Source organism: Carassius gibelio, chromosome A20 (genome assembly GCF_023724105.1).
Source record: "Carassius gibelio isolate Cgi1373 ecotype wild population from Czech Republic chromosome A20, carGib1.2-hapl.c, whole genome shotgun sequence".
NCBI classification, from domain to species: Eukaryota; Metazoa; Chordata; class Actinopteri; order Cypriniformes; family Cyprinidae; genus Carassius; species Carassius gibelio.
The window spans coordinates 19,331,360-19,392,220 of NC_068390.1; the positions used below are offsets into that span (position 1 = coordinate 19,331,360).

A 60,861-nucleotide genomic window follows, 5' to 3' on the forward strand; every position below is an offset into this window, starting at 1 on the left:
TGAGAGTTCTTGATTCAGTTTGATGAAATAAACACCTGCTTTCATCCGGGGGGGTACGTGGATTTTATATGCTGTATTTCTGCAAATAAAATGCAATGTGCAAGATGCAATGTGAGCCATGGCCACACGTGCCACAGAACCCACGTGTAACCAGACCCAAAGAGGAAGTGGCATTAGTTTGTGTCTTGTGTTGTTACAGAGGATAAGAATGTCATAGGTAAAAAAATAAAACACGGAAATCAGATGGATGTGACATAGAGAACAGAAATAGACTGAGTTGTCAGGTAAAGTAGAAGAAGAAATCTGTTTGGAGATTGGATGGTCTGGTGACTGTGTGAGATACTGTGTCTCAAAACCTAAAAATATTCAAATTGACCATTAACCTTCATAATAGCATTCTCTCCATAGCATCATTTTTTTATTATTCTAAAGGAACATCTGCTTTGATCCTAGAAGTTGAGCTTTATACATTGCTTCTTCTTTGTTGTGATTTGATGTAGGTGTCACTGTTTAAGCATCTCAGCAGGTCTTCTGATGGAAGCTGTGGACAGCTTGGAAAGCTTTCTTTGATGGTTATGTCACATTTAGCCTTTTGTGGGTACAAAATGTACATAAATTGGAACCCAAACAGCTTGGCATATGTGGAAGCAACAGACCACTGTGATGTCTGAGGAGAAGTAGAAAAATGAGAAAAATGAAGACAACTATGATGAAAGGACAAACTCATTCACAAATAAACTTTGTGAGGTGTAATGTTTAGAAGTTGAATAAAGGAGTGAGAGATGAGTCACATCTACAGAGATAGTGAGAGATAGTGAGGAGTGAAGGGAAGAAAAGAAAATAGGGCTATCAATTTCGTAACCTGAATGTTAGGCATGTTTATGTCTCCCTTTAGACCATTGGCATTTTTAACCTCTCTGATCTCACACACACACACACACACTTCTTTCAAGTGTATACTAGGTATATCAGAATGATGGTACTTTGGGACAAAGCTATCTGTTGTATGTGTTGGAACCAATTTAAACGTCTTAAATGTAATTTATTTTAATGACATTTAATTTAGAGTTTTATTAATAATGTATAGATTTGACTTTATAATATAATTAATTTAATAAAATAAATAGATATGAATTTATTAATATACATATTGAATTCATGTTTTTTATAAGTGAGGGTGGTACATTATAGTTTAATTAAAAATTCAAATTATTTTTTTAATATTTTTGTTTAACTTTTTTAATATTAATAAGATAAGTAAATATGAATAATTATTCATTTAAAAAAAAAAATAATAATATATATATATATATATATATATATATTTTTTTTTTTTTTTTTTTTTTTTTTTGCCTTTTGCCTTTTATAACTAAATGGTATAAGTAGCACATTTAATTAGCAATAATTCATATAATTATTTATTATTTGTTATTATATTAATTTAATAAGATACATTTTGACACTCATGGTATATACAGTGATTTAATTAAATTTATTTATTGTATGTTCATGTTTTGTTTTGACCAGTGTTTGGTTGTAGATGAACACAGAGCTTTTTCCAAACTAATCAGTGTAATCAAAGTCTCACGCTCTCATCTGTATTTTCTTATCTTCACATCAACCTTCTTGAACCGCAGAGCTAAACAACTGACAGGCCTGCACCAGTTCAAGCTTAAAAAAAAAAGATATGACACTGATATGGCATTTTGAGTGTCGATCTTGGCGAGGTATGGCTTGATTGCTCTACCAAGCGATTGGCTCTTAGGACCTGTGTGAATCAGTGAGCCACCGCTAACCAGCAACGTGTGCCAGAGCTGGTGCTGAGTCATTCAATAACACATTTAGGGAAGTGTATAATAAAACAATCGTGCAATATTTGGCTCTCACATGTACGGTAGTCTGGTTTGTGTGTGTGTGTGTGTGTATGTGTGTATTATTGTGTGTTTTTCAGGCAGACAAACCCCCTTCGAAGTCACCAGTCATAACATTATTATTGGTATGTATAGATATGCTTGTATTTTTAGTTGAGATTTCCACAGCAGTGTCATCTGCTGCCATCCTCTCTGTCTGGACGTGTGCAGTGTGGTCAGCTGTCTACTGGTATTAAAGGAAAACTCCACCGTTTTTCCATATTCCACTATGTTCCTCCATCAACTTAGACAAGTTGATACGTACCTCCCCCACTCAGTGTGTGCACTCAAAAAACGCTGTTGCATGACGCCACTATGCTGGCTTTTAGTTTAGCACCATTCATTCCTTGGTATCCAAACAGGGATGAATTTAGAAGCCAAAAAACTGCTGTGAAATGCTCTTCCACACTACATTATTGTCATTATTTTTATCCGATCAGAAAATCGCCACTGTTTATTTTATGTCACCATACTTACTTGTGTAATTACTCATGTAACCCTCTTTAAATAGGGAAAACATGGAAGTGTTTGGTAGCTTCTAAATTCATCCATGTTATGATCCTAAGGAATGAATGGTGCTAAGCTAAATGCTAGCATAGTGGCGCCGCACACTACAGTGATTGAGTGCACACACTGAGATGGGAGAGGTACATATCAACTGGCTTTTCCTTTAAGATATTCATGTGTCATTCATTTTTTGATTAACAGTAAATATCAAACCCATGGCCACACAGTGGACCTTACATGGATTGTTTTAGCAAGTTAGCAGCTGTTGCTAAAAGATTGCAATGCTATTTTTATATCAAATAGGAAAAAAAAAATCCATTTATTTGAGAAGACACTTTAACTTGCTCTCCATATAAATCACTGTGAAGGCAAGAGCCTGCTAGAAGCAAAATGTGTTAGCCAGTGGCTTGAATGAGGAATTTGTCAGCTATGGACTGTGTTATGCAATAGTCCTAGTTGAGTATGTTGCCATTTGATATATGGCCAAAACTGTTCTGATGATTGTAGACTTCATATTACTATATAACCTTATGTGAACTCATTGGATCATGTGTGTGGGACAGTTTTAGATGCACACATTATAATGTTCTTGTTTTAGAGCTTGAACTAGAATGATCTTGAAGCCTAGAATGACCTTACACCAGATACACAAGCTTTGTGACATATTCAATTGTGGCATGTCAAAACTACTGTAAAACTAAAAACTTATTATTTTCCCACTATATTTGAAAAAAATATTTGATCTACAAATAGCCTATGAGTTTGTTTCAGTTTAATTTGTTGCATGATTAACTATTTAAAAATGTCTCATGTCAAAGCCAGCTTTTGTTGTTTTTTACTGTCTGATTTCTGGTGATTGCTCTCAAACCAAAAACTACTGTTCAAAAGAGTCAGTAAGATTTATTCTTCTTCTTCTTTTGTAAAAATAAATTTACCTTCTTATTCAGTAAGGATGCATTAAATTGATCAAAAATGACAGTAAAGATTTACTAAATAGAAAACAGTTATTTTAATTGTTATATTTAACAGTATTACTATATTTACTGTGATTTTGACAAATGCAGTCTTGGTTAGCAATGTTATAATATACATAATAGATATAATAAAAAAAAAAATACAGTTAAAATTTTTTCAGCATTCTCTGGTCAAATATAGTTATATAATGACTGCTAAACTGTAAATCTGTCCCTGGCAACCAATCTCTTACATAGCTGTGCCAATTCAGTGTCTCTCATATCACTTCACATGTTCTCTGTATCAAGGACTATCGGTCGTCCTTTCTGGGTTTATTTTGTGATAATGACCGGCTGACTTTATTGCTGGATTGAATTAACACTAAGTGTGTATGTGTGTTTTAACTCCATCAGTAGAGCTAATGGCCAGGTGTTATTGCTTCTGTTCAGTACAGATAGTGCTTTCAGTTGGAGTTATGGGCCAGCCCCAGCCTCTGACCAGCTTACTTAATAACTGGCATCAGTATGTGTAAGTGTGGGCGGTGGGGTTCTGAATACCTTCCAATATGGGAGTCTTCTTATGCCAGATTCTGACCTCTGCTTCGTTAGTATAATAAATCAATAAAGGGGGAGAGGGGGAGAATGATAGAGAGAGAGGGAGATGATTAAAGAACGAGAAGGGGTACAGTGATAAACAACTAGCTCATAGATGCTGGCTCCACCCCCTGGCTGCACTGTCATTGGCTGAGATGCACGGCATGAGCACACCGTGATTGGCTGAGAGGATACACACCTCCAAAAGCCTAGAATTTGTTTGTGTCCTGTGTAAAATAGAACATTGCTAACTGAAAAAAGAGAGTGAGACAGAAGCATGTTGAAGTCTGAAAGGGGGCTTTTTACAAGGGCGTGGGGACCATATGGTTGGATGTGTCCCAGAGATTTCTAGGAAAGCGGAGAACTGTTTGTTTGCAGTGATGCCTGGGAGACGAAAAGAGTTGACCCACATTAAACCACTGATTCTCCTGCACCCTAGCTACTCCCTTAATTGCTCATATTTAGGCATTCCTGGAATCATATTCCAAGTAGCTCCCATCTGCCAAAAAAAAAGAAGTGTTTTTAAGCACTTAAAAACCACAACAGGCCTTCATGGTACATCTACTTTTTATTTAGGTATGTCATCATCAGGGAGTCAGACTTCTTGGTAAAAGTAAAGATCTATTTTAGTATCACGCTTGTTTTTCTTCCCGTTGGACGTCAATCAACCTAACTAGATTAGCTAATTCATTCAATTTAATGAAGCCAATTGACTACTCTAGTAAACAGAGATGTTGACTGTAAAAAAAGTGTAGATTTTCATGCATTAACAACAGGATACGATCTGCAATGGAAGGCATGTGATCCTTCAATGTGAAAGAATCAAGACAAGCACACTTGTAGGTATCTGTAACAGTGTGCATGTCTTGTGTTGGAAATGGAGTTGTTTTTGAAGGCTTGATCTGTTGCTGTTGTTGTGAGGCATATGCCTTGTACTCTGTATGACCCTCTTTGTGACAGTGTTTTCTAGCTCAGTGCAAATGAGAAACAGGTCTGTTGTACTTTGCATTGCTGCTGTATTTTACTACTAAACGTGACAAACAAGGATTTCAAAGAGTGTTTTAAGACAAATACAGCCAAGACAACATTTATTTAGACACCTTCAACATTTCACACATTATCATATTTAATTCGCTATAGTTTTCAAAATGGTAATAATATACTAACTTTGTTATATTATAGTGCACTTTCAGCTTTACAACTTTGCAGAGCATTTACATTTACAGACAGCTACATTACACACTGCATGAAAGGCAATAGGCCTATTCAGAATGCCATAATAGGGACACTTTAAGATTAAGTTAGCATTAGACATTGATAAATATAGAGAAAATGAGCTGTAATATTGACTAATTTGATACCAATTTATTATGCATAGCTATACGTTTGTTCAATTTTGCTGTAAGAAGGTATATTTAAACAGTCCATCCAGACTATGGAGTATCATACTGTATCAGAATGTTTGCAGAGTAGTTGAACCAAACAGAAGGCTGGAGCTGATATGCCCCATTTATCACAATGTGTTTGGAATTGCTGTTATCTAACCGATAGGCCTAATCTTGGTCATTATGTGCTAATAGGAACAAATAAAGAAGCCAGTCTGTACACAACAAACTATACGACTAAATACAGTTAAATAGGCAAATAACGGTAGGAAAACCCAAAAGAGGAACATATTTTACACGTTTAAAGCTGAGTTAGAGTCTGTGGCTTGTGAGAGCACATTTTGTACTGTTTGTTTTTCTTTGTGTGGTCAGCTGCTAGACATGCAATATGATGGTCTAGATTCACCTGCCACCTGTCAGCACACATCTCACTGCAGACATTTAGCGGCTAGCAGTGTTTGGGAAGCTGCTTTGAAACTGCCCAAGTTACACATAATTAAAAGCAGTTAAACTGCAGTTGAAATGTTGTTAGCTACATCACAAGCTGCTAACAAAAAGCTAATTTAAATTTTACTGTATTGAATGTTTGTTTTACAACAAAAGCAGCATATATTTGGCACAAAAACAATGAGGATCTCATGGAATGAAAAGAAACATCTGGAAAGATATAGATATGTGACTTGAGCATCACATGTTTATAGAATGTTGTGTCGTGCACGGAACTTTTCATAGGAAGCGGCATGTAAGTGCAACAGCCTAATGTGTCTTTATAACATGTTTACTTTAAAAAAAAAAAACACATGGACAAGCAGCACAGTGTAATGTAAAATTGCATTCTGTTTGAACGGCCCCTTGCAATGCATTAAAAGAATACCAACAATAATAACTTGTGTGTAAGGCAAGTAGCAGTTATCAGAACAGGGTCAAGGACAGGTGCTATTTACCCATGAGTTATGAATTTAATCAGTGGCGCTTTCTCCCCCTACTTACCTCCCCCTGATCTACCCCTACCTTGGCTTGTTTAGTGATGTGACATGTGGTCAAGTATGGTGTCCCACAGGGAATTTGTGCTCTGCATTTAACCCATCCAAGTGCACACACACAGCAGTGAGTAGAACCATCTCAGGAAAAAAGCTGAAGGAGCTTATGAGCTGAAGGGAGGTGGTCTGCGTGTGTTGTGTGACACAATAGAGAGAACAGGCAGAGGGGACTCACATTGTGAATGAGGTAGTGGAAGTGTGTGCGAGCTTGAATCCTGTTGCAACACAACAGCCCCACCATCCAGCTTTTAAAAGGGTAACTAAAGGGCAGACAAAGTCACAAACTTAAACAAAGATTTACAAGTACACAATGATCTATGTAAATGTAATGTTCTGCACATAAAAGATGTTTTGGGAACTTGACATACATTCAAACTCAGCTTCTAACGTTTGCAGAAATTAAACTGTTGACCTGCACAAACTTCCTCACGTTCCCCTTCTCGTGTAAGTATGTGTTCTATGCGTGCCATCTCTCTGAATCCCCTCAGCCCACCCTTCACATGTTTGTGTAGCGACTCAGTGCTCATTCTCATACTTAAGTCAATCTGTTAATTAGCTGTGGAGACAAACAGCTCAAGTTGAGCAACACAAGAGAGAGAGAGAGAAGTGAAGGAATACTGTTTTGAGAAACGGCAAAGACTGTGATTAGACCTCATTAGGTCTTAAAGGCCCTGAGCCTCACAGCTGAATGCAAGCTTCTGTGTGCGTTGATATGTGAATGTTTGTGTGAGCGCTCACTTCCCCTTCCCCCCTTAAACTCAGCTTGGTACTGTTTTTTAGGCCTACCTGTAAGTAGACATGTTTAGACGTGTTTGGATCACAGTTGTTTTTTTTAAATCTATTTTTAGCAGTGACATCGAAAATGCACTACCATTTAAAGTTTGGGGTTCTGTAAGATCTGTTTCTTGTTTATAATATAATTTATGCTCCCAAAGGCTGCATTTATTTGATCAAAAAGACTTAAAAGTAATATTGTGAAATATTACAATTGCATATACATTGTTACATATTTTAAAATGTAAGTTTTTCATTCCGAAATCATGCTCATGTGCTTATTTGCTTCTCCAGAATCATTTCTTGTTCTTATCGATGCTGAAAACATACCTGTTTATTATTTTGGTGTAAAGTGATATTTTTCAGGATTCTTTGATGAATAAAAAAAAGAAAATAATTTATTTGAAATAAAAATCTTTTTTTTAACTATGAATGTTTTAACTGTAACTTTTGATCAATTGAATTGATCCTTGCCGAATATTAATTTCTTTCAAAAAAGAAAAACAATAGGTGTTATGTGTGTAGGTTTTGCTCCGCTGGTGTAGAAGAGGTGCTGTGGTTGAGGGGTTCAGAACAGCATGTTCTGTTTCTTTTTTATAAAACAGGAAGTTTGTATATTTAAGAGTCTGAGAGTGTTAGTGGTGTCTGGATCATTTGTTCTTTTTGTTTTAAGATGCATGATTCATGAACAAGCTGTTTGTTTGTTTGTTTTTTTCAGTTGGTTCTGGGATGGTTTAATGCGTTTTGAACATCCTGGGATGGTTTGATGCGTGTTTTTCCATCCTTAAAACAAATTAAATTTATTCACATACTTATTTGAGTTTCTTTTAGGGCTCAGCATATGTCAGATATCTAGCAAATATCATGTCACTGTGGGTGTCTAGTTTAGTTTTAGGGCAGAGATGAGTGATGTTAACCATCAGAGGGCTTAATATAACTGCGTCCTGAAGAAACAAGTAAGAAGTGCATGACCCTGAACAAGAAGTGCAGAAAAATGTGATGGCTCTCACAGGATGTCATGCTGCGAATCAGATGTTGTCTTTACCTTGGGGGAAATACCCATGCACTTTGATATATTCACACACACACACACACACACACACACACACACACATATATGTATATATATATATATAATATATAATAAAATATATTTAATATATATATTAAAACACACATACACAATTTTCTCACAGTGTTAAAGGTAGTATGCCTAGAATATAACGTTGCCTTACATATATCACTTACCACACTACACGTGTCATGCAGTTAAACTATCTGAGGCCTAACATCATCATAACTGATATCATCCCTGTGGCACATAAATTGACACATAGCATTGAATGTAAAGCACAAGACAGAGTAAGTTTTTTTTTTGTCACAGTATGATAACAAAAGTTATCTTGTTACATATTTCACAAGTCAAACTTTTGACATTTTTCAGAGATGTTATCTGTTCTTCATGATGTACACAGAAGGTCAAAAATGACTCATTTAGGTTTTGTGACTTAATATGATGTGAATTCAACATTTAACCTCATATTATTAAAAATGGATCTTAATTTTACCTTGACCTTTTACAGAAGACAAAAATAAATAAAGATCTTAGACAGGCAAAATTCTTTATATATACTTGTATATGCTTTTATGTGTCTTTTGAAATAATGCATCAGTATTAAGTGATGGAAATGCTGAATTTCGAATAAAAATGCTTTGATTTCGAAAAAAACACATTTACGCTAGCTTGAGATGGTTTTTGACGTGTGAGGTTCATGTGAATAATGGGAGATGGAAATTCATTTTGCGAATAAATTCCTCCAAGCGCATCAAAAAGTAGTGTGACTTCGCACTGTGGGACAGTTAATCGTGACTAACCAGTGGACCGATCTTGTTCCACAGCATCTGAAATGTTTTTCGGAAATGCCCGAGCAAAGTCTGTCATCAAAGTATTTCTGTATAATTGCCTCCCAGAACTGTTAAACTACTGTGTTCCCAAACAGCACCATCCACCTCAGAAAGCAATAACCGCATTCATCTGCTCATTCTGAAGTTATTATATAGAAAAATTATTATATTCAGTAGCTTTTCCTTCTGTTGTTATCGATGTATAGTGCCAGTTTATCAGGAAGTGACGATTTTTTTTGCGCATAAGTTAAATTCGCAACTTTGGATGGAAACCCGGCTAGTGTATACAGATAGGCAGTGACAGAGGGATCATTGTTACTGAGGGAAGCTGGCTCTGGTCTTTCCTGTCAAAACACACAAATGCTGAGGTAGCTGTGTGCGAATGTGTCTGCATGTGAGGGAAAGAGTGAGTCTGTGAGAGGTCTGGCAGGATAAAGGGAAGAGATCATCCCATACCCTGTGCCCTGTAAACATCAGAGCTTTCTGTTCCTCAACACACACACACACACACATATACATACATTCTCACGCCTTTTGTTGCATCACAGCTCTTTATGAAACAAAAGCTTTAAATCCTACATTAGTCTTTGATTTTCTGCTTTAGGAGTCATGGTCAGTCAAGGATATCATAAACTATTTAGTACTATTGTTGTTTTTGGTTTGTATTTGTGTGAGAAAGCAATTGACGTCTTCCTAGGTGTCTGAGTTATGACACTTTGCTGATAGTCACTTTTCGTCATTGTGCTCAACGTCTATGTCTCAACACCTGACCCTCAGTCTTGCCCTTATAACATTGTGTTTGCCGGTGTGTGTTATTTTTTGTTCTCTGACATCAAAGTGTGACATTCTGCATCCTGTAGTTTGCAAGTGGTGGTTGTTTTGCTGCAGGTTGATGAGTATTTATGAGAAAAAATAACTTTTATTTCTGAAGTGCCCAGTTAGCAGCTTCTCATATATTTTATATGCATTATGTCCTTCCCCCGTTTGCTCTAATGATAGCAGCACTTGAGCTACACAAACTCCACAAGTTTGTACAACCTAATCAGGGCTCCAGTGTGCCCCTAAAACGGTCACCAAAAATATTAAATTGCATGTCATCTTTACTACTATGCTACGAAATAAACATAAATAGACATAAAAAAAATATATAATATATCAAAAGATAGCATACAGTATAACTTACTGAGATGTCGCATGTAATTGCTCATTCAGTGTTACAAACTGTGTAAAACATGGAAAACTTGTAAACAATGCCATATAACAATCATTTACTTCAATAACCATTCAGCATCCATAAGCTCATTAGTCAGCTAGATAGAAAAGTAACTATAAAAAAAGAACATTTTGCTAAATTTATGTGCTATATTGCATATTCTTATTTTTATCGAACCTGTATGATTAGAAAGAAGGAAAGAACCTAAAGGTAAAATTCGACACATCCTATAATTGCATGATATTTATGAAAAAAAAAACCAGATTGGATTTGTGCAAGACATATGACAACATTTATGGGAAGCACTGAGTAGGAGCCCAAACACTCAAGAACCACATGATGCTGACATAATTATGGTCAGTGATGTTGGCTCAGATTCTGTGTAGTAAAACATTCTCTGTGACTGTATATATATAGTTCTTAAGTTGGAAAAGACATTTAGTTCCTGATTTAAGTGAACCTTAGTTCCCTGGACATCTACAAGATGGATTAAAATGCTGATTAAGTCAAGAAAAGATGAGACATAAACACATGACAGTATGACTGAAATGTCAAATGTTAAAATAAATAAAACACATTTACCCTGTGGCACTTAAAAAAATAACTTTGTTTCTTATTGGAGCCCATGTTGATTGATAGATTTATTTTGTCTGATTTGAGAATCTCCCAAAGAAAATCTGATGCTTCAGCTGAAGCAAGAACATCTGCACATCTGTGAGTGTTCGGCTGTTCCTGCATTGCTTGATGTTTTATCTAGTCTTGCCAAAAGGATTCCTCCTGCATTTACTGCAGTGTCACACACAAAGGGCTTTTGTGTTTAGAGAATCGCCGGCAGGAACACGCCACTGTCAGTTAGGTAGAGATCAGTTTTTATAACTCGGTGTCAGCATGATACTGAGAAAACAGGTCCTCACGAATATGGGGCCATCTCCTCACAGTGGGCCATTTTTTTTAATTCTTAAAAAGGAAAAAATATTTTAGGGCTATTGTTAAAATATATAAAATCATATATATATATATATATATATATATATATATATATATATATATATGAGAGAGAGAGAGAGAGAGAGAGAGAGAGAGAGAGAGAGAGAGAGAGCTGAATAAGTGTGTGTGTGTCTGTGTGTTCCTGTGAAATGGGTATCAAATTTCCCTCAAGAATCGTAATACCAGTACATTTTGACCGTGGTTTTTATAACTGTTTTTTTCTAAACCCTTCTCCTTTGTGGGGACCTTTTTAAGATATATCATACAGAATTATCTTTCATTTTTAAAATCTAAAATATATATATTTTTTTGTCCTTCTAATATGCTGATCTGGTGTGCAAGAAATATTTCTCATTAACATCAATATTTAGCAGTAATTGTGCTGCTTAATGTTTGTGACAACCATAATACATTTTTTCAAGATTCTTTGATGAATAGAAAGTTCAAAATAACAGCATTTTTTTAAATAATATTTTGTAACATTGTAAAATTATAAACGTCTTTACTGAAAATTTTGACCGATATAATGTGCCTTTGCTGAATTAAATAATTAATTTCTTGCAAAAAATAAAAATCTTACAGACCCCAAACCTCTAAATGCTATAGTAGCTATTCTAATTTATTTTGGTCTCTTTAATGTATACAGAACTTAATTGCATTATTGTTACAATAAATGAAATTAACTTAACTGAACAGGATTTTTGTCTGAATAGGATTTTTGAATTTTTGATTTTTGTCTCATGTTGCATTTTTTATTCAAAACATAAAAGCCACAGATTAAACAGATTATTTTATTACTGACAGGGTCACGATACCAAGTAAACCACTTCAAAGATACATGGTTTAAATTAAATTTTAAAGACTGTAATCTGACCCTCGCTGATGTAAGTGATATGCACAATTCAAACCAAAGGCATTAAAAACACATCCACTGTAGTTAAAATCAAAGACGGTCATGGCTTGCACATCTTCTATCAACTTTTTAACCCCATGTGTGGAACATTCCCTCGCATAAACCACCAAAACATTTATCACATTTTTGTGAAGGTGCTGTTACCAATGAGACTGTCTCATCTTGGATATGAGTGCATTATGTTTTCTCTACCACGGGAATAGAAGATGGATTACTTTGTGTGCTTTGTTAGTGGAAAATAGAATGAGAAGGGAACAGGGCATTCTATGTTCCACTCCAGTGGCCCTCCAGAACTCTACAGCTCTGTCACTACCGCAGTGATGTCATCATGGCAGCTGGTGTTTGTCTCCGGACTTCCTGCTGTGAGACAGCAAGCCCTCCTCTCCTCTTCTCTCCTCTCATTGACTTTCTTCCTTCCTTCTCCTCCTCTCTTTTTTTAAGTCCGTTATTGACCATGTGTCAATAATTGTTTTTGTTTTTTTGGAAATGACAAATCTGATCTTGCATTGCGTGAAATGAGAAGGTCAGATGAGAAGCTAGAGAGTGTAGTCAGCAGGCGATGATGTCACTTGACCTCACTCTCATGGACTCAGGCCAGACCTCATCTGTTGGAGGTTCGAGCACATGTTTGTGAGAAAAAGTAAGACTGTAGCACATGTGTCAGTTACAGTCGATTTAGAAGATCAAGGTTTTTGTTGACATGCATCTCTGCCATTCTTTTTCTCTGTCTTGCCTGTATTCTTGTAACGTTAGGCAGTTAAATATTGTAAAATATTAAGATACTTTGGGGCAATTTTTTTTGTCTTAAAAAATGCAGTTACAACAGAAATATTGTTGCAATTTAAAGTACCCATACTGAAATGTATAATTGCCATATATATGTCAAGATAGCAAGGGTGATATTTTTTATTACATTATATAGACAAATATATATTTACACAAACGTACGTTTATAACATATACAAAATCCCCATTCCTCATAGAAGCAACCATATCTGTCAACAATATACATTTCATTTATATATGCAACTTTATTAAAACAACACAAATGCATAGAAAAATGTGTTTATGTTTTTTTTAATACATTTTTAAAAGGGTCTTAAATACATCTTTAACAATTACTCTAAATTATTAACATTATATATATATATATATATATATATATATTAGTCATTAGTCTTTACCCTAAACGGGGCATAACATGAAACTGGGGGCTCGTCCGGGATTTGAACCAGGATTTGTGTTTTTCTCTCTCTCTCTTTCTCTTGGTCTCTGTAGTAATGTTGTATTTACTTATAGATAATTGGGCCTTCATGCATCTGTTGCTGGCCATCATATATCAAGCACAACACAGGCCCACTGAGAGAGACTACAAGGCAGGAAGATGGGACATCAGGGAGACAGTGGAACAAAAAGAGGATCATAGAGAAATAAACATGAAGACAGAGAAGGGGGGTCATGAAAGGGAGCAGGGCTCAACAATAAGATTTTTTTATGGGCCAGTAGTTCTCTTATGTACTTGACTTGCCTATGTTTTCAGAGGCCCAAGAACAAAAAAAATATTCAGATGATTATTAAATTTGATGTAATTTTTTTTATCATCAATTTTAAAACAAACCCATTTATTTATATATTTCCTTGCAATTCTAACAGTTATTGCTGATTAAAAGTTTTTTGAGAAATTATATTTTGTGTTTACTGCCCACACCTACATATGCTCTTTTTCCTTGTAAATCATTCTTGCATTTTTCATTTACATAAGGTTACCTTTGGGGCAAATTCTGCAACACACTTGTTCATGTTCTATGTTCAGAAGATCACATAAAACCAAATGTTTAAATTTGTATAAAACTATATGATGCAGCAATAGGTCATCAGACCATCCCTGTTTTTGAACCCTGAGTAGGCACTTCAGAATACCAGTTACACTCTTTAATCGCCCCACTGGATTTGATCGGCTTTCACAACTCTCTTTGTAGCACAGTTTAAAAAGAACTCTGAAAGAATGGCAGTGAAAAAGAGAGAGAGAAGCAGGATTTAGATCAATTACGCCCATCCTTGTTTTGCCTCTTAAAACAACAGTTAATTTCATTATGTTAATGAAAATCCAGTGACTTTCCTGAATTTGTTTTGAAAGCTCATCTGTCATCTGATGAACTATGAATGAATGTCCATGATGGAATGTCAGAAAAGGATCAGAATTGATGGGTGTGTGCTGACATCCACACCGTTTATCTAATGGTAATGCGATCAGTGTTTGTTTTCTGCAAGGTCACATCTCAACCCAACACAGTAGGTGCTACTGTATGTAAACACATGTGCATACATGCACACACACACAAAAAAAATACTGTAGAGAAGTTCAGTGACCCCATAAAAAGTAAATTGCAGTTTGTGGTGTTTGATCCATGTCTATATTTAGAAATATGCAACTAAATATTTTTTGGCAAAATATGTTTTAGAATTCATGTATGACATATAAATAGTTTATCATTTGTATCAAAATACATTTTCAGTCTAAATAAATAATATTTCCGAGAAATGTTGAGACTGTATTATTGTATTTTGTGACTAGAAATTAATTTCCTTTAGTTTGAAGTGCATCTTTAATATACTTTGTCATTTGGTTCAAACTAAATATATTTTTATTTTAAAACTAATATTTCCTTTAGCTGTTCTGTTTACAACATCTTTTTAGCATGCAATGAAATATATATTTGGCCATGAAAACAATATCTATTTTTATGCCATATGTGTACAGAACATCACTGTTTATTCTGTTGGCATCAAGATAACATGTTAACATTACAAAAAACACATTTTTATTTTTATATATACACTTATTTCTTTGACCTAGAGTTAAACAGCACAGGGTGATTGAAGAATACTATGACTGACTAACGCCTTCTGCATGTCAAATTTCAACTATTATCCCTCTATAGGGTCAGGGTGAAAGGGTGAGAAGAGGAAGGTGAAAATGAATAGGTGAGTAAACGAAAGTGGCAAAAATACATTGAGCCTCCCCTTAAAATAAAGATATGTTTTCTCTTTCCCCACTTTCCTTCCCAAACTTTCTTCTGTCTTTCTTTTTAGATGACTTTTCACCTAGTTTTCTTTTTTTTAAGTTTTCTTCCTCTCACTGGAATTGCTGCTTTGTGTTTTTGGTCAGAATGCTTGATTTAGAAGTTTGGCTTTAATTTAAAGTACCTATGAGCCTCTCTGTGAGTTTACTTGCTGGGCTAGTCATGTAGTCACAGAAGTTTGCTGTCGTAGTTGTTCTTGGAATGGATAGCTGCACTTGCTTGAAGCATTATGGTAGTGGATCATAAAATTTGCTTGTGTGTGTGTGTGTGTGTGTGTGTGTGTGCGTGTGTGTGTGTGTGTGTGTGTGTATGTGTGTGTTTGTTAGTTGACCGCGATCATTGCTTATTGTGCAGAGAGGTTGTGGCCCTTGTAAAGGGGGGTTTGCATTGTCCAAGTATTTCCTCTGAGAATTCCATAGGACAGTTGTGTCTCCCTCTAGACATACGGGACTGTGGACAGTCTGGTTGATTGAGCTCGACACAAAAGTCATGAATAGAGCAAAGAATGTGTCATGCTATTATTTCTGTTCCTCAAGCTATGGAGGAGAAATTTGAGACGATAACAAAAGATTTGAAAATCCAAACACAGCTCTTCGTGATGGGCATATTTATTGACTTGCTTGTTTTCTTGCCTTTATCTGCACATCTTATCTGTTGTTTTCAGAACTGGTTGCTGAAACCGTGCCCATCTAGCTCAATGGTGGTGACAGCAGCGTCAATCCACCTGTCACTCTAATGGCCACGCCCTTAATTATGCAGAACTTTATGGCCTTATATAATTAAAACGAATGAGTCATAAATTCACCCCCCTCACTGTTTCATGATGGCCAAAATTTGCTATATACACCGAAACCACTTTTTTTAACTGCTGGGTTATAAACATATTTTTTCTGATGTATATTTGGGTATATTAACATGGGACTGACTCCCTTTTGGAGCCGGTCTCTAGCAGGCAGTTGATTGATTGCAGTTTAAGTCACTTCCGTGTTGGTTTCAAAAGAGAGATATGAAGGTTACCAGTTGGTAATTATGAATAATTGTGTGTGTGTGTATACTGTATATATATATATATATATATATATATATATATATATATATATATATATACATGTATATATGTTGATATACATACAAAAGTTTTTATTTTTCAGTCGACCAAAACCCAGACGATTGACGCGTCTATAATAATTTTAAGATTTTCATCTTTTTTTTTTTTACACTATATTCATGAGCCAGGCTAGTGTGAATGTGCATTTTCCACTGCTGCTACTTGTTTTCTTCCATGGCAGGTTATTACAGTTTGATTTGATTCCTCACAGATTCTAAATTCTGTAGAGGTGCTGTGTTTACATAGTTTAATTTGGCCGTTGCTTGACAAGTCTAGTCTTTCCTGCTGCTGACCATATGGCTCCCTAACAGACGGCCATGTGTATGAAGCCAGTGTATTCATGAAGGGGAGCTGGACATCATTTGTTCTCATTATATTCATTGCAAAATCATTTCCAGAACCAAGTTTAACACTTCTCTGGCATTCAGAGTTTTTGGCTCATGTCTATCCCATAGTTCCTGTTTAGTATGACCAAAATACCGTAACTGTACCGTAACCGTAACTGAAACTGTAACTGATTCAATGCAGTTACAGTTCATTTTTATAATTTATAGTTATTTCCTGGCGTGTTGTTCAGTTTATGAGTCTGTCAATGATTAATCATCTGCTTTCCTCGTTCTCTGTCTGTCTCAGTTTTGTAACATGTTATTCAGTCAGCGATCTGCTAGTCTGCAGAACCAGTTTCTCCATCTCTTGTAAGGAAGGATAAGAAAGAATGAGTCGGGAGGGGGTGGTGTGGGTGTTTAGGGGGAATTTTTGGCACACTTCCTCATTTTGTTTTCATAAATAACAAATTTCCTTACCTCCTTCTCTCTTTTGCAAGCTAATAGCCGTGGAACAACCGTGATTTTGCTGTATTTAAAAAGAGAAGAAGTGGTTTCGAAAGCATTTACTGTAGAATATGTGAGTGTATCTGGGCATAAAGTAGTCCTATCTATCTAGCAATTTTATTGAAGATGTTTTGCATGGGTCCATAATGAATTAACTGCTCAGCAAACAATGTTGCACAGGTCTCTAGAACTTATAGAACAAATAGGATCATTCAAAAAAGCACAAATAATTATCAAAGACTGTGATCCTGCTTACCCTGACATGTTGATATATTTTAGTCACTGACTTATAACTTCTGGCTAGTATGCATGTTTATGCACGTGCACAATGGAAATGTGCTCAGACTGCACTGTGTCCTGAAGATCTCCGACTCTGTGTCATTTGCACTAAAATCATGACATGATATACTTAATCTTGTAAGAAAGAGAGAGAGAGATGGTGTTTATTTGTGTTCAGAAAAGCTTTCCACCTGAGTGCATTAAACAGATCCCAATTACTTCTTAAGAGAGAGATAAAGGGCCATGTGCAGAGGTTTTTAGTGCTTATAAATGATTTACTTTTTTCAAGGATGGAAATTTCAACAGCTTTGGAGGAGAAATCAAGAAGTATACACTCTCTGCTGGCCTTTCATAAACAATAAAATATTAAGTGGTTTCATACTAACTGGCATGGCCTGAGGCCCAGGTCTAGGTGGTTTTTTTTGGCTCAGGCCTCATCTGATATTGATGAAGAAAGAGTACACTACAAGCAGAGTGAAATTAGTTCACGGCAGCTTTTAATAGAAGCTTATGATGCTGCAATATTTTTGGGCTGATAATGCATTTCCTCTTCACCATTGCAAGCAATCAATTCTTAAGAATTTCAGATCTATATCAGTCTAAATCAAAGGGCACTGTTCCAAAACCAACATACATGAGCAGCTGTCTTCTATTCTGAGGCAGCATGCTAACTGAAATGGAACCTTACTTATTTGGAACCAGTTACATGGACCATTACTTAAACGGATGATTTACCCCAAAATAAAAATCTCTCATCATTTTATTCACCCTCTTGTCATTGCAAACCTGTATGACTTACGCTATGTGGAACACAGAAGATGATCATTTGAAGAAATAGTTTTAATGATTTTTATTAATAAAAGTAACTATTTTACAAGTGTTATTGATACTTTTCTGTATCGAATGAAATAAAAGAAAATGAAGCTTATTTACACAATGTTTCAGTGGAGATCCAAATTAGAGAACAACCTGCAATTTCCTAAATTTCAAGGTCTTTGCTTAGTCGTATTTGAAGTTATCCTATAACAGGAGAATAAAAGGGCAGTTTTTTAAAGCATATTTCAAAAATTAATTGTATTCTGAAGCACAGTATAAAAAAACTGAAATGATATATTTGAAAAAGAACTCTGATCAAAATTAGAGAATACTTTCAGATACATTCATTTTATTGGTGTTTATCTGGCGCCTGCTGCTAACTTCCTTAATTCTATAACAAACATAATTTAACTGGCAGCATTCCTCCAGTTTCCACTGATATTGCAAGATGGCAGGCCACGAAATCCTGCGACAGAAGGTTGTCCAAAGGAAGGACAAAGGGATGACCCTTTGCACCAACTGCAAGAGAAGTTTGTCATTCCAAATCTGTGATTTCTTGAATGACACTAATTACTCAGCAACCAGGGAGATTTCAGGATACAGGGCTAAACATAGAGTAACAAGACAGACAGGACTGTCAGAAAAGAACACTGACAATCGGTTTAACACTGAAGCTAGAATTGCTCACCAGTTCAGTGTGGAACAGGGTAAGGATCTGTCATGGCATGTTTAAGAGAAGTTGAACTGGAAGGGCACTCTGCAGTGACCAAGCCTCTCATAAGAAGAAAGAATAAAAAGGCTTGACTCACCTTTGCTGAGGATCATGTCGTGTAGAAGTCCCTGTGATGAGAGCAAGTTGAATCAATTTGGGACTAAAGGGAAACATTTTGTTCGGCATCAAACTGAATTAAGATTGAAACCCAAAGTGTGTAAAGAAGTCACTGAAAGGTGGAGAAGGAAGTGTCATGGTTTGGGGGATGTTTTGTGCAGCAGGAGTTGGGCCTCTTTTTATACAGCTATAGCATGGCAGGGTGAATGCAAGTGTTTATCAGAACCTCCTTCAGCAACATGCAGTTCTCCCAATCAGCAGTTCATTGAAGCTAAGAGCATTGACATTATTAAATGGCCATTCAAAGGCTATTTATTAATTGTTCTCTAATTTCAATGTCCACTGTATATATAGGTAATGTTCTTGTATAATAGAAGGTCAGGCTGTTTATTGAAAGTATTAATATTTATAATTAATTAAATTCATATAAGAGCACATTAATTGATATTTATAGTGTATGTCACCAGTTTATCCTATCATTCCCATATCTACTTCCCTGCCCTCAGTGTATTGACCAATGTGAATACATCATGTTTGGAGTTCTGAATTGACACTAAGTATGCTGACGCCATTATTGTTTTGTTCCAAGACTGGTTATGAAAGACGTCATAGGTTGACATAACAGGCAGGTATTCAAAAGATCATCATGCTACCTCTCCACAGCTGTGAACTGTGGATAAAACAAAGGGCGATAAAAAGACTGCTATATTTATTTTTGTTTTGAGTAACAGTGTTCTCTGGTCTAATTGAGGAAGTGTTTTTTTTTTTAGTTTAGCCTTTTGCACAACTGCTAGACATAATCAAGCATGTCCAAGGGACGTTAATGACTTGCTATTTAGTGGACCTATTTTAATAAAGCATCATAATTACATTACAGTTCAGTCAAGGGCTCATGCAGGGTAACTTTCAGTAAAGCACATCTCTTTATCAGTCAAGACCACTAAACCATATGTATTGATCGCCCCTGTTATGAAGAAAAGTCTGCTTATGTTTCACATCAGATGATAAGGAACAGGCATTCATTTTGTGGCACTGTGTTTGGTGCTGAAGAAGAGGTACTTGCCTTTATTTACACTATGTTAGAAATATACGTATTGGATTGTGTGTGTGTGTGTGTGTGTGTGTGAGCGCGCACTATACCATTCTGTATTTTAACAGCTGTGAACACTCCCCGTTCACATAACATCCACGGGAACTTTGGCTTCCTCACATGCAAAACAAGCTATATAACAAGAGAGGGAGAACGAGAAATAGATAGAATAGAGGGAAAGAGAGATATTTCTGTAAGTCTAACTACATTGGCCCTAAAAAATATTTGGACAGAAGGGTTGTAATGATTCACCCACCTCACAATTCGATTCGATTCACGATTTTGATTCCACAATTTAATTTTTTCAATATTTCTTTTTTTTTTTTTTTTACTAAATGAGATTGAAGACATTATACAGTAAATGAATAGGTGATGTTTTATTAGGCTATTGCTGCACGTTTCTTTGTGAAATTGAAATAAAACAAAACTAAATTGAAATTTTAGAACAAACCCCAAATCAAACAAGTAAGTTACACAAAGAAGAGAAATCTCTTAATATGAACAAACTAAGGCTTTGTCAGAGGCGACCACTGGATTTAATCATGATCCAAACAAAGATGCAGCATGAGTAGATTGTAATCTAAATTAGACTGTATAATTTCGAAATTTGAAGCAAAAACAGAATGGTCTGAGTTTAGTTTTGTGAAACTATGCTACATAAAACATATCTTAATGAAACAACAGACAAGGTGAATGAGACGCAGGTTCTCTCTCTGACAGCAGGTGGTGCTTATGAACAGCAATGATACAGTGTTTCCTGGGTTACCGCTGTAAACAAAACAGCCAGCCCTCAGTGTTGGGAAAGTTCACTTTCTACATGAACTAGTTCAAAGTTCAATACACAAATTTTAAAATGAACTAGTTCAGTTCATAATTCAAACTACAAAATTTTGAACTAAGTTCACTAAGTTCCAAAAATGAACTAGTTCATAGTTCTTTTTTTCAATATGTTGCTGCAAGCTATTATTTTTCAAAATTATTGCCACAGCCCATATAGAATCACAGACAGCAATTATTTTATCAGTTTTAACAATGAAGCTATGCGTCAGATTTCATCTTCATATCCAATTTTGAATCCTTATCCAACCAGGGTTTACATTAGCATTGAGGGGGCAGCATTTCCCCATTGTTGCTTTAATGCTTTGTCTCCCATTCTCACCGACCTTGTCATAAACATCATAAAATTATTTTAAATGATGATACACCTTCTTGCTACATGCTGCTGTCGCCTGCATGCTTTTTTAATTTTTTTTTTTTGATGACGTGTCACGCATGCGGCGCACGGCGGTGTGACACTGGTGGCTGGTGTTTGACAGATTGGGTGTTTTTCCACTACATATTAAGACCCGTTTACGGTGTGTTTTAGCCAGGTTTTCGCCTGGAAGGCTCTATAGAAATCTGGCACCCTATTGAACGAAGTTAACCTGAGAGAGCGTGCCGTTCACAGACAATAGAATGAACGAGTTCACAGTAACGTTCATCAGGCATTAATACAGCACGTTCAGTTCACGTTCGCCCAAAATATGAACGAGTTCATGAACTATCGTTCAATGAACGTGTTCAGGCACAACACTGCCAGCCCTTATGAACACTGCTTTAAAGGTCACCTATTATGCCCCTTTTACAAGATGTAATATAAATCTTATGGCTTTTCTGAAAGTGCCTGTGAAGTTTCAGCTCAAAATACCTTACTGTACAGATCGTTTATTATAACATGTTGAAAAGTATAATTTTTTGGGTGGGTCTAAAAAGTGCTGATTCAGGGGTGTGTTCCCTTACATCAAAATGAGCTGCAACTTCCCGCCCGACTCCAGAATGAGGCAGAGTTTAGACTTATCTGCTTTGTGTATGGCAATAACAGAGAGGAGAAGCAACATGAGCGAGAGTGAAAGGACCGGTATCTAGCCGTACGTGTATGAATCCGGACAGCAGAAGAAAAAAATATTAAGCTAATTTTATCATTCTAAGATGGCTGTGTACACAATTCCAACACAAATTCCTGTCCAAACACCTTGTAAACGTGGATTTTGCATAATAGGTGTCCTTTAATATGCATTGTTCAGTGGAAGGTGAAACGAAAATACCACGTTAACTTTTCTGAAGATAGTCAGTTCCCCTCAAGAGATACATTCATATAAACTCCTACTCCAGCTCAACCGATTTGAATTGTCACATATTTGAATTGATTTTTAATCGTTAAATTCCTATTTGGACAGTTCAGCAAGACTTTAAAACGTCTGAATATCATTGTTTTAAAGACATTTCAAAGTGTGTGATTACTCAGCAAAAACACCTGTGTGAACCTGGGGTGAACTTACTTTATACATCCACTTAAAATGTATTCCAGAAAGTAAAGTTGGGTCTGAGAAAAATACTTGTTTCATTTGTTTGCAGATAAAAAAAATTAAAATGTGACTCCAGACACTTTTTGGGGCCACTGTATATAGGTGTATTAGTATTATTATAGTATTAAAAAACGTAATATTGTGAAATATACATTCAATTACAGTTTGTTAATATATTTTAAAACATAATTTATTCTTGTGTTTGCAAAGCTGAATTTTCAGACACCATTACAGTCTTCACTGTCATATAATCCTTTAGAAAGATAATATGCCGATTTGGTGCTCAAGAAACATTTCTCAGCTGAGAGGCACAATATAATGGCCAAAGATATCCATCTGATTGATTTCAAACATAGACAACTGTAGAAAATAGCACAGGAATGCAGGTGCATGTCCTGTGCATACACCACCCTTAAAAGTTGCTGTTGTCGTGACATGGTGGGTGGGTGTGCATGTTTATAGTAAAAAATCAAAGTAAAAATCGGAACTGTTGGGCAGTAGAAAAAGTCCTTGTTGTTGAGTCCTGAGTGAATGTATACACATGCTAATATGCTGTGTAGTTTGTGCTTTGGGAGTGCCATTTCCTCTGACTGTTGGATGTGTATGTGTGTGTGTGTGTGTACATTTGTATCTGTGTTCCTAGCAGACCGCGCCTCTTTCAGGAAGACTGAGCTGCTCCAATCAGCCCGGTTCTCAGAATTCCCAAGCTGAATCCAAGTACTAGACTGAGAGAGGAACATGAGAAGTTGAGTGGGACAAATGAGCCAGTGACAGAGGATATAAGGATGAAAGAGCGAGAGGAAAGGTGAATCAGATAATGGAGGAAAGTAATGTTGTATGGTTATATGTTTAATGCCTGAGCACAGTCTACAGCAGGGGTGTCAAACTCAGTTCCTGGAAGACCGCAGTCCTGCAAAGTTTAGTTCCAACCCTGCTCCGACACACAAACCATCTAGTTTTCCAATAAGCCTGAAGGACATGATTAGCTGAATCGGGTGTGTTTAATTAGGGTTGGATCTAAACTCTGCAGGGCTATGGCCCTCCAGGAACTGAGTTTAACACCCCTGGTCTACAGTCATTGATCTCTCATTGACACTTGCTCAGAAGATATATAAAAAAAGGTTCAAAATTAAGTAAATAAAGTGGCACTACTTGCTGGTTTTTAATAACTTTACAAGGAACTGCAATATATTAAGTCAACTATAAAAATGAGAGTTTGGCACTTGTTGATTTAACCAATGCAAGTAATTCAAATCAATGCCTTAATAAAACTTCTGGTCTTCATCTTCTAAAGACCTTTACGTCAGTGGAAAATAATGTGGAATATTCTTTCATTAACCAAAGCAAATATATTATGAACATGATGTGTCTTTTTTTATGTTTTTATGACAGGTGCTTTTTTACAGTCTGACAGACAGCTTGTTTATGATGTTTTTGATGTTGACACAGTAACCTGCACCATTTGTACTAATAAGTAAAACAACAGTTTAATAATCCTATATATATATATATATATATATATATATGCACACAAACATTCACTCACAGTATATATAACTATTTATTAAAACTAGTTATATATAAATAATAAATATATATAAAACATTATCATAAACAGTTAGACATTTTTATATATATTAATCATTTTATTCACTCACTATTGTATATTTTGGACCCTGCGTGCAAATAACTGATCTAGTGAGCCCATGCTATTTTAGTCTAGTTAACAACAAAGTTTAATTTTATTCCTAAAGACATTTTTTTCATAAACATGTAGATCTCTCTTTTTGCAGTTCTTACAGGTCACACATAGTATACTTACTTGCATTGATCTATGGAACAATGGTCCCGACTGCTTAATTTGTGCATGCATCTATCATGAAAATACAATCATTACACCTTTAGCACAATCAATAAGAGGTGATAATGACTAATATGCAAAGTTGAATGATTACTGGGGGAACTGAGTGAAAGAATGACCCCTGCTGCAGAATTATTGTTTATTTGCCTGTTCGTCTTTCCTGTTGCAATATTGATTTTAAAAAGATCTTTGTTTAACACAGACAGAATAAGACTTCAATCAGTATCAGAATGAATCAGACAAATGCAGAAACAATAAATGTGGATTATGAGATACTGAAGGCCTTCTTTTTATTATAATTTTTTACATTGTGGTTACTGTCACACCATATAGTCCAAAGTTCAAGGCTGCAAAGACTTTAGTCAGCTTGCAAAACTTTTTTTATGCATACAGAGCAGCAGATATATTCGGCCATAAAAACATATCACTCCTAGTCATTGAACAGACATTGAAACAAGTTCATTTCAAAGTTAGTCTACTTTTTTTTCTTTTAGAGGCACTACGGTGGGGGAGTGAGGGTGAAAAAAACAGATTGGACCCTGAAACTGTTGTTCTGCTCTCTGATTGGCTGACTCTTGTTGCTAGGCTTATGTCTTTTGTGTTTTTTTTTTTTTTTTCTCGCTCTTTCTTCCCCCGGTCTCTGATAGGTCAGGATGGAACTGGTTTAGACAAGGGCTGTGTCAGGCAACTTTTCTGCCACTTGTTGAACATCCGCAGGCTTGTGGTTTAAGCGTGGCTGCTCGTTCAGCACAAGAAAAACAACAGCACAGAGACACATTCACACAGAGAGTCACTTCTACAGACAAATCCTGTTACTCAGAAAGTGTTCACGTATAAATAAAAAAATTTCACAGGCAGAAATTCACAACCAGAGCCAGAGTTATTGGCAGATGGTGGCTGTTTTTCTCGCAGCTCCAGGAAATCAGCTTTTTAATCTAATATTCACATAATATATTACATAGTCCTAAATGAACATGACTTAAACACTTAAACACATGACTTCTCACACTTGAGAAAAGCCTAAAGAGATCTCCACAGCTGGTGAATTAAAGTTCTGTTTAATGAAGAATTAAGTTTTAGTAAAATAATCTATAAAAGTGAAGAAAATGCAGACATAAAATAGGCTTCCAGCTATCGAATGATAATTTCCTTGTTTAACATGTTTTACTGTTATAAAAAAAAAATAACTAAAAAAAATTTAGAATTTGTGACTCATAAGTATATCGATGCATATGTCCGGACATGTTTCTCTTGTGCTGTGCTTAAATGAATTCATCAATACAATGGAAAAATTACTTAAAATGACTCCAAAACCAAGATTTATGTTTAGCGTTTTGTAAACTTTCATCATTAGTTGCGTTTTAGGTTTGTTTTCGTATGTGACTGGAGTCATTCCACTTTTTGTATTTTTTTTCCATAGATATAACCAACTGAGCAGCTGAACCCAGTGTTATGATATGGTGTGGGTACAGTAAAGCCAGTAAAGTTTGTTCTAAGATAATAGTTATGGCTCTTTTAATAAAGAGAGGAAAGAGTGCCTTGGGGGAGATGACCGCAAGGCAAACGCTGACCATTCTCTTCTGTAGGTTTGCTGAGCCATAGGGCTCAGTAGGCCTGGTTAACCACCCCCCTATCACCAGAGAGAGTGCTGATTCCTGCTCTGGACTGTTTACACCCCCTCAGCCCCCCCGATCTAGGTTGGTCCCTTCAGACACAATGAACATGCTGAATAGCTACTCTTAATCTCGTGAGCGATGCCAAATCCAAACGCTTTGACAGCCTTCTGCTCATGCACAGGACTTAAATTAATGTTTGTTGGGCTTTATTACTCCACAATATATTCTACAATAGTGCATTTCATCATACAGAGGGAAAAATAATACATTGTTGTCACGGTAGGAAATCCAGTGTTTCCTCCGTGTCATGTTTTGTGATTGTTTTTGTACTTACGTTGTTCCCATGTGCTCGTTTAGTTGATTGTCATCACCTGGGTGTTGATTGTCTCGCTCCAGCTGATCTTCATCACACCTCAGCTACTTATACTCACCTCGCTCTCTCTCTGTTGTCAGATCCTCTCTCATGTCTCCGTGTCCTAGTTGGTTTACCGTCTTCCGTGTTCGTGTGCTGGATTGGGTTCGTGTTGTCGTCCTCGTGTCAGTGTTCCGGTCTGTTCCTGGTTTCAACCATTGACCACCTTCACCTGCACCATCGACTTCACCATCCAGCTCTTCTCACGCCACCGTAGACCTTCCTTGCCATTGCCAACATTCTGGACTCTCTTTCTAATAAACATCATCTGATTGCCTGCAATTGCTTCCTCCTCTTTTACCTGTCGTTACAGTAGGATCTGACCATCATGGAAGCAGCAGGCGATCGCTCCCCATCTCATCTGGAGGAATTTCTGCAGAGAGCCGTGGGTCGTATGGATCGCCAAGACAAGGCGATAGATGAGATGGGTCGAGCCTTCCAAGCAATGGTGACGAAGGTGTCCGAGCTCGCTCTCCAGACTCAACACCAACAACAACCGCCACCCGCTGCGCCTCCCACGCCACCCACACCGCCGATCGTCTCCGGGGGGATTTCCCAGCCCGAACCACGCCTCCCCCTCCCTGAGAAATATGCGGGTGAGCCAGAGTTTTGTCGATCATTTCTTTCTCATTGTTCTCTGCACTTCGCCCTGCAGCCCCGCACGTTCTACACCGAGGAAATGAAGGTGGCATTCGTCTTGTCACTACTGACGGGAAGGGCTGCCCTCTGGGGGACGGCGGTGTGGGAAAACCAAGACAGCTGCTGTGCCTCGTTCCACGCCCTTTCGGAGGAGATGAGACGGGTCTTCGACCGCTCCGTCGCCGGGAGGGAAGCGGCTAGACTTCTCACGGACCTACGTCAGGAGGACAGGTCCGTATCCGATTACTCGATTGAGTTCCGCACCCTGGCGGCGGAGTGTAAGTGGAACGAAGAGGCGCAGTGGGATCACTTCCTGCATGGGTTGGCTGACCGCATCCAACAGGAGATCCGCGCCGTCGAGCTCCCCACTTCTCTCAATAGCCTGATTGACCTCACCATCAGAGTTGACAACCGACTCGATCAAGCCGCCAGACGGAGGGGGAGAGCAGTTCTCGCGAACAGACCGGAGGCTCAGTGTCAGCGCTCAGAGGTTGCGGTCAGCCCACCGGGAGATCTTGAACCCATGCAGGTGGGGCGAGCTCGGCTCTCCCGGGAGGAGAGGATCAGGCGGAGATCCCTGGGACTATGTTTATACTGCGGCAGCCAAGAACATCACATCCAGCGCTGTCCGGTAAGAAGACCAAGCCCGATAGTAAAACTGAGGCTACTATCGGGTGGGATCTCTGCCAGGAAGACCTCATCTACATCGACACTCCTTCCGGTGAGTCTACGGTGGTCCACCCACGCACTCGATCATCACGCTTTGTTGGATTCTGGAGCCGAGGGTAGTTTCATGGACTTTAAGTTTGCCACTAAACTCAACATTCCTCTCACCTCCCTCAAACACCCCATTGCACCTTTTGCACTCAACGGACACAAACTGCCAGTCATCACACAGACCACTTTACCTGTTTCCCTCATCACGTCTGGCAACCATACGGAGGAGATCTCATTCTACATCACGGACTCACCTCAATCCCCCATCGTTCTCGGTCACACCTGGCTTCAGAAACACAACCCCAGGATCAATTGGCGCCTTGGATCTGTGGTTAGCTGGAGCGAGGAATGTCATTTGTCTTGTCTTTTGTCTGCTGGTGTTAATGTTTCTGAGTCTGTGTTTCAGGGGGAAGCAGTGGATTTGGCTAACGTGCCCGCGGAGTACCACGACCTGAAGGAGGTGTTCAGTAAGTCTCGTGCTGATTCTCTTCCTCCTCATCGTCCCTATGACTGTGCGATAGAGTTATTGCCAGGTACTTCTCCGCCTAAGGGCAAGTTATATTCTTTGTCTATTCCAGAGACGGCGGCCATGGAGAAATATATATCCAGTTCTCTAGCAACGGGGTTTATCCGCCCTTCTTCTTCTCCAGCGGGGGCGGGGTTCTTTTTTGTGGGAAAGAAGGACGGATCCTTGCGACCTTGCATTGACTACCGAGGGCTGAACAACATAACGGTAAAGAATACCTATCCTTTGCCACTTATGTCTTCAGCTTTTGAGAGGTTGCAGGGAGCGTCCGTTTTCACTAAATTGGACTTACGTAATGCTTATCATTTGGTCCGCATCAGGGAGGGGGATGAGTGGAAGACTGCCTTTAACACCCCTAGAGGCCATTTTGAGTACTGCGTTATGCCGTTCGGGCTAACCAACTCGCCGGCAGTCTTTCAAGCACTCGTTAATGACGTGTTGCGAGACATGGTCGATCTGTTCATATATGTTTACCTGGATGACATATTGATTTTTTCTTCGTCTCTCCAGGAACACGTGCAACACGTACGACGAGTGCTTCTGCGGTTGCTAGAGAATGGATTGTTTGTCAAGGCGGAGAAATGCGTTTTTCATGCACAGTCTGTTTCTTTTCTAGGACACATCATTTCGACTGAGGGTGTTCGCATGGATCCTGAGAAGGTTAAGGCTGTGGTAAATTGGCCATCCCCAGAGTCTCGCAAGGCCCTGCAGAGATTTCTGGGGTTCGCCAATTTTTACCGGCGTTTCATTCGCAATTTCAGCCAACTAGCCGCTCCTCTGACCGCCTTGACCTCCCCTAGTTTGACGTTCAGGTGGTCAGACGCAGCTGAGGCTGCGTTTGCCAAACTGAAAAGCTGCTTTGTTTCAGCTCCCATTCTCGTCACCCCTGATCGCTCACGTCAATTCATAGTGGAGGTCGACGCGTCAGAGGTGGGGGTAGGAGCAGTGTTATCCCAACGCGCATCCTCAGACGGAAAGGTGCATCCGTGCGCGTATTATTCTCACCGTTTATCTCCTGCAGAAGTTAATTATGACATTGGCAATCGAGAGTTGTTGGCAGTCAAACTTGCACTGGAAGAATGGCGTCACTGGCTTGAGGGGTCGGGTGTACCTTTCATTGTATGGACGGACCATAAGAATCTCGAATACATTAGAACCGCCAAAAGACTTAACTCCAGGCAGGCTCGGTGGGCATTGTTTTTCGGTCGTTTCGATTTTGCACTTTCTTACCGGCCGGGTTCCAAAAACATCAAACCCGATGCTTTATCCCGTCTTTTTGAGCGTTCCGATCGTACTGCTACTCCCGAGCCCATTTTACCGGGGACCATCATTATCTCCGCGCTCAGATGGGAGGTCGAATCGAAGGTGTTGACCGCCTTAGAAGGGGTAACGCCCCCGGCTCGTTGCCCACCGAACCGATTGTTTGTGCCGGAGGGGTTACGGTCAGACGTTCTCCAGTGGGGTCATTGTTCCAGTGTTGCTTGTCACCCAGGGGTTAGTAGAACTAGATTTCTAGTCAAGCAACGATTTTGGTGGCCTGGTATGGCTCGTGACGTCCACGATTTCGTCTTGGCTTGTTCAGTTTGCGCTATTGGTAAGACCTCCAATCGACCTCCAGATGGGTTACTCTTACCGCTGTCTGTCCCTTCAAGACCCTGGTCCCACATTTCGCTAGATTTTATCACCGCCCTCCCGCCCTCTAAAGGCAATACGGTGATTTTAACCGTAGTGGACCGGTTCTCGAAGGCGACTCATTTTATTCCCTTGCCCAAATTACCTTCAGCCAAGGAAACAGCGGTAGCTGTCATTGACCACGTCTTCCGCATACATGGCCTTCCGACAGACGTGGTTTCTGACAGGGGTCCCCAATTTGTGTCCAAATTTTGGCGAGAATTTTGTAAATTGTTAGGAGCGACTGTTAGTCTTTCTTCCGGGTTCCATCCCCAGAGCAATGGTCAAACCGAACGAGCCAATCAGGATGTCGAGAGGGTTTTGCGATGTTTGGCTTCCAGTAATCCTTCGTCCTGGTGTCAGCAACTCTCAGTTGTGGAGTACGCACACAATTCTTTGCCAGTGTCATCTACGGGCATGTCTCCATTTAAGTGTAGTTTAGGGTACCAACCACCTAATTTTGTCAGTACGGAATCCGAGGTTTCGGTCCCCTCCGCACACGCACTAGTCCAGAGGTGTCACCGCACCTGGACCAGAGCTCGCAGAGCTCTGCTCCAGGCTAGGTCGCGCACCAAGGCTAAGGCCGATCGCCACCGGTCGAAGCCTCCCCGTTACGTCGTCGGTCAAAGAGTGTGGCTTTCTACCCAGAATATTCCTATGCGTTCCGTTTCTAACAAACTTGCTCCCAAATTTATTGGCCCGTTTTCTATTACCAAGATTATTAATCCGGTAACCGTGCGTCTTAGCCTTCCTCCGGCGTACAGGAGGATTCATCCCGTGTTCCATGTGTCCAAAATTAAATCGGTGATTTCTTCCCGTCTTAATCCGCCTGCCCCGGTTCCCCCCCCGCCTCGTCTCGTTAATGGGGAAACCACCTATTCGGTTAATCGTATTCTGGACTCTAGACGGAGGGGACGCGGTTTTCAGTACTTGGTGGATTGGGAGGGTTACGGTCCGGAGGAGAGAAGCTGGGTTCCTGCTCGGGACATATTGGATCACCACCTTATAGATGATTACAATCTACAGGTAAAGCAGGCTGGGAACGTCAGGTGACGTCCTAGGGGAGAGGGTACTGTCACGGTAGGAAATCCAGTGTTTCCTCCGTGTCATGTTTTGTGATTGTTTTTGTACTTACGTTGTTCCCATGTGCTCGTTTAGTTGATTGTCATCACCTGGGTGTTGATTGTCTCGCTCCAGCTGATCTTCATCACACCTCAGCTACTTATACTCACCTCGCTCTCTCTCTGTTGTCAGATCCTCTCTCATGTCTCCGTGTCCTAGTTGGTTTACCGTCTTCCGTGTTCGTGTGCTGGATTGGGTTCGTGTTGTCGTCCTCGTGTCAGTGTTCCGGTCTGTTCCTGGTTTCAACCATTGACCACCTTCACCTGCACCATCGACTTCACCATCCAGCTCTTCTCACGCCACCGTAGACCTTCCTTGCCATTGCCAACATTCTGGACTCTCTTTCTAATAAACATCATCTGATTGCCTGCAATTGCTTCCTCCTCTTTTACCTGTCGTTACAATTGTGTTTTATGCATTATGCTTTAGTTGTGAATCATTCAGTATGTTGTAAAGATTAAAGCTAAACTGTATAAACAAAATTCTAAAGTGCATTGCATTACATCATCTTGACAAATTTAATCCGTTGAAAACCAAGGCTTTTTTTCTTTTTTCTTGAAAACAACCAATATGTGAGCCAAAACGGTTATTTGATCTATTAGGTGCCTTGACTTGTCCCCTGTGGGGCATATTAAGCTGTCAGCGGGAATTGATCTTGTCTTGTTTTTCACTGTAGTCCATGCTTTCCTCCTCATTCATGTCGCGGGGCTTGTTTACTGCAGTTCACTTTGCTCAAGGAAAAACATCCCCTCCCACTTGCTTGGGCTACTTAAATCTGTCCCTTTCACCAGGCAGCCGGGACTTTACAGGAGGTAACAGTGTCATAGAATTGACAAATCATGATTATGTAAATAGGTTTATTGGAAGGCCAAGTAAAATGTCTGTTAAGTATTAATCAACATTAGAAAATTTCCATTCATATACCTGAAACCAAAGAAAAGCTCCCCATTGAAAGTGCACTGAGATAGAAACAACTCAACAATTCTTAGACAATTTCCATATAAATCAGTTAAATAAATCCAAATATATTAACAAATAGGAAGTGTTCAATGTTTAGGTCACCCCATAAAAAAATGAAATTGTGTCTTTTACTTTCATTCTTGTTTCAAACCTGTATGACTCTCTAATGTGAAACACAAAAGAAAAGTTAGGCAGAATGTGAGACTTACTTTTCGCTTTAAATACATCTTTCATTCTAATAAATGATATGCTCTTTATAACATGTCCTTTTTAACTAAAGAAAGTCATTGTGTTTGCAACGACGTGAGTGTGAATAAATGATGACAGAATTGTAATTTTTGCATAAACGACCGTTTTAAGTCGCCCGTTGGCGCAAGTGTCTTTTAACCCCGCCCCCTTAGCGTTGATTGGACAACATAGGTTGTTTTTGTAACGCGATTGGCTACTGGGCGCGTCAATCATATTTATAGCTTGTTTTTACCAAAAGAGATCTAGGAGAGAGTGGGTATTCTGCTCTGGAGCGTCAGAAGACAGGAACCGGTAGCCTAACAAAATGCCTCAAGGAACAACGGGAACTAAAACAAACACAAGATAGTCGCTCTAATTTTTTATATAGAAGCAGAAAAGCGCAACATGAGGCACGCATCAACATCTAATGAAACTATGGAAAACTCCTCACTCACCATGACAGACTTGTTTAAAATTTGCACACAATGCGAGCGGCTAAGTAAAAAGGTAAGAAACAAATTAGAGCTTGACATCAAGTTTAACTAATGACAGATTTATTTTTAACTAACCCGTTTCGTTAGTCTTCTTTTTTTTTTCTTTGCCGTGGGTTTAAAATAATGTCCGTTTATTGCAGTGCAGCCTGGTCTTTGTACTTGCATCATGAACGCAGCTGGCTTGTTTTTCGGTCTTCTGTCATCGAATCGATAGAAATTCGTCTTTTATCAATGGCTGACCGTATTAAAGTCAGTGTCAAATTGTCTAAATGTTGTTTTTTATTCAAGCAAAGCACTAATATCCAAGATAGCCACCGTGTGGAACTGATGTATGTTTCTGCAAGGCTCGCGGTGTCAAGTTTAACAGCATTTAGTATTAAATGTAGTTCTACACCATAGCTTGCGAATTCCTGTCTGAGTCAGCTATTTTGGCATTATTATGTCACTGGTATATTGCTAACTGGCCTTTTTGTTCATATGGAACCTAGGTTGTTTTGAATCATTCCCTTTGTGCCTTTGACAGATTCTATTGTATCAATAAGCAGATTAATGATGTTCAGGATCTGAATGAATGGTGCATTTACTTACAGATCTGACTGTATTACGTATTATGTCATGTATTATAAAGAATATCTTTTCTGGCCAATGCCAGAGAAAATTCTGGTACCACCCATTAATATTTGAGCTGAGATTGGCTGTTGTTTTTTGTTTTTATGAGTTCTCTCATGCCAGGATTTCTTCAATATAATAATAGTAGTTTCGTGCCAAGTGCTTCTCTCAGGTTTTGACTTGTGGATCAGGAAATCATGCTATTGGTTTTGATCCTTTTAGGACGCTGGAGTGCAAATCCCCAGACCGATGGGAAATGGACCAAGTAGATTCATACCAGAGAAAGAGGTTAGTGTTAACATCAACCCTGCTAGATTTAAAGTTGGCTTGAATCTCACTCCAACCATTATAATCAACAAATTGCACTCCCTTTTTTGGAATTAACAATGTTTATCATCCCAGTCTAGTGAAGATATTTTCCCAGTACTGAGTTCCCCAGGTTCACCTCATCTTTATTCCCCCGTTGTCTTAGATACTTCAAGTCAGTAAATTGAATGAAAGAATACAGTCGATTTTTGAGGATGCCTTCGCAGTGCTCGGTCGCCTTGACAACATCTCCTTGGTGATGGGGTTCCATCCTGAGTATTTGGAGAGCTTTCTTAAGACACTGCATTACCTGCTTCAGGTGGACGGTCCATTGTCTCCGCACTGCAGACATTACATAGGCATAATGGTGAGGCTGCAGGCTGTATTTTTGTATGCAACTCAAAAATCACAATGATAGATTCTTCTGAAGGTGTCTTTGTGCTCAACAGGCTGCCGCTAGGCACCAGTGCACGTATCTGGTCAACCTGCACGTGAATGACTTTCTGCAGGTCAGAGGTGATCCCAAGTGGTTGAAAGGTCTGGAAGAAGCCCCACAGAAGCTGCAGGCTCTTGGAGAGCTCAATAAGATCCTGGCCCATCGCCCCTGGATGCTCACCAAAGAACATATTGAGGTATGACTTCAACCTCACAGTCACAGATGGACACTCGCCTACAGCAGTTACGCAACTGTAACGAGCACAACAAAGTTTTAGAATGCTTTAAGAGGCAACTATGAAGTGTAAGGTCAGTCTGGTTTCAGGAGATATGAAGTTTATTAGCTGTAATGGAGTTATAATAATTTGTGCCAATTACATTGTGCCATTTTGTGTTTGTTTGTGTCTGTGTGACAAATCTGTTAATTTATTCAAAAGTACATGCAGTGATTTCAGTAATCCTATTCTATGATGAGAATGTCAATTTCTTAATTAAATGTATGTTATTTATTAAAAGCATTTTAATTAAATTCTATAAATCAAAGGATTTTAATTTAATTTAAATATATATTTGGATATTTGTTGGAGTGCCTAATGTGAAAAACGTCTGGTAAAAAAATGATCCTAATATTGTAATCGTAAAAGAAAGCTGTATTAAATAGTTTGGTGGAATATTTGATTCCTTACAAGAAGAAAAAATTCTTTGAAAAAAAATGAATTAATAACTCATAATATTTGTAAAGAAAACTCCTTGCCTTAAACATTTTAATTTTAAAGTTTAAAACAGTGAATAAAATATATACATATATATGCTATTACATTTTACTTGATGGTTATGCCATGAGTCATTAAACTGAAACTTTTCTTTTTCACTTTTTCAAAACCACTTGAAACCAACAATGAATACCAAGAGTACATTTCTAAGAATTATTTTTCCCTTTCTTTGTCGTGGACACTCTTACATATCATTGGCCCTCATATTTATTAATTTTTTTCTTACAGCGGCTACTGAAGGCAGAGGAGCACAGCTGGTCCCTGGCCGAGCTGATCCATGTCGTGGTGCTACTCACGCTCTATCACTCTCTGGCCTCCTTTACGTTTGGTTGTGGCATCAACCCTGACATCCACACAGATGGAGGACATACGCTCAGGCCGCCCTCGCTCAGCGGTTACTGCATTTGTGACATTGCCAATGGCAACAGTGCCCTGGAGGAAATGTTTGGGAACCAGCAGGTGAGACCAAGGGAAATATATGCAAAGAAAACGATTGCAAGACTTTCTCATATTTGCTAGTCTCCCATCCAGTGGTCCTGAAAGTGGTCTGTGGAATGCATGGAGTGTGAGGTTCAAATTCCTAACCATGCAGTGCACATAAACTGTGTGATGACCTAGATTCCTGGTTGCGTGTGTTTAGGTGTCTGAGTTCACTGGTGAGGTTGAAGTGCTGATGGAGAAGATGAAGCAGCTCCAGGAATGTCATGACGAAGAGGAAGCAAGTCAGGAGGAAATGGCCACTCGTTTTGAGAGGGAAAAAACAGAAAGCATGCTGGTAGTCACCTCTGGTAAGTGGGATTTTAAATGTTTTATTTCATACTACAACGCCAGGATGACTTGTATTAAAGCAACATGTTTGGTCAACAGAAGATGAGGAGTGTGTTACATCCAAAGATGTTTCACGACATTTTGAAGATCCTAGTTACGACTACAAAGACTTCTCCAGGAGAGGAGAACATGTGCCCACTCTCAGAGTGCTGGTGAGAAGAAAGTCACATTGTCTTGCTTGTTGCCAGTCAAAAGAAATGGAGGATTAGAATAACAGAATTGTGATGTTTTCCGCCTCGGCAGGACTATAGTTGGGAAGATCATGGTTTTTCCTTGGTGAATCGGCTGTATCCAGATTTTGGACAGCTTCTAGATGAAAAGTTCCAGATCGCATATAATCTCACGTACAACACAATGGCGACACACGAGGGTGTGGACACTTCCATGCTTCGTAGAGCCATCTGGAACTACATCCACTGCATGTTTGGGATTAGGTAAGTCTGTCCACTGTTCTCCGTTTCACAAATAAATATATCTGGTTGAGCTGTAAAAATGAGTTTATTCTTTGTCATTCTACAGACACACACACACACATATATATATATATATATACACACATTTACATTTTTATTTTTAAATTTTCATATTGCTTAGGTATCTTTCTTTCTCTGTCTGTTACATGGCAGGTATGATGATTATGATTATGGAGAAATTAATCAACTGTTAGACCGCAGTTTTAAAGTCTACATCAAAACTATGGTGCGCACTCCAGAGAAGATCACCAAGAGAATGTATGACAGCTTCTGGAGGCAGTTCCAGCACTCTGAGAAGGTTAGAAGCACTTCAGAAACACAAAAATGAACCGGCACAGATTATTTGTGAAGATGTTTGAGTTAATAACGATTCTTTTCTTTTGTCTTTTAGGTCCACGTTAATTTGCTTCTTATGGAAGCGCGCATGCAGGCAGAACTGCTCTACGCTCTGAGAGCTATCACCCGCTACATGACATGAAGTGCTGTTCTTGTCTACCTTTTTATTTTAAGTTTTTTACTGTTGTTGACGTTGGACACTTCAATAAATGTAAAAATTACAAAAAAAAAGGAAAAAAACAAAACAAAACTGAGGAAGAACAACAACGGGTGGGTGTGGACGATGAAAAGGGTTGTTTTGCTAAAAGAAGGAAAAAAACAACAACTATCAACTGAACCTACTTGTTGAATCACTTGTGTGGCTGCTTAGCCTGCAGTGCCAACACTGGCCACTAGGGGGGCTCTGAGAACAATCCCTCTAGTGTGTAAGAGGACAAGCTGAGACTGCGAGCTTCTGGAGGCCAGACTTCCTTTTAGTATTTCAAATGCATCTGCGATAAGATGCCATATAATCATATCTTCTTTATGTGAGATGAGATTAAAAACCAAAACACAAATAGCAACTCCAGCACCAGTGCAGAAAGACTGCACTGACAAGCCTATCTACTAGTGTTTTATCATTTTATATAGGGTTTTTTATTTCAGCAGTGGCTAGAGATAGAAGCATTACTGTTTTTGCATAAACGTGTGCCTAGTCATGCGCAGCACTGGCAACAGATGCTGATGTGCCGTCTGTTCATGCTGCTTTTCTCAATTGAGAGGCCTCAAGACCCAAACCATCACCCATTTATATAAGCTAATCCAGGAACGATTGTTTTAGTGTGCGAACGGAATTCAAAAGTAATAGCTGTCTGAGCCCTTGTTAGAGTTTACTGTAAGACACCACTTTGTCTCATTAAGACATTTCCAATGTGTGAATGCTATGGGAGTGGGGGGGGGGGGGGAATCCAAACATAGGCTATTTTGGGGGGTTCATGCATTAAAAATATCAAAGCACTTTTTTTTGAAAAATGTTAAGCTTCAGCTTTTATGTAGCCATTTTGTCTCTATGTCCGTTTTCTATTTTTTTTTTTTATTTGTGTTGGCAACTTTTAAAGTGAAGAGTTTCCTGTTGCTCTGATCCATCCGCCTTATCTGTCTTCCTTTTAATGCATGGTCATCTTAACTCCTTGTTTCTATCTTGGAGTTTATTAAACTAAATACCTCCTGTTATGTATCCTTAAATATCTAAGTGCTGTCTGGTGAGCAGAACTTTGTCTTACGTGGCCGCCTGTCGTGCGCTACTATCTGTACAGAGCAAGTGACCCGCACGACTGCACGGTACCATGCTTGTTCTTATTATCAGAACTTTAACCAGTGTAACTAAGCAAATTTTGTTTTGAGTGTGTGTGTGTGTGTTTTCTTTTCAAGCGGGGTGGATTCTCTGCTGTCTTTTGTTTACTAAACCAGTTAAGTACTGCATTCTGATGATGGCAGGACTAGAGGGATGGTACTTTTTCATTTGAAGGAGTTTTAAGTCAGACTTGAGAGACTGATGTCAGTTACTGACAATTTTATAAGAAATGATTTGTAAAAAATAAAAATAAAACATGGCATTTCACTGGTTGTATCATTTGTAATTTAATCTGAAGCCTTTTTCTTCACTGAAAAGTCACAGATGATGATGCATTACACCAAACAATTATTGTTATTGATTATTAATTGCAACAACAACAAAAAAAAGATCATATCACAAGAATCGAAGGTTTTTTATAATCAATGTTTTTATGTCCATGAACATCCAACCAACAGTAGAGACCCTTGTAGCAAAGCAATATAGCAGCACAGACACTACAGGCCCATAGAAAAGCACTAATGATTTCAACACGATGTTGAACGCTGCAATTTGTCCTCTCACAGCGAGGATTAAAGCAAGTAACATTGTTAACCTGGGAACAATCCTGTTTGCATAAATAAGGAAATATACCCTTTTGTTGTTTGTAATTTCCCTGTTTGTTTGTGGTTATGAGGCTGGTGGTCATTTAGTGCCTGTAAATGGACATTAAATGGAAATCACCATAGGCTAGTTGTTGCTCATTTTAAAAGAATAATGTGAGAAGTTGGGTTCCCCTCTTAATAACAATAAAGTATCTTCTTCTTTTCTGAAAAAGTCCCTTGGATATTGTGCAGGAGTTCAACAGCTTCAGAGTTTACACAATGAAGAAGACATTAAATCTCAGTTAATAGTGATTAAATACATTTTACACAAATCTAATTTCGGTCATTGGTATTTAAGCATGTATGTAGGTCAACTCTAGGGCAGCTGTGTAAACTTTATAGTTATGTGTATAGACTGTAGCTGTGAAGTCTTAACCTGTTAAGAGGAGGGAAGCCAGTGCCATATTATATCAGTTTGATGTGATTGTATGACAATGTTTCTATTCTGTCTTCCTTACAGACTTTTCTGGAAGTGTCTGTTTAATAAAGTCTTTGACATCACAGAGATGCTCATGAGTGATTTTTGCATGTACATTAGTGTGGTGTTCATGAACATAAGACTCGATTTACGTGTTTGACACATGCTTTCTCCTGTTTAAGCTAAATACAGCAGCATAAGGTTGTGTAATAAATATTTGAACTTTTTTATATATATATAAAACAAATGTGTTGGTCATAATTGACAAATTCCCTATTAGCATTCACAACATGTAAGTTCACAACATTAAAAGAGATATTGTATTAAAGTGTAATATACACACTGGCTCATTCCTCAGCTTTTAGATGTACATAAAGTACATGCCAATACATACACCATCATCAGAAGGCCACTGCAAAGCTCCTCTGTCCAAAACGCAAGACAACATGTCTACATTAAGTTCATACAAAATTAATAATTAATCTTTAAAATAATTAATCATTCAAATAAACTTTTTTATGTATTGTCATATGTGCACATACCAAAATAACTGAAAACTGACTATTGTTTGATTAATATTATTTATACAATTTGTTTAATATATTGTTTTACATTGTCATATATATATATATATATATATATATATATATATATATATATATATATATATATATATATATATATATATATATATATATATATATATATAATTACATTATTAATGTTTTAATATATATATATATATATATATATATATATATATATATATATATATATATATATATTAGATATGTATTATTTTTTATTTAATATTAAAATAAAAAATAGTATTATAATATGCATTGTAATAAATAAAATGTATTTGAATATTTGAATATCTTTGACTGTTGCAAGCAATAACTGTTATCACTTTTATTTTATTTTTTTATTAATTGTACCAAATTAGCATATTAAACTGCCAGTGCTGTATCTTGTGTGTTTATGTATACCTGTGTAGAGCCACAAGATCTCCAACAGCTCTCCAGCGTGTTGCAGCTCTCCATCTAAAGAGCAGTTCCACAGAGTCTGACACACCACAGCAGCCAGACGCCAGTCCTGAGGCCCCAAGTCACGCAGACAGTCAATAAGCCTGCAATATGGAGATAGAGAGAAGGCATAGCACATATACATTATACATACAGTCTTGTCAAAAGATGAAAGCATACTGAAGAGGGAGGCAAGTTACTTCTGAACAGTTCCCTCGGCCCTCAGCATGGCCCTGATGTCTGGATCTGCAGATAGGTTGATGAGAACTCCACATGCATAGAAATACACATCCAGGAGGGTTACCACATACTGCTCCACTGAGACACAAAAGACCAACACAACGAAAAATTAAAGAGAGAGTGTCTCACACCTTTTTGCTGCATGATGAAGTGCCTCACATCTGCGACAGATTTCCAAACACACGTGTGGCCTCCAAAACAGCATCCATACTGGAGCTCAGCAAGAGCTTTAGTAGCACTAAAGATGCAACATACAGCAACATACTTTAGATGCAACATACAGGCTGCGTTCACACACACGTTTTACACCGTGAGATGTGTGTGTGCTGGGCACGGACCACTGAGCTCATGCCTTGGTAGAAAGACAGGTTGTTGATTGTGGCCACAGCATTAACCACTAATTCTTCACTTTCCTGTACACACCTGCACTCTGAGACAGAAGGGCAGAAGACACAGAAAACTTAGAGAAAACATACAGAATAGGGATGCATTATAAATATGTGTAATTCGTTATGTTTATTGATATAACGCATGTTTATTTCCTTGATTTTTAATTTAGACCACATTTGCCATCATCTAGCACTCACTTAAAGTGACTCTATTAAAAGCGTTCACAGTTCTCTTACATTGGTTAGTGGTTAAATGATATGCAGGTAAACAAATATGTCTAAATATCGAAGAATATCCTATTTAAATTAACATGATAAATGAGTACTAAAATGTGTAATGTATGAATTACGTTACAAACTACAAATTCTGTCATGTAATTTGGAATCAGCAACGGACTACAATGTGTAAGCAATCTACCCAGCTTCTTGGTACAGAAGATCAGATCGCTGATCAGGTGTCACTTCCTCTTTGAGAAGTTTCAAAACCATTCGTGTGAATTTCGGTGTGAGTACTTAACGATAAATCCGAAATTGAGGTAGTCAGAATCTGCCAGTGCGTGTGACTGTAGTAAGATCCTGTATTTCCCATTCAAAGTGCGGTTTGCTCTGTCAGTGTTTGTGCGTCACACTGCAAAGCGTGTGTTCATTTCGAAACACCTTTTGTTGTGGCAAATGCTCTGTCATTGTTACCCTTGATTTCTCAGTTTCTTTTTCCTTCTCGATTTATATTTTCATCATAACAGGATGTCATTCTAATGTACCAGACATAAGGTAGATAAGCGAGAAACAATAAATCTCCCACCCATTTCCTCTCTAACTGTCCACATCTCAACACACAAAAACAACAGCATCCTCTAACTGTCATTTCTAACTGCAAGAATCTAGCAGTTAGTTTTAATATCATTTCTCACTTTCTAAAACTGACATATTTCCACAGGACACAAATCTCTTTCTCTATTTCAAAAAGGAAATGCATAACCATCTCTTCACCCTAACATGCCTGCTTCTGAAACGTTTACATGCAGAACCAAAACCGAGCTTCCATCCATCACCATGAAACCACTGTGCAACATCTCTGAAAACCCCAGGCTGCACAAAAATAGAGCTAAGCATTATAAAAACATGAAGTTTGCAGTCTGGCTGTTCTCGTCATTGGAGAGGATGCAGTAACTTGAGGGCCTGTGCCAGTAATCGACGTGGAGAGAACAGCATGTGATTGCACCAACTTTGCACATTCATTCAAGTTCAAGGAAGTAAACTTAGCCTGACACATCTGTGTTGCTGTGTGTTTAAAGTCACATCTCTTTTGCCAAGCATTGGTCACGTACACAATGCTTTGAGAGTGACAACCACATTGAAATGCATGAGTATTTGTAAAGTACATTGCCAGTGGGTTTTCTGTAAACATGGAATTTTTGTTGAATGAACTATAAACTAATTAACCACTTAGAGGAATGTGTGTATATTTCATGGTTATGCTTTGTACCCAGCACTTCCAGTAGCAGCGTGTTGGCAGCTAGGGCCGTGCCCACGGTGGGATGGATGGCTAGGTTGGCCAGCAGTCTGATCAGTTTGACCAGGACGTCCTCTCTCTCAGGAGGCGATGGTGTTTCCTGGTAGACCTGGAAAAGATCCAAGAGGACATCTATCCCACCTTCCTCTTTATAGAGTCTCTCTATGAATTCAGTGCTCTTGGCTGTCAGATTTCCAAGTGTGAAGAGGAGACGCACTACCAGATCCTGCACATAAGAAAAGACAGAGGATAAGTGTGTATAGTAGGTTTATGTTTAGCAGGTTTAAGTTAAGGTGACAACACATGCAACTAATTACATTTAATATGTATATTAATGCATTTATCTAATTTGACATATTTGGCATTGATACATAAATAATGACATAACTCTTTAAGACACATAACGTACTATGTCTATCTGCTACTAATCAGTCATTTGGATTCTTTGCATGGTGGAATATCAGAACTTGAAATGTATTATACATATATTTTTATATGTGTACTATATATACTACAAGTATTCTATACTTATATTACATAAATGATATTTTAGATTGATATACAGGCGCTTCTCAGTAAATTAGAATGTCTAGGAAAAGTTCATTTATTTCAGTAATTCAACTCAAATTGTGAAACTCAAATTCAGTGCACACAGATTGAAGTAGTTTAAGTCTTTGGTACTTTTAATTTAGATGATTTTGGCTCACATTTAACAAAAAGCTACCAATTCACTATCTCAACAAATTAGAATACTTCATAAAACCAAGAAATAAAAAAAAAAAAAAACATTCAGTAAATTGTTGGCCTTCTGGAAAGTATATTATTGTACATGTATTCAATACTTGGTAGGGGCTCCTTTTTATTTAATTGCTGCCTCAATTCGGCGTGGAATGGAAGTGATCAGTTTGTGGCACTGCTGAGGTGGTACAGAAGCCCAGGTTTCTTTCACAGTGGCCTTTAGCTCATCTGCATTGTTGGTCTCTTGTTTCTCATCTTCCTCTTGACAATACCCCGTAGATTCTCTCTGGGGTTCAGGTCTGGTGAGTTTGCTGGCCAGTCAAGCACACCAACACCATGGGCATTTAACCAACTTTTGGTGCTTTTGGCAGGGTGGGCAGGTGCCAAATCCTGCTGGAAACTGAAATCAGCATCTTTAAAAAGCTGGTCAGCAGAAGGAAGCATGAGGTACTCCAAAATTACTTGGTAAATGGGTGCAGTGACTGAAAAAACACAATGGACCAACACCAGCAGATGACATTGCACTCAAAATCATCACCGACTGTGGAAACTTAACACTGGACTTCAAGAAACTTGGGCTATGAGCTTCTCCACCCTCCATCCAGACTCTAGGACCTTGGTTTCCAAATGAAATAAAAAAACTTGCTCTCATCTGAAAAGAGGTCTTTGGACCACTGGGCAACAGTCCAGTTCTTCTTCTCCTTAGCCCAGGTAAGATGCCTCTGACGTTGTCTGTGGTACAGGAGTGGCTTAACAAGAGGAATATGACAACTGTAGCCAAATTCCTTGACACTTCTGTGTGTGGTGGCTCTTGATGCCTTGACCCCAGCCTCAGTCCATTCCTTGTTAAGTTCACTCAAATTCTTGAATCGATTTTGCTTGACAATCCTCATAAGGCTGCGGTTCTCTCGGTTGGTTGTGCATGTTTTTCTTCCACACTTTTTCGTACCAATCAACTTTCTGTTAACATGCTTGTATATACACTCTGTAAACAGCCAGCTTATTGGCAATGCATTTTTGTGATTTAAACTCCTTGTGATTGTCAGAGATCATTTTGAAGGCAAAGGAAACCTTTGCTGGTGTTTTGAGTTGATTAGCTGATTGGCATGTCACCATATTCTAATTTGTTGAGATTGAGAATTGGTGGGTTTTTGTCAAATGTGAGCCACATCATTACAATTAAAAGAACCAAAGACTTAAACTACTTCAGTCTGTATGCATTGCATTTATTTATTTGCATTAATGTATTTCAACATTAATGCAAACACTGGGACTGCAGATCAGGGGCATACATATCAAAATATGTACCAATAAATGTGGAGAAGATTTTCATTATTGTGAAATCATATTGTGTTTCTTGTAGGAGAAATGTGTAATATGTTGTTGTTTTTTAAGTTGCAAACATTTTCATTAAATACATTGCAATCAAACAAATATGAATAATTACACACAGACTTATTATTACTTATAAGTCTTATTACTTATAAGTCAATAATAATTACTTATTATTATTATTTACTAAAGGAATGTAATATGCTAACTAAAAAATTAGGAGATCAATTAGGATTACATTTTTAAAACTTTAAAAATGTACAGGCCTGTTGTTTAGCTATTTGATGGTCCACTAAACAGCTGCCTTTTCTAGTTGCCTTTTGTTAACTTTGTTTTGTCAGATAGTTTAAACAGATTTTCAACAACTTCTTTGTTTTCATTTAGAATGCATTGAAAAGCGGCGTGCAGAGAGAGGCTTCTGGCAGTAGTCTCGAGGACAGTATGTCCCTATGTGAGGCACAGGGTGTGGGGGAGTGTGCTTATGACACCTAGTACTCAGTATGGACCGTGTTTATTCTTGATGAGATTGGGACCACATGATCTCATTACACTTAGTGCCAGAAGGAAAGAGAGAGAAGAACATGAACTGTCTGTACTAAAATAAAACGAAAAGAAAAACACACACACCTTCATAGACCATTGCTCAAGTTCCACTTGAAAGCAGAAAGTGGAACATGCAGCTTATATGCTTATATGTGTGTGTTTGTTTCACTGTATGTCTGAGTGTGTGTGGACATTGTACATATACTTGGGCCAAATTCACCTGTTTCCTGCTGTATTTGCCTAGCAGGTCCAAAAATAGGCTGCAGCAGCTTGGTGTCTCAGCTAGTGCATGACAGCATTCAGTGTAGGTGGACAGCTTGCTGGAGACCGAACACATACAGTACAAGCATATTCATACACATGGCACAACTTTATCAACACTAATCAAAAAGCTCAATTGCTCAAACTAAAATTAGAACTTACCTCAGCTGGTGGATATTTAAAATGCATTTTAAAGCATGCATTATAAAACTTTTAACCAGTGGTCCTCATTCAGGGGGCCCATTACAGGGCCTCAGAAAAGGGCAAAAATGAACTCAAAATTACTTCAAATCATTTGAAATAAAAGAAAACATTAAAACAGCTATGTTTTTATTTGAATTCAAATGCTGTTTTGATCTGTACATTAAGATATGAGGCATACAGATAGTGTTTTATTTATAAATGATGAAATACTTCTATATGATATTTATGTATGATATTTTATAAATGAAATGTTTTAATGAAACAAAAGTAAAGCCATTAAAAAATTGTATTGTGGAATTTAAAAATTATTATTTATCTTCCATTTATTTATTATTCTATTTGATCAAAAACTCAATTATCACCCATAAGGAAAACATTAGGGAAAAAATTATTATTTGATCTTCCACAGACAAAAATGCATATGAGGTTCTCTTATCGAAGTGTGATTTCTAGACATGTAAAAATGCTGTACAGTAAATTAATACTTATAACAGTTATAAATCTTATAACTGTGGGCATTTTTAGAATCAATATATACTGTTCTAGTTGTCACTCTCTACAATATTTTATTGGGTAAAAAAAAAAAAAATTGTTCTAAACACTTCATTTGAATGCACACACACAGCACAATGACAACTGAAAGACAGACTCGCCTGAATGTTCTGGGCACATTAATGCAGATGTCAGTGTCATTGCGGTGGTTCTCCAGAATCAAGCAAAGAGTAAAGAATGCCTTGTTGGACAGGAAAGAAGGCAGAGACTCAGACTGGTCAGCTATATTTCTCAAAGCTGCTGTGACCTAGACAAGACAAGACTGTGAGCAGCTGTGTGTTTGAGGAAAAAACATACACACACACAAAAGAAAAGTATGACTCTGTATGTTTGGCGATTGAGTGTGAATGAGGGACTGTGAAGCAGGTGTGCATGTGTGTGTACTACTGCCTAATGAAATAAGAGGAAGCACTTATAATCAAGAAGAAATAACATAAGGTCTTTAAAGTGGCCTCATAAATCTCTCCATCAAGAGCAAGAGACACTGATTAGGATACATGGAGGGAGCTTTCCAGAGCTGCTTGGCTCATCGTGCCGTACTTTCATAGAAATCCTAATATCCGTCTGTCAACAGACTAATGAGTGGCAAAGCAGTTAGCACTGAACATCAAACCATGCGTGCTGAGTTCAGGAAGTTTGTTTGGGCAGAGTTAAATCATTCCTGTGAGACATACTTTGTGCTGGAGGAGTATGATGCAAAATATGGACATGGAGAAGTGGAAAAAGGGCATCCTCCCAGACAAAAACAAAAGCAGAGGAAAAGCCCATTAAAATCTGCCCTTTTATTCGACCCCATGCAACCCCACCATTATAAAGCGCTCATATTTTGTCGCATTTCTCTCCCAGAGAAGAGTCCTGAGAAACATCCATGTGGGGTTCAAGCATGCTTAATTCTTCAAGTCTTCAAGATACAGATTTACAATGTTTGCAATGCAAACTTTTATTTATTTATTTTTATCTATGGCGGTGTATGTACTGCACAAAGCACTACTCCAGCACATAGCGGGAGCACACAACCTCGGTCACTGCAGATATGCATGATGGGATCTTTTGTTTTGAGACAACAAAGAATAAAGGTGATAATACATCCTCAAGTCTTGTTGGTTCAACCAAAAGTGAACATTCTGTCACTATTTATTCATCTTTATTTCTTTAATTCATCTGTATGATTTTCTTTCATCTGTGGAATATAAAATAAGATATTGTGAAAATTTTTTCTTGATCCATACAATGGATGTCAATGGCAACCAAAATCGCTCTTCAAAATATATTGTTTTGTGTTCTAGAGCAAACAGGTAACATACTGTATGTACCCATATGTAACCATCCCTTTAAAACAGACAAATCTATCTATTGTAGGTATATGTGTGTTCGCGATCATGATTGTCATTCTGAAAACAGGATTAGAGCTGAAAATAAAGCATTCTTTGAATCCTGCTTAATCTGAGCAGCCATCAAGGATCACCCACCTGTACCAGTATGTGTCCTGCGATGATTTGCTGACCTTCTCCCTCTGACTTGTAAGAAGTTACATTTGCTGAAGTAGATGGACCATGCATCAGTCTTTTTGACAGCTGCAGCAGTACGCCTGATAAAGCCTTTAGACAGCAGCAGTCTGGAGAGGGCAGTGTTCCCTGAGACGAGCTTCAGTGAGCCGACACAGTACAGCACAGCTTCACCTTTACTCCACACATCCTCACAATGGAGCAGAGATAGTAGGGAGTCTGTGTGTGTACACAAACAATGGGCTGATGTTAGAGATAATGACTGATTGAGTTTACAAAGACTGGGTAAGTTATGTAACAATCGGGTCTAACCAAGGATGCAGCCGTTTAGGAACAGGGTGTTGTTAGTAGCTTTCCGGCTGATTTTGAAGACAAGTTTGCAGATGTTCAGCAAGTTGTTTCCACTCAGACTGAGCTTGTAATATAGACAAAAGCAATAAGGCATTTCTCCACACTTCTCTGTTTAAAATGTTATGTTAAAATGTAATTTGAACCTGACCATAAAGATCATGCTCAGATTTTTTACGTAATTCAAGCTTAAAGACATACATTTCTGTGTGTGTGTGTGTCGATATACTCACTGCCAGAATAAGTTTGGCTAATGTTAGGTTAAGTCGGTCCGATCCCACATCTATAAGCCTGAAGAGTGATCTAAGAATGTCAGCTCTCCCACTATCTCACCTGACACGGCATCACCTACAGTACAAGGATCGTTTTTTGAAAAAGACAAAACCCGATCAGTATACTGTATGTTCCAGTCCACAAAATAACACATTGTCAAGGTCGGATTTCAAACCGAATTTTTCACACAGTATTATTTGCAGCATTGTCATCCTTCAACTGTCCCTGTGAAGGACAGTGAAAGAAGAGCAGTCTGTGGAGTACACAGCCTCTTTCATTCAGCTGATCTGATGTGTACACAGAGTAGGCTTACTGACATTTCACTGACATTTGGCCCACATGTCAACACCCACTGACGGAGTTAACACGGACCTCCAAGGCAAATTCCCCCCCTGTATGGTATGCATCATTAGTGCATATATAATAGCTCTTTACTGTTGTTCCACATGTACTGGCTCTGAGCACAACAACATCATATTTCACTGAGTTTTAAGTTAGATTAGACTTCAATAGAGTATCAATATCTCCAAAATCCCCTGGGCTCAATTAAAATTGATAAATAATCTCTTTATTTTTTTCATTTTTGCATGTTAAACTAGCTGTTGCTTGCAAAATAATTATCCATCTATACATGCTTTTAACTATTGTGTGCACTGGCAAATTGTTGCTCGATCAAACTTGCCTTTAGGGGATAAGTCACAGGCTGCATTTTTCAAAGCTATTTTTGATTCTCAAATCTGTTTCCAAGATGGTTGGCATTTTCCTTAATGGCACCCTGTGATGCTGCCATAGAGAATATGAATGGTATTTTATGAATGAACCCCTGAGTCTCTTGGCACAATACATATTTTGATATTTATTCTTTTAAATGAATTCCTATTGAAAGTGCTTAAACATTTACTGTCATTAGCATTCCATGGTCCCCCCCATGTGCTTTGACTTTAAAAGCTCTATACCATGCCAAGCTTAACACAAGTTTTGTTTTTATTCCTTTGCATTCAGGTATTGTGTTTTTCTTTCTCGCTGCAGTTTAGATTTCACTATGGGGCACATTCAAGTGCTAAAGTGCAGCTCTTTAGTATGAACTTGCATAAGCACAATCCAATAACCCCACACTGGGGCTATCTTTCTAGAAACCACTCAAATAAAATGTTTTGGACTATTTAAAAACTGTAACCGGATGAATGGAAATTAAAACTTTCATGGTTTGTGGGGGGGGGGGGGGGTGGCGGGGGGGGGGGGGGGTTGACTACTGGTATGTTCGCATTAAAAAATATATAGGCCTATATATAATTTTGGAACTACTGTATTCATTAACATTTCTTTAATCTTTAATATTGCTTAAATAATAAAGACAACTGGTAAGAGTGTGCTGCAGAAAATCTTAGCCCACAGAGAAGTAATGTATTGTTTTTCATAAAGGGTTATGCTGAAAATTTGTCCTTACGGTATTCCCAAAAGATAATGAATGATTTTTTAAACTAAACACAGCATTAGGGTTAAATCAAAAAGCAAAATCATTCTTTCTTAATTATGTGAATTTTGAATTGACCAACATATTGTTGATCAAGTGATGTCCAGCAAAACACATTGTTATCCTTTAATGGTCATCTTTAAGGTAATCAGATCATTACTGATCATTCATAAGAGTAATTTTATCATCACCTTGTGCAAAAGACTCAAATTCTTGAAGGACAGGAAAGACTTTAGTGTTCTAGAACACAGATTTATCCATGATGTCATCTCCTGTGTCACCATGCCCAAGTTTGACTACAGCAGAATGAGATGGAGTGGGTGTCAGACAGACAAATATATAAACAGACATACAGATGTACTTGATTGATCTCCTTAGGGAAATTCAGAAATTTCACCCTAGCAGTTCTTAAAGCATATGAATGTAATACAGGATGTTCAGCATAGCATGAAAAGGTCAGAGCTTTACACCCACACGCCTCTTCATTAAGAGTCTGTTCTGTTCAAATGCCTCTCTGAGCATTTGCATTGTGGACGAGCTGCAGGAAGCAGTGGGTTGCGAAAACAACAGATCAAACGGCTATCAACTGGCATGTGGACAAAGAATCTTGAGAAACTGCTGCAGCAAAAATGGTTTAGATTCCCAATCTAATCAGATATTTGTGGCTACTAGCAAGAATGTGTCTGGAGCAAGATTTGCAAGATTGTTGCTTTGTTTATAATGTGTTTGACTGTCGGTTAGCGGTTTCAAGTGCAGATATACTGTATACATCCTAAATATAGCAATTTACCTGATTTTGATCCTTTTTCACTGGATACATCAGTTAGCGGATTTCTGTTACTCACAAACACAAATAAGATGGCATAAATTAACTGTAACAGTGGTTAGATGAATTCCAAAAACCTAAATGGTGTTTTAAAACATTAATATTTAACCTGGACATTTTTTACAAAGTCTGCAGATAGAAAATGCTATCAACATAAATACAAGTTCAAAAGAAATATAAAACATTATCTGTTTATTTATAAATGGCATATAGTTCTTCTGTTTTCCTGGCAGACACAAGAGGTCACTGTTGTGATATTCTGATGTAGCATTTCATTTGGCTAATTATTTTCATTATATCTTTTTCTTTATCGGTCAATGATTTCAAAATCAGTCACTGGTGAAAAATTGATAACTTTCAAAATGTGCTTGTGTAAATGTTCATTAAAATGTGCGTGCATGTGAGGGATACTACAACAGACAGGAAACCACAGGTTCACGTGCTTGTCTCAGATCTAGTCATGCACTGTCATGGTGAATTTTATCTCAGATATCAAGATATCCGTTTACATGGTTTTAGTCTGTGCTATCACTAACAGCAGATTAAACTGACATAGCATGTCTCAAATTTTGTACTGCTTCTCAATTTTTACAGTACAGCAAAATGCATCAGTTTTCATATGTCACATAAGTATTTTGAAGAAATTATGGTACGGCTGAGCATATTTGTGGCGTTGATCATATTTGGGCTTTGTACTGTCTCGATAATGCCTCATTGTTGATGGGATGCCTTGGCCCAGACGTGATCTCATCGCGTGAATCTCAAATGAGACTGTACTGGTGGTCAACACACCAGTGAACCAGCCAGTCACAAACGGCCTGAATAATCTAATATCGCTCCATTAGCAACTACAACAAGGATACAGAACAGAGAGAGAGGGCTTGCTGCCTGACTTTAACTTTATATTAATGTCCAGACTGTCCGTAAATGCATCCAAATTGGAAATGATTTTCATAATGTAACATAGTGATTTTCATACTGTAAGTGGGCATTCTGGGCAATGTACTAATGAGAGCACTTGGATTTTAATAAACAAATCTTTTAATGTGATCTGACGGATGGTTTACACAATCCTGGTGCATTTCATGAAATAGAAGAGAAAAGAGAACGGGATTAATACCACTGGGATCTACTGATCCTCAGAATGGTTCACAATTAACGGGTGTCCTGAGAGTTGACAACACATACAATGTTTTATTGCTGTTCTTAGGCACAGAGCATAAATCAATTTACTGAGGGGGTTTGGTGGTGCATTGACAGTAGAGGTTTTTGTTAGGAAACTCAAAGGGACAAACGCCTGATGTGAGTCCCTGTCATAAACATGCCGATTCAAAGCTACCCATCTACAGAGGTTTCAATCCTCTAAACATGTGTTCAATAAAATTACAGATGTACAAGTACATTAAAAGAACAATTAACATTCAAGTGCCCATAGAAGACAGCAAAAGAGATGTTTGTTCTCAAAAAAAAAAAAAACCTGTGTTGGATAAGTATGTGCAGGTCTGTTTCGGAGGATGATTTTGTTACTAGCTCCACAACATCAGCACAGCGCAGCTTTTCTGTGTCACCTGGTTGGTATGCTCCGATCCACAGCTTAGCTAAACAATCAAAAACAAAAAACATAGATATAATCAACATATTGTTTTGTTTTTGAGATATATTTCTTATGCTCATCAAGGATGCATTTATTTAATCAAAAATACAGTAAAAACTGTAATATTGTGAAATATTAATATGCTGAAATGTTGCTCAAGTTACATTTCTAAATATTATCAATGTTGAAGAGAGTTGTGCTGCTTAATATTTCACATTTTTGTGAAAACCATTGTACATTTTTCAGTATTCTTTAATGAATCTAAAGTTCAAAAGAAAAATATTTGTTTTAAATACTTAAAAGTGTATTTTCTGGTACAATTTTATGCGTTTCTTAAAAAAAGAGAACAACTTACTTACCCCAAACTAAAGTATATATTTAAATACATAGCTAATTTGTTTGAAATTTGAATAATCAGAAGCTCAGACAGAAAAGTTACACTCATATCAACCTTTTACAGTTAACATTGTCCTTCAGGGTTAATTAACTTTTTAAATGGTTTTATTACTAAAGTAATAAAATAAATCAAATTCAATCTAGCAAACAAACATACAGTTTGTTTTCTCAATACAAACAAACTCAGGGCATACAGATTTATATAGATTTTTTTTTATTATTCAGTGTGAAATACTTCATCTGTTAGCTGACTGTCTCAAAGGCACTGACACAGGAAACAATGAAGAGGCTTATCAATCTTGCTGGAAAACGTTATGCACTATTACTGCATTGCACTTTGATTTGAAAGATAAAGTAAAGTGACCATTTGACAACTTGTTATTGATTGATTGATTTATTTGGTGGGGAAATATTCATTGAAAAGAGTGGAAATATAAAACAAACAGATTGATAACATTATTTATTTTCTTACTCTTTGAGTTTGGTGTCATGGGTGGTAGTCTGTTTGGGGATGCTGCTCTAAGCAGTCTGGCTCTTGAACCTCCTGATCCTATCCTTTTATTCCCTCCTCGTTCATCTGGGGGTTTAGGAAGAGTTGCATCCTCAACACCGCCATCCTCATCCAGGGACACAGACAGGCTGGGTTTCTAGGATTGAGAGAACTCTTGAATTACTGTTTCCTGATTCCATTTCAATAGTCATTCATAAAGTTTTGAAAGGCTTCTTACATGTTCCAGTGGGCTGAGACGAGTTCCAGAGCCTGGCCTGGAGTCAGGAGCTTCAAAATGTTGGGCATGTAGACTAGAAAAGGAATTTGTGAAGGCAAATTAAACAGCATACTAGTTTTATATGAATAAACATAATGTTACAATTCAAGTACTTTAAAGAGTGCCAGTCTGGTTCTGGAAGTAAACATTTAATTCATTTTCTCCATGGGGAACTGATTTTTTACAATAATTTAAAACATTAAAGACAGCCTACCACAAGGTTTTTAATCTATGAGTGGCATATGGCTAATAATTCTTAAATGAAAACTTAAAAAAATTTAATAAATGGGAAAAATACTTCAATAACCAATGGACAGGGCCTTTTGCACTCTATAACCAAAATCCATTCTAAATATTGTAAGAAGTTTTAAAATACATTCAAAAGGGATAAATACATAAATATGTCATCTCCAGTGTTGTTTTACCTGAATGCAGAAGATGATTCTCCAGAGAGCTGCCGATGCTTCTCCTGAGGTGTGAAAGGCCTCTTTGTGGCTAGAATTCTGAAAGAGGACGAGCTTCTGACACTATTTCAGCACTCGACACTTTCATTTTGCCATGAAGCTCCATAAAAGACATTCTTGATCCATAGGGATGCGTACCAGTATCAAGGGCTTGAGACCTTGTCCATTATCCTATGAACAAAAAGGGTAGATAAAGAAGAATAACTATTGTTAAAGGAAGAGAAAAATGTATCTTTAGAAAAAAAAAACTGCTTCTTGGAAATCTGTAGAAGACTATTTATTTTATATTTTTTCTGACATTCTCGTCTTTATTAATCCAGTCTATATTTTACACCAAGTGGTTTGGTGTCCTGAAAGACTTGTTTTTCCGTATTTCATATCTGATTATTTTTTAAATGTACCCCGCACACAACCAATTTCATATCATTCAGGGGTGTGTTTCCCGAAAGTTCCACTGAACTATTAAGTTCCACTGAATTGTTTTAGGTAACAACGATTGCTTTTAGGAAACGAGAGAGATGAGCGTGCGCGTCCACACACCGTTACCGTGGAAACGCACAACGCTGCTACAGTAGCTCTGGTGTAACGTTAGCAAAACGACACATTTAAAGCATATAAAGTAAAAAAGAAACTAAAAATTTGAAGAAAAAAAATTAAAATGACAACTCGATCTGCGATTTTATATTCAGGTAACGTAACGTTAACCGACAAAAACAATAATAAACCACGACACTATTAGTATCAAGTGTTGCCTGCAGCCTATTTCACTATTTTAAAGAGATCATCTTTAATCCAGAAAGACGAGCGTGTGACAGCAGACAGAGAGGCACGCACTCCAGTGTCAATCAATCACGGTCGGCCACGCGCGTGGTCATGTGACACACGGAGGGTTTTGTTGTTTGACCTATTTGATAAAGAAAACATACTAATTTTTATTTAGTCTGAAAGTAAATGAAGCATTATTTTATATTTCTCCCCAAAACTCATAGTATTTGCATGGTGTTCAGTGAAATAAATCCTAAAATTCAAAGCCCACAGAGACGCCTGAGGCGAAACGTAATCACGCACAGATGACAGGTGAGCTGATACTTACCCACCCAGAAAAATAAAACAGGAATTTAAAGCTTCAAATTTGTGGCGTTCTTCAAATAAGAACAGCATGTTAACTCAAATTTCGTGAGGTAGGTAACTTTAATAGGGGACACATTTGGCAAATATCAGATAAAAAGTGATTGTCTTCTGTAACGGACACGTATATTTTGTCTCTTTTAATTTCCCAAAAAAGCTCGTGTTCTCATTTAAATCTGTCCACGATGTTTTACTGTACAGTCGTTGGCTAAATTAATTAATTTGTGACGTCAAAGATCTTAACTGAGTTGTTGATAATAGTAATGCCAATAATAGTTGCCAATAATAGGCTATTATTTTAATGAAAAGCAGTCAAAAATACTTCACAAGTAAGATTGATATGAGTTGTCCAGCACTATATGTAGTATGTACAAATTTAAATCTAAATCTGTTTCTTTGTTCCTCATAAAGTATAATGCACATATGAGCAATCTTTTGGCTCAGGGGTTAGATTTAAATAGCTCTACAAGCTTCATTCTCATGGATACAAGAAGTCTCATTGGTGTAGTGTGATTTGAAGAGCTAGCCAATAAGGAGTTAGTACGAGAGTGCTCATTGGCCAATAGCTGCATGAATGTGGTTGCCCTCTTTCATTGTCACTAGGGGAGTGTGGTACCAAGGATGGCAATCTTAATAACAATATGTCATGCATACTGCATTTCTCAGCTTGTCAGATTTTAGATAATGTTTGCATGAGATGCACGAATCTGTATTTAGAGGGCTGCATGAACGGTGTAAATGTAATTATCTTGTGAACCTTGACACATACGCACATTCTACATCACTGACGGTGGTTGCTCTTCTGTTACGTCACTGAGGTAAATTGGTTTGCTTTGCAAGGACAATCATTTTCTGGCTGCTGTCTCCTTGACAACTACTTCTTTATGGGCAGTCTTTGGACACGCATTCGTTCCCTCACCTGGTGAAGGAAAAGGCAGTATATGACAAGGAGGTTAAGCAGTGCGTCTTAACCCAAAGATTAACAGAAAATGGGCTATGTTTATTGAGGTTAAAGTGACCATGAAATCAAAAAATATTATTATTTATTATGAAATATTTTATTTTAATATTTATGATTATATATATATATATATATATATATATATATATATATATATATATATATATATATATATATATATATATATATATATATCTGTTTTGATTGTTGTGTGTGCACATCATTACTTTTGTAAAATTAATGTTTTTAAAACATATCCCCACCCCAAGACAATAACCATAATGCCGACTTTAATTTGGTTATCGTGGTCCTCCACTTTGAATCCTTTCTGGCTGTTGTAGTTCACATGCCGCTTTGCATATTTATCTGCGGTTGATTCATGAAAGCAGGAGAGAGGAAAAAATATGGCTGGAAATGTCACTGATCAAGCTGGGGATTGTTCAGATTGCCTCAGTGGGGAAAGTAACCTAATCCCAGAAAACACTGCTGTCATTGTCTCTTCCCAGCACCTACTCAATCACTTGTTCTACCTTGTTTGAATTCAGCTACTATTGTGCAGGACACAATGCAAAGCAGTGGTGAGGCTACATAAGCACAAGGGTGGAACTGGCCCACTCAGATTGATGCCTGGTCCACCCAATGTTTTTTATGTAAAGAATAAGTAACACGTTTCTGGTGGATAAACGCTGAGTATCCATTTGTGGGCTTCTATTTATGGCAAATGGTAAATGCAATGGCTGTCAATCTGAGCATTCCATCCAATCCAAGCATGCTCTGGATTTTCTGGCTATTTTAAATTAGGCATATATTTTTTGCTTATATTTTCGTCCTTTTCTATTTCATCCAAAAACTGATAATGCAGTTTTTAGCTGTCGAAATTAGCTTACCTATTTTTATCTCACATATTTTAAAATGATGAAGGCCTACTTGAGAGAAGGCTCTGAGGTCCACCCTATTTCACCAAGGTCCGCTTAACGTAAGGTAGGTGATGGATTATGGGATAGAATTTGATAGAATTAGCAGTGGCATGAATGCATTTACATTGTGATTACAATTGCATAAATAATACAATGAGATTTGTTTAAATATAAAATGATGATACATTTATGTATAAAATTAAAACCGCCAGGAGGTGGCAGCAAGTCACTGTATTTATGAGTGAGTCACTGAGTCATTCATTCTACCAGTTCATTAAAAATGACTGATTCATTCAGGAATGAAGCAAGTGTCTGCCTTGAATGGTTTATTGAACTGCTTAAAAAAATGCAGATTCATTCAGTAACAAAACACCAGTGTGTGTGTGTGTGTGTGTGTGTGTGTGTGTCAGTCAAGTCATGCAATTGCATCATTGTTTGGAATATCTTGTTGGCGAAACCATTTAGCAGAGGCTTTTATCCATTCAGGCTATGCTCCCCCCCAGTATGTGTGTTCCCTGGGAATCAAACCCACAACCTTTTGCGCTGCTAACGCAATACTCTACCACTGAGCCACAGGTACACCATCCAACAGATATACTCATAGTAAGGTAAAGGACTTTTCTTTCATTCTTATTTTTCTTTAGAAATGATTCTATGAGCATGGGGTGTATGTGAGGATTTCTTTGGGTGTGAAAACAATGGGACTCTTTGTCTTTGTTTCTTGTGTTTGTGGGGTGCTATACTACTCTTTGCCTTCCCCCTCTCCCCTGTCCAAAGATTTATGTAGGTACAGCCCTATTTCTCCCTTCACTGCTGATTAGAAGGTTCCCTAAGGACTGTCATAAATGTGCTCTATCTATTTCTCTCACCCCACCCCCTTCTACAGTACATTACTCTGTTATTTTATTCCCAAGCTCATGTCCGTGGGTCTGTATGCCCTATGATGAATAGAATCTACAGCTCTCATCTGGCCTGGGAAACAAAGAGATGAGTGTGTGGTTGGAGGATTGGTGTGTGTATGTGTCAGTGTGAGAAGCCAGGGTGAATATGTCTATGTTATGTGAGAGATGCACATAATGGTGCTAATAAATCGTGACTATTGTCCATTTTTCATTTGTAATCATGTCAGAAATCACTTAGGGCATGGAATGTGCACAGTAGATTTTCACTCTATTGTCTAACAAAGCATAGGGACTCATATATTGTGTCTCAGTGACATAGAGAGATTGTAATAAAATAAAGGGATGGTTCATAAGAGAGAGAGAATGGTCACTGAGATGAAAGGAATAGGAGAAAAGGATCTCAAAACTTTGTTGGACATTAGAACAGTATCAAGTGCTATGTCTCCCTCACTATGAATATACATTAATACACAGGTGTGCACTTGTGTGTTTGAGAGAGATGTTTATATATATATACATATACATATAATCTGACTCTCACTGATGTAAGTGACTTGCATAATTTGAATCAAAATCCAAGACACACAAAACATTACAGTCAAAAGTTTATCTAGGTTGTTTCCACAGTACTCTGTGTTCTCGTCTGAGTCATGTGTGATCTATTGTGAATTTGTGACTGTTCACAGTCCCGTTTCCTGCTCTTCTATCCAATCCAATCCTATCCAACAATGGTGATAAATGCTTAAAGCTGTGAAAAACACAACTAAAACCCTTTAAGCCACCTAAACAAAAATGTGACAAATAAAATAACGTGACAGGTGCAGATTCTCAGATCACTATTCTTAAATGCAAGGAAGAAACACCTAAATAATTCCTTGGTGGCTCTATTTTGGACCCATATACTGTAAATATCTTTACATGGCATAATACAGATTTGACCTTTACACCTTTACATTTTTCTTTTCTTTTCAGAAAAGAAAACACAAATGTTGACACAATGAATATGATATAGGCATATGATATAGGCTATAAATTGTTTTTTACTTCTGTGACATGTGACACTAAATGAGGGGAACATACTAAACAGGGATTTAAGTCCCTGTGACTGGTTCAAGTGTACTATACAGTTGCTAAATGAGGCTACCAGTGTCTGAAGATAGAATTAGCAAAGATTCACAGGATCTTATGCTGTGCAATTAGATCAGGCCTCTGTTGGTTGAAAAGAGTGAGGTAATTGGCAGCTGATTGAGTAGATTCATGTGTCCTTCACTTAAGGATTTCTTTGTCTGCATTGATTTCGGATTCTCACTGATCACAGCACTGCACATTTCCCTGTCCATTCATCTGCTGCTTAATGGCTGTCTCTTCATCTCCCCCAGCTTGTTCTCTTCTTGCTTTATTTCACTCATACAGACCCAGAGTTGTCTGTTTTTCTTTTTATATAATCTATGCAAACTGGTATTTAAACTCAGATTTATTCTGTGAACACTGTTCTCTTTCTGATATTTTACATTTCCAGCAAATGTTGGAGGAATCTATATGGGTCTGTGTGCATGCACAGCATCTCATACAGATTTTATTGTATCTTCATCTAGAGTGCAGAGCACACTATAAAACTGGACTCTGTTGATGCCTCTAAATTAAGGATTATAGGGAAAATTATAGAGAAAAAGAAGGAAATTTGGTAAAATTATATTTTTTATCAACATTATTATTTAATGACATATGTGAACCTGGAACACAAAACAAGTTTTAAGTCGCTGGGCTATATTTGTAGCAATAGCCAAACAATTAAATATAATACAAAATTATTGCTTTTCCAAAGTTTCAAAAAAAGATTCTACACTCTTAATACTTTACTATGTAGAGAAAGAGGGGATCAGAAGGAAAACAGAAAGCTAAAATTTATCCCCATAAAGTATATATAATCAATATGAGTTTTTATTGATTCTTTTCTTTAAATTAAATTAGAAAACAAAATATTGATTTTAAAGAAATTATATTAGATTAAAAAAAAATAGTCAATTAGCTTTTCAAACTAGCAGGTCTCAATGAAGGCCTGTATAATTACACTTATCACCAATCAGAAGTGTTCCTTACATATACATTGTATGGGTTTGGAGTGCAGTCCCTTAATAGGTTACTGTTATTCAGTGAATAAAAGCTAAATAACTATACCCTTTATTTCACAACACTATCATAATTCTCACAAAACAAATAATGAATATTAATAGAAAAAATGGGAAAATTGTAGGGCATTCATTTGAAGCCTGACAGTAATTAGCGGCAGTGCTTTTAATTGGGTTAATGCACAGATGTAATCTTTATCTTCTGCAATTTTGCATTGTACAAACCTCTTTCCACCTTGTAGTAATTTGCTCAGCACTTTTCTTCCAAATGGAAGAAACTGTTAGTCAGCACAGACCTGTGTTTAATGCTTTGAGACACATACCCTCAGTTTCACAGACAAGGCATGAATAAATGGATGTCTGGGCTGTTTTAACTTGCACTGATTGAACTGAAAATATATCAGTGCCCTTGTTTTGTCTTGAGATGCACACAAGTAATGTTATTTTCTAAGGCACGTTTATAAATGATACTTAATTGTCCTAATTGAACTATGACCTAATCCTGGCTTAACCTAAACCCTGTCGGTGAAACCAGGCCAAGCTAAAATAAGCTCTAAAGAAGAAAAGCAAGTCATCTTTACTTATCACCAATTGACTCATTAGTTGTTAGATGATTGGCTGACTATCCTGTCCCATCCCTACTCTAAATCCTGAGCATATACAGGTCTATGTCCTGCTGGTGTACTAGTGTACCTAATGATGTTTTCAGTTACAAATCCCAGAATGCTGTACAGCGCACTTCATAGAGGCAGATTGTATTCTACTGCCTAATGCATAGTGAACCTGAGATCCCTCACACACAGGCTCTCTCTCTGTTTCTCTGTCTCTCATTTACCATGTCACACTATCCCTTCAGCAATGACATCACCACACCACAGCCCCGTTCTCCGATCCCCATGTCATCAATCTCTCCTCACGCAGCTTTTGAACGACCAGACCACAGCAATGACAGGTTCGGGCTCACCTGGGGAGTCAGAGGTGAAGGCATTCATGTTACGCCCATGATACACAATATAATCATCCATTAGCCTATTTGTAGCACATTATTTGTTGTTTACACACAAATGCTCAATTATAAAATACCTCATGCTATACACACCTAAATACTGTCACTTATCTGTCATCATAGATCTATTGATAAATTCACACGTGATAGGGACAGAAATATCATAAAGCATGATGCTTTATTAAACATTTAATGGTGTGGCCTAAGAATGATGTGGACTCCATGGCATGCATTGTTATTTGGTCTTACTGGTGTTATTTTTGTACTATTTATAGTACTTTGGTGTGTGTGTGTGTGTGTGTGTGTGTCTGTGTGTTTCCAAGGCAGCATTTCCTAATAAATAAATAATTTTAGCTAACAATAATAAGACTTTGAGTGTGAGTGCATCTGTGTTTCAATAGGACAGGTGGGG

The 60,861-nt window shown here is 37.7% G+C and overlaps 2 protein-coding genes across 3 annotated transcripts; one reads left to right on the forward strand and one right to left on the reverse strand.

Moving 5' to 3' along the window:
- Positions 1-32,668: 32,668 nt before the first annotated feature.
- Positions 32,669-39,045, forward strand: LOC127938328 (sestrin-1). Of its 2 annotated transcripts, none has more exons than XM_052534863.1 (10): positions 32,669-32,820; positions 33,639-33,704; positions 33,889-34,089; positions 34,172-34,354; positions 35,159-35,389; positions 35,571-35,718; positions 35,798-35,910; positions 36,002-36,192; positions 36,385-36,529; positions 36,623-39,045. In XM_052534863.1, the coding sequence occupies exons 1-10, from the start codon at positions 32,719-32,721 to the stop codon at positions 36,707-36,709; spliced, it is 1,467 nt and encodes a 488-aa protein (XP_052390823.1). In that variant the 5' UTR covers positions 32,669-32,718; the 3' UTR covers positions 36,710-39,045. The 2 variants fall into 2 exon arrangements, with proteins under 2 accessions (XP_052390823.1, XP_052390824.1); XM_052534864.1 differs by having other exon boundaries at positions 35,801-35,910.
- A 779-nt stretch (positions 39,046-39,824) lies between these two features.
- On the reverse strand, positions 39,825-60,435 carry LOC127938231 (armadillo repeat-containing protein 2-like). The gene is given in 13 exon segments (XM_052534692.1): positions 39,825-40,091; positions 40,188-42,355; positions 44,963-45,062; positions 45,861-46,006; positions 47,229-47,348; positions 47,350-47,483; positions 47,577-47,679; positions 47,846-47,936; positions 51,573-51,783; positions 52,648-52,822; positions 52,904-52,976; positions 53,368-53,437; positions 60,408-60,435. Coding segments are annotated over 12 exon segments (1,563 nt in total). The 3' UTR covers positions 39,825-40,091; positions 40,188-42,043.
- Between the last annotated feature and the right edge of the window lie 426 nt (positions 60,436-60,861).

Excerpts from the sequence above, each read along its gene's own strand:
- LOC127938328 (XM_052534863.1), top strand. The coding sequence starts at position 32,719 with ATGAGGCACGCATCAACATCTAATGAAACTATGGAAAACTCCTCACTC. Across the intron at positions 35,911-36,001 it reads TGCCCACTCTCAGAGTGCTG|GACTATAGTTGGGAAGATCA; the intron begins GTGAGAAGAAAG and ends CCGCCTCGGCAG. Across the intron at positions 36,193-36,384 it reads CACTGCATGTTTGGGATTAG|GTATGATGATTATGATTATG; the intron begins GTAAGTCTGTCC and ends GTTACATGGCAG.